This window comes from Xenopus laevis, chromosome 6L (genome assembly GCF_017654675.1).
Source record: "Xenopus laevis strain J_2021 chromosome 6L, Xenopus_laevis_v10.1, whole genome shotgun sequence".
In the NCBI taxonomy this organism is placed as follows: Eukaryota; Metazoa; Chordata; class Amphibia; order Anura; family Pipidae; genus Xenopus; species Xenopus laevis.
In genome coordinates this window covers 142,172,461-142,244,549 of record NC_054381.1, presented here as the reverse complement: position 1 = coordinate 142,244,549, position 72,089 = coordinate 142,172,461, and the positions used below count along the sequence as shown (strand labels likewise).

Genomic DNA, 72,089 nt, shown 5'->3' with positions numbered 1-72,089 from the left:
CTGCCTGTTATGCAAAATATTGGGGACCTGGGGGGGTTCCGGTTAAGGGATCCTTCCGTAATTCGGAACTTCGTACCTTACGTCTACCAGAAAATCATGTAAACATTAAATAAACTCAATAGGCTGGTTTTGCTTCCAATAAGGATTATATTTTAGCTGAGATGAAGTACAAGCTACTGTTTTATTATTACAGAGAAAAAGGAAATCATTTAAAAAAAAATTAATTATTTGAATAAAATTGTATAACCTTCCTGTAATTTGGAGCTTTCTGGATAACAGGTTTCCATATAACTGATCCCATACCTGGCATTACCTTACATTAGCATTAGTAGCTTTCCCTTTACATATATATAATATATATATATTATACTGTCAAAAAGTTTTTAAAGATCTTATTTTCCGCACACTGTAGATTACTTCATGTAATATATTAATCAAAATTAATAAAACCTCAGAGAGCCCAAAAATTTATGATTTCATTTTTTGAGGTTTTTTAATTCCAAATACAAAAACAGTGAAAAATGCTATACAAATATCAATTTAATAAATACAATTAATTATACCACAATTCATGTATATAAAACACCATATATTGTTTGCACCATATTTTTAAAAGAATTAATTTAGCTGCTAATCATTGATCATGCAGATAATGAGGCTTGGAGGAGACAATTAAAAACGCATCATCTGGATCAGCATTCCTTGTTTGTCAAATTGAATTATGTCCATGGAATTAACCTGCTTAAGTAAAAGTCACAATGAAGCGCTTGTTAGTGGTTTTAAACATTCTATGCAGGACATATTTACTTTGTTGCTGATAATAAGAAACAATGTAGCAGAGTGTGGGAATGTATTCAAAACACTTGCAGCCGTAGATACGAAGAGTTGTGCCTTTTGAAATACTGCGCTGAAAATCCAGACAGATAAGTAGTATGACCGGCTCACATAAATTTCAGGTAGTAAGTATAGGGTTGACTGTCAGTGGGCTACACGCCAAGCATACATAACCACCTTATCGGTGTAGTCTCTGTGGTGGTTACGTTGCTCGCAGAGTTATCCTGGCTTGTACTTCCAGAGCCGATCTGAAGAGCCAAAGGTCCCAGTCACTCCTCGTTCCACGTATCTGATTTCCAGATTGTTAAATGCGCTCAAATGATAGCGTTTCTCTCCTCCACATGGCCAACGCGCGTTTCACCTTGAGCGGCTTCGTCAGTATTATACTGTACAGTATACATACAGTATAAAGCAGGGGTCCCCAACCTTTTTTATCCGTGAGCCACATTCAAATGTAAAATTAGTTGAGGAGCAACACACGCATAAAAAAGTCCCTTGGGGTGCCAAATAAGGGCTGTGATTGGCTATTTGGTAGCCCCTATGTCGACTGGCAGCCTACAGGAAGCTCTGTTTGGCACTATACTTAGTTATTATGCAATTAAAATTTGCCTCTAAGCCTGGAATTCAAAAATAAGCCCCTGCTTTGAGGCCACTGAGAGCAACATACAAGTGGTTGGAGAGCAACGTGTTGCTCAAGAGTTACTGGTTGGGGATCACTGGTATATAGCATATCTCACATATACACATATATAATGTGTATCATACAGTGTATCACTTGGCATAATCAACAGGATTCATGTAAACAGTACCAGTGAGGATAAAATTAAAAAGTCTATATTGTATAGGTAGGGTTTTTTATATCTTGGGATAAGTAGAAACAGGCCCGATCCGCACTCAAACTGCAGCGTCTGCATCCCACAGTCATGTCACGTCGGATCAATGCTGCGAGACCATGCAACAATGCATTCACTTACCTTATTTTTGTCGCATGCGACTTGTTGCAGGCGTTTTGTTGGATTGCACAGAAAACGTCCATGTAGTCCTTCCCTTAATAGCTAACCTGCATTTTAACCATTTCAGAACCTACACCAGAGCCTGACCCTGATATATAAGCATGGCCAGCATACCTCCCAACTGTCCCTTTTTCTGAGGGACAAATCAAATCAATAAGGTGCCACACTTACACTAGACCGCCTTTTGCAGCGTCGGGTGCACAGCTGTGTTCCTCTCTGCCCAAGGAAAAACTCCACTGTAAAGCAATAATTCCAGCAGCACTCCGATATGTGAATCAAAGATTATTTATTCATACCATTAGCAGAGCGATGTTTCGGGCTATTCCAGCCCTTTATCAAGCTCGGAGGGACAGTCCCTCTTTTGACAGCTGAACCCGCAGTCCCTCATTTGTACTGGAAAGTCCCTCTTTTCTCTGCACTGAACAGCCAGAAAAAGAAACAAAGTCCAGAACAGCTAACAGGTGCAAATAAGATACTTTGTAACAATTTTGAGACACAAAAACACAGTTTAGATAAGGAGAAATATTTTCAAACTTTCATAACCTGCCAAATTTTGTAAAACAAACATGGTAATTAGGGGGTGTGGCCACAGAAAGGGGTGTGGTCAAAAAAATTGCTGCGCTACGTGCGGAAAAAAAAAATTTTGTCCCTCTTTTTACTTCCAAAATGTTGGGAGGTATGTGGCCAGTACTAATGGGCTTGGGCTCTGTCATGTCTTTAACTGGTCGGCTAATGACACCAAGAAAAGCCATTGAGTTAATGTTAATAAAGGTTAATATTAAATCTTACTCTCCATTCTGCCAATTACAGAAATGACAGATATGAAGGGTTCTCCATTGATCTTCCAGTACAGGCTGCAATCACACTGCATTATGTTAATATGTCCATGTGACTCTGTCAAGGGCTTTATGGCAATACTCTTGCAAATGGATCCCATCATTAACTGGGAGGTGGTTATAAGCAGAGAGGGCGATTTAGAGTGAGTTGGGGAAGGATCTTGAGACCTTTCAGTCAGTCATTTTGTGTTAAAACTTAATTTTTACCCCTTTAAAGGGGTTGTTCACCTTTCATTAACTTTTAGTATGATGTTGAGAGCGATTTTTGCAATTAGTTTTCATTTTTTTATTTTTTGTGGTTATTTAGCTTTTTATTCAGCAACTCCCAGTTTGTAATTTCAGCAATCTGGTGGCTAGAGTCCAAATGACCCTAAAAACCGTACATTGATTTGAATAGGAGACTGGAATATGAATAGGAGAGGCCTGAATAGAAAGATGAATATCGAAGTATTTCAATTCGAAATTCAACCCTTGATAAATATGTCCCTTGATGTGTAGCTTTGGAGCATTTGTTTTTTAGATGGGGGCAGTGACCCCCATTTAAAAGCTGGAAAGAGTCAGAAGAAGAAGGCAAATAATTCAAAAGCTATAAAAAAGAAAAAAGGAAGACCAATTGAAAAGTTGCTTAGAATTAGCTATTCTGCAACATAGTAAAAAGTAACTTAAAGGTGAACCACCCACTTCTTGGAAATAAGAGAGGAGAAGGGGAGGCTGATGAGCAACAGAGAGGCAAAATGCAGCATAGTGCAACTCAATGACTACAGTTGGGTGTCATTGTCAGAACCCCCAGTTCATATCAATGCTGGCCTGTGGCTGGAGGAAACTCACATGAAGCCTGGCTCAATTGTGCATGGTTCCCGAGTTAAAAGGCATGTGCCCCAAAAACTGGTTTTTTTTTTTGCATAGTGAAAAGACATGTCATTCTAAGCAACTTTCCAATACACATTTTTTATTAGCATTAACAATTCCATTTACAAATAACTTGAAACCACTGGCGTTTTGTTATAAATGAATGTAAAGTGCATATTGGAAAGTTCCTGGAATTTGTTGGTGCTGCTGATACTGCTCTCACTGCACCGGACGTAATTTAGCCCAAAGTGGAATACCAAGTGCCATCTCCGTGGTTCTCTCCCATAATGCAGTGTTGCTCCCAGAATTCCATTGTTGATACGGTCACAAGGGGATGTTGCTTCTGATAGATCTGAATTGGGACACCAGGCCTAGACCACTTCCCTAGTGTGCACTAAACTATGCGCCCAGTGATCTCCCCCACCCCAATCGTTAGTAGAAAAGCAGGTAATTGCCATGGGGGGAGAGCAGTTTGCAGGAGACTTGTGGATTTGTCTCTCCCCAGTCTGATACTGTGGATTTGTCTCTCCCCAGTCCGTAAAATAACCGGGTTCCCCCCTACATTTTCTAACATATGGAACATAAACTATACAGTTGGCTCATGTGTAGGGCAATATAACAACTCTATTGTCTTTATTAAGGTTTCCTGGACTTGTGTGATGTATTTGCTGCAACATATACGTCCATTCAACTTTATCATTTCCCTCTGTATGTGAATTAGCCTGAGCGCAAGACCTCTAGCGAATTTGCGCTAGACAAAAATGAACGATATTGCATCTTCGCTTTCAGTTGCTCACATTGCTGAAGTAATGCTAGTGAAATTACGCCAGCATTCATCACCCACGACAAAACTCCGCATTCCAGTGAATTAGCGTTGTCTAAGCAAATTTTTCGCCTGGCGAAGTGTAGCGATGGGTGTGAAGCGGTCGCTGGCGAATTTTCGCCCCCTCGAGTAAATCTGCCCCTTGGTCTTTTAGCACATTCATTGGGGAACAGCAGAAATCACATTCTTTGCATCTGATTGTCGCTTGTGTGAACTGCTGCATAGAAAATAATGACACAGAGTTGCATACCACTGATATTCTCTGTATGTATATTCAAAGAAGTTCCACAGAGGATATAATTTCTTTTCAGATCGTTTTTTCTTTCCTATCTCGCTTATTCCCTGATACTGAGCCGCCAATCAATGTCCAGCACCATCTTAATCAAATTGTTGGGACTTGGGAGTAAAGACAAACATCTTTGCAAAGCTTCTCTCTGGGGAGAAAGAAGGGTTGCTATGCCAGCCTGCTAACTAGGAATGGCTCCAGACAAGCACATCCACAGGGCCGGATTTACATAGTGGGCGCCCCTAGGCCCACTACCGTTCGTCGCCCCTGTCCCCTCCAGGGGAACAGGAGAAATGGAGATTGGTGCATGGGAAATTTAAAAAATTATTGTATCTCCAGTGCATCCCCAGTGTTTTTGAACCAATGTGGGTGTGGTTGGGCAGCATGCCGCCCCCCTAAAATCCTGCCACCCTAGGCCCGGGCCTAGGTGGCCTTTCCACAAATCCGGGCCTGCACATCCATTCATGATATACGCTTCCACAGGGCACAATGCTGTAACTGGATTTCACACGTAGTTCTGATCGCTGGAGAAAGAGACAAACGTCTGATTAGAAATATCTCCCTGTGCACAGAAAGCCCTTCATGTCCTGCTCCCAACACTCTCTGCACACTAAGGGGTCTATTTATCATGTTGCATAAAGTGGAGAGACACATTACTGGTGATGGTGCTCATAGCAACCAATCAGATCTTTGCTTTTGTTTTATAACTGTTAAAATCTAATTTCTGATTGGTTGCTCTGGACAACATCACCAATAATGCTTCACTCCAATTTTTCCACAGCATGATAAATAGGCCCCTCAGTGTTCTGTTTCCCAAGACCCGAAAGTGCACTGAGCCAAGTGGAATCTCTGTGGGAGAATGCGCCGTTTATTTTAATTTATTCTTTTAATTCCATATCCCAGAGTATGAGAAAAGTCTATTTTGGGGCACAGTTATATACTGTATAAGGCTGATGTTTTTGAATACTGAGAAGAAAAGCAAGCTACAGTAAGTTGCCAAAAATACGTAGACACCCCAGCTGTCATTTTGGCTGATACAGATGCCACTACATCATAGTGGGTTATTTAATAATACTCAGATATATCTCATCCTTTTATTAAACCAAGCTCGATCAAACTCCCATCCATGATTTTATCTTATTTATCAATAAAATAACTCCATAAAAGTCGGTTTGGGAAAACACTCAATAAAGCTGAGTGACAACTGGGATCATAGGAATTTTTTGGATTTGACTCAGAATAGTTAAATTTTTTTCTCCGGGTTATCGCCAGAAAACCCCAAACTTTTCGGGTTATCGGACAAAACTGCAGTGCAGATCACGATATCTTCAAATTGAAAAGTCAATCTGACTTCTATATGACCACAGATTTTCGGATTCTGACTTTTAGCAGCTTCAGGGTATAATAAATCTTGAAAAATGTGAGGTTTTTTTTGCTCTAAAAATTTACTCAAAAAACCGCAACCACTAAAAAATCGAGGTTTACTAATTAAAGGAGAAGGAAAGGCTAAAATGAAGAAAGCTTTATCCGAAAGGTCTATATTAATATACCCGTAAACCCTCAAAGTAATGCTGCTCTGAGTTCTCTGTCAAAACAAATACAGCATTTCTTTCCTTCTATTGTGTACACATGGGCTTCTGTATCAGACTTCCTGTTTTCAGCTTAAACCTCCAGGGCTAGGGCTTGGGCATGCTCAGTTTGCTCCTCTCTCCCCTCCCTCCTCCTGTCCCTGCTGTAATCTGAGCCCAGAGCTATGAGTGAGCAGGGAGAGACTCAGGCAGGAAGTGATGTCACACCAAGCTAATATGGCAGCTGCTATCCTAAACAAACAGAGAGAGCTTCTAGAGCTGTTTACTCAGGTATGGTAAAGAATTCTGCAGAATAAATATAGTGTTATAGTTTGCACTATTGTGGGTAATATATTGGCAATAAACTGCTTTGGTAGCTTTCCTTCTCTTTTAACCCGCCATAGAGTGACATTCTTGAGATTTCTGTGGCAATAGCTTGGGGAAGAGATAAGCAGAAGGGTAATAATTTGCACCAAGTGAGGTGCAAACAGAATGGAAGAAACTTGAATGGCTTGCACGGAGCCCTCACCTCAACCCAACTGAATACATGTGGGATGGAAGGGAATGCAGACTGCAAGCCTGGCCTCATCCCCAATATCAGTGCCCAAAATCACTAAAGCTCTTGTAGAAGCAAATGTTTCAACATCTAGTGGAAACCTTTCCAAGAAGTTTAGTCTGTTATTGAAGCAACTTCATATTAATACCCTTGGACAGGCAGTTGCCCATGTACTTTTGGCTGTGTCTGTATGTATGTATGTATGTATATATATATATATATATATATATATATATATATATATATATATATATATATATATATGTATGTATGTATATATGTATGTATCTTTGCAGAAGTAAAACTGTGCCCTTTAATTGTAGGATTTATTCTACACTTGTTTTGTTTTTTCGTTAGTGGACCATAAATATGATAATACAGGCAGCTTGCTTTGGGACAAGATTAATCTTTATATGTCTCTTTATGTGCTTAGAATCAATGGCTTACTGTATGGAGTTAGATACCTACCAGGGCACCAAATGCATGGGAATGTTGATGTCTTAGATCTTACCCAGTAAAGGTGCCCACAACTGATGTAGACTGTAGACTGCATTCTTTACTGCACGGAGCTCTTATTCAATTCATACATTCAGCCTATTTTGCCTCTTTCCTTATATCCACGAAACTCTCTTCGGTGGTTGTCATGTCATTAACCAATACTTCCTAAATGGGGCTTCTGGCCCCCTAGGGCAATACTGTGCAGTGGATTGGAAGCCAGGTCTAAGGGCCAACCATGGTAAAATTTGGGGGTAGGGTAAATACAGATATGGGATTCTTTATCCAGAAACCCTTTATCTAGAGAGCTCAGAATTATGGAAAGGCCATCTCCCATAGACATTTTAATATATTTAAACTTTTAAAAATTATTTCCTTTTTCTCTGTTAGTATAAAACAGTACCTTGTACTTGAGCCCTACTAAGATATTATTTATCCTTATTGGATGCAAAACAATCTCTTTTGGTTTAAATAACGTTTCAATAACTCTTTCGTAGGCTTAAGGTATGGAAATCCAAATTATGGAAAGATTCCTTATCTGGAAAACCTCAGGTCCCAAGCTGTTTTGCAGGACCTCCCCGCTATGTGTGGGACCTTGGGTAGTTGCCCCACTAAAAGAGAATTTTGACCAGATCATGACCCTGGTATATGTATATCAACTTGATTTGTGCTTGTGATCTTATCATGAGTTAAAAAGTGACATTCTACCCGCAGAAATAATTAATTTCTATCATCTGTGACTCTTAGTGGGTTGGTTATTTAATATGGAATATTATCAGGTGCTGTTTGGATAGATGAAAATGCCCTGTGATGTTTTCTCACACTGCCTGGAACCGATGTAGGATGCAGAGATCTGAGCAATCAGCACAAACCTGCTATTTTGTTTTGCCATTACAAAGGGTTTTGGTCTGTATATTTACTTTGCTTAATTTAATCTGGAATATAATAATATAATGTTTCCAATAGAGTCCTTCATTGGGTTGGCACCCACGGAATACCTGTGACTGGGACTCGGACAGATTCTTCTTCTTTTCCCCAATGTGTGGGTGGCCCAGAGGTACCCGATCCTCTGAAGTGGGAGGGTATAGGTGGCCAATACAGGGGAAAAAGTGGAAAATTTAAGTGTTCTAATGGTAAAAACTGACTGGTCTGATGTCACACTGTGGGGAGCGGGTCAGGTGAAAATCGATGGAGTTGCAAACGCAGGAACGCGGGTGCAGGTTTTAAAGGGGACCCGTCACCCAAAAAAATTAATTTAAATCATATTTTTTAATCTTATTCAAGCAAAATAAACTTTAATTACCCTGTATAAATTATTTGAATCTTGTTTCCTTCAGTCTGGGAACTCATAATTATAGCAAGGAGGCAGCAACCATTTTGTAGACACTGTTATTACGACAAGTCAGAATCTTGTTTGTGCACCAGAATGTGGGACCTGATGTCCATCCCCATGCCCTGGCTACACAATTAAATGGTGAAGAGAACGGGGGAATCTGGGGAGAGCAGTGACATCTAGGAAGTGCTGAATGGAAAATGAAAGTAATTGCAAGCCCCATCTCTATGCCTAAGGCATAGAGGAGGGGCAGGCAATATTTGATTGACAGCTGAGCTTTTTAAATGAGTTTAAAACATCTATGAATGCTTTAATAAAAAAAAAAAAAGAATCTGGATTTCATGTTTAATTTGAAAAGGACTTTTAAAATACAGCTTTTTATGTCTGAGTGACAGGTTCACTTTAAAAAACAGACTCATGCTGGTCTCTAGTTTCCAGTACCTATTAGGGCAAAATGAACAGGAAATTAATCTCTGCTTCTCCGGGCGACTAATCTCCTGTAAAAACCTTTCCCATAGGCAATAATGTGAATCGCTTGTGGTAAAACCCATGTGCCACTTAAGTCTTTCAAAACCGCTTGAAGTTTCCTCTTGAGGCAGATTAGTCGCCCGCAGAAGCAGACATTTATAGCTGGGGATTCATCTCCTGGTGTGCCTTAGGCAATGACTTCCCTAAGTACCAAACTTCTCCACTGCCGTCCAGCCAAGCCTATAGGATGAGCTGGTACATTATGTGACTCTTTGCAGTTCACCGAGAGTTGATTCATAAACCAGAAATATACTTTTCTGCACCATTGTAACCCCGGTATTGAAAATGAAAGGAGCAACTGCAAAAATACAGCTCAAGACGATTAAACTTACGTAGAACTGTATATCTAATAAGTCATGTAATATACATAATGTATAATGTAAAGTAAACAGTTCCCGAGAAAGCACTCCGGGTAATTACACATACAGAACTGGGACTTCCAGCAGAGGGAAAATGGCTTTCAAATAATCCCATGATCAGCGAAAATCATGTTGTTGTTGCCAATCAGCCATACACTAGCCACTAGCATGATCTGAGCGAGAAATAGTTCTGGATATATATATATATATATATATATATATATATATATATATATATATATATATATATATATATATAAAATTTCATGTAAACACTATCCGGAACAATTTTTTTGTTGGCTTGGGCTGCCTGACATTGAAATAAATGGCAGCAGTTCCTGCCAGCAGGTGGCTTTCAGCCTAATAACAGGTTTGCAGACAGCCCATGCCTTGGAAATAAGGCAGCATTGCAAATGTTTTGGGTGCCAGGGATGTTTTTGATCTGATGCTCTGTTTCAAGACAATGCCATGCTGTTGCAATACAAGAAACATACCTTCCTCCGGGTGGAAGTCTTCTTCAGAAGTGCCATTATGGAACTATAACTAGGGTCTGAGAGAAGATGGCTTGGCTTCTAATTGACTGGGAATTACTGTGCCAAGAGAGAAGAGTTGCCCTAGGCCAGGCCCTGAGTCACTAGGCTTTCAAGGATGGAATAAAGACACTATCAGAGACAGAGAAAGACAGCATCAGGAATGTTATGGTGCTCCATTTTTATATGAAAGGTGATATAACCTTATAGAAGATGGATAGATAATTGGTCTGTATGCATGACGCATTATACATTTTTTATCTGAAAGAAAATGAGGGTTTGAAGCATTCCCAGTCAAACTTTGATGGACTGATCCAACGAATCAGCTAGTTTGATTGATTTCCTAAAATTTACCAAATCTGTTTTCTGATGATGAGTAAAATGTGACAAATTCATAACAATCGATCCATTTATTAAACCTCAATTTTTTTTTTCTGGTCGAGGTTTTTAGGGGGAAAACTCAAATCTTTCATGGGAAAAAAAAACCTCAAATTTTTAGAGATGTTTTCATACCCCAAAGCTGCTCAAAATCTGAATCTGAACATACAGTACGCCATCTCAAACCTGCGGATGTTATGTAAAGCTCCCCATAGATGCGACGATTCTTCTTGCCGAACGACCAATTTTAGCGAAGTCCGACCAATCCTTCGAAATTATCGTGCAGTTAGTGGGATTCGAACGATCGTACATCTTACGATTTTTCGGCCGACATCTGTCAGGAAATTGATCGGCCAGGTCAAAAAATCTTTGTCGGTCCCAGTGCAATCTATATATGTTTGCAGGGCCAAGCAGGCAGCTCCCCTTTGTTTTCCTGGCAAATTGGTCTTTTTAGTTGATGGTAAATTCGTTCTGAGAAGATCGTGGTCTCACGATCAGGATCTGATCTTTTAAAAATCTCAACATCTATGGCCAGCTTAAAAGTCAATGGCAAATGTCCCTGAAGTTATTTCTTGACATTGTGATCTGAGCTGGATAATCAAGGAAAATGTGTGGTTTTTGTTCAGTTATCAGAAAAAGTTATTGCAGCGAAAACATAGAAACTCGCATTTTCGAAGCATCAATTGTACGATACGAATTAACACTTGATTTTGTTGTGTTGTTTTGTTGCTTCGATTTTTTTTTGAGAAAAATGATTAATAAATTAGTTCAATTCGTGGAAGGGAGTTAGGTCCGATTTTTTTTTTTCGATTCGAGTTTTAGTAAATCAGCCTTGTAATGTTTGCTTGGGCTTATGCCCTGCACTATAAGGTTTATGCCAACTAGCTCTGGGATACTGTAACAACATCAAATGGTCTCACAATATTGAAACCAATATTAAAACTAGCGATGCACCGAATCAAGGATTCGGCCAGGATTTGGCCTTTTTCAGCAGGATTCAGCTGAATCCTTCTGCCCAGCCAAACCAAATCCTAATTTGCATATGCAAATTAGGGGTGGGATGGAAATCACGTGACTTTTTGTCACAAAGCAAGGAAGTAAAAAATGTTTTCCCCTTCTCACCCCATATGCATATGCAAATTAGGATTCGGATTCGTTTGGGTATTCGGACAAATCTTTTGCGAAGGTTTTGGGGGTTCGGCTGAATCAAAAATAGTGGATTTGGTGCATCCCTAATTAAAACAGTTCATTCAGAGATGAAGTTCTTTAACTGGGCATTTTTGTTTTAGCTGAAGCTGCAAGATGGGCATTAACGTTGTTTATTGCCAAGACAAAATGTAAAACACATTTGAACCATTGCTTAATCTTGATTCCATTTTTAATCTAAATTGCATGCACATGTATTACGTTGCGGTAGTACAAACAAGAATAATGTGCCCTTTGAATCTGCTTGAGACAATAAAAATAGCATGTTCCCTTCATCCTGACTCACGCAGCCTTCTAAACACTGAGTTTATTTGTTGCAAAATGTTCAAAAAAGCATAATCAAGTTCTTCTCTAATTAAACTTCTTCATTTTGCATAAGAATATCAGAAGAGACTGTTTAATTATTACATCTCAGGAAGGAAAGTCTTACAATCCCTTCGTGTTGATAAACTATGGCTAATAGATAATACGGATAAATTGTTAGGAAACAAGGTCACAAACAACCTGTAAATGAGATATATATATATATATATATATATATATATATATATATATATATATATATATATATATATACTAAATGATATCCCATAGTTTCCTTTCATTCAGAGAAAATATATAAACAACGTACCCCACCAGTTTCATGACCATATAGAGGTCCTCCCCAATATATAATGGTCTTTACTGGTGGCCAATGTTGTTCAATTAATAATATTAAAATATTAAATAATATTTTAAAGCAGGGGTGCATTTATTTTATAATACACAAGCAACCAGATTACTAAACAAGGATATATGTTATAGCATTCATTACTCTTGCTTAATATAAATATAAGGGAATATTATAGGATACTTGCAGATATTTTCTGCCCCCTCATAGACGATTGGACCGAAGTGATAATTATCAACTGAATTATAGCCAGGGTCAGACTGTCTCACATTCCTGGTGGGCCCTGGTCCACTGAACACCTAAATAAGCATACAGACGTGATTTGAGTTTTATTTATAATTACAAAAAAACTTGAAAATTTTATATATATATTATTTTTTTTGAATGGGTGATGGAGCCTCCCATAAATCTCTGGTTTCTCTATAATAGAAGGAAAGGTGATATCATTGGGACTGACTAACATTTGACATCCCCCCCACCCAAGTGATTTTCTTAACCTTGGAGACATTTTATAATTCATGTAAAGCTGCTTGACCTTTCCTTGTCCCTGCAGGCAGAATATACTGTATGACCTGATTTTTCTGCATTTACATATAGAGACATTTGTCCAGTTTCCTCTTGTACTTATTGTGGTTCTGGGAAAAAAAAAAGATATATTGATCTCTGCATTCAGGTGGAGATAGAAAGGAGTTAAAGGGATACTGTCATGGAAAAAAAAATTTTTTTTCAAAATGAAACAGTTAATAGTGCTGCTCCAGCAGAATTTTGCGCTGAAATCCATTTCTCAAAAGAGCAAACAGATTTTTTTTATTCAATTTTGAAATCTAACATGGGGCTAGACATATTGTCAATTTCCCAGTTGCCCCAAGTCATGTGACTTGTGCTCTGATAAACTTCAATCACTCTTTACTGCTGTACTGCAAATTGGAGTGATATCACCCCCTCCCTCCCCCCCAGCAGCCAAACAAAAGAACAATGGGAAGGTAACCAGATAACAGCTCCCTAACACAAGATAACAGCTGCCTGGTAGATCTAAGAACAACACTCAATAGTAAAAACCCATGTCCCACTGAGACACATTCAGTTACATTGAGAAGGAAAAACAGCAGCCTGCCAGAAAGCATTTCTCTCCTAAAGTGCAGGCACAAGTCACATGACCAGGGGCAGCTGGGAAATTGACAAAATGTCTAGCCCCATGTCAGATTTCAAAATTGAATATAAAAAAATCTGTTTGCTCTTTTGAGAAATGGAGAATTCTGCTGGAGTAGCACTATTAACTGATGTGTTCTGAAAAAAACATGTTTTCTGATGGCAGTATCCCTTTAAAGCCTTGGGTAAGATGCTTGGATTGGATACTGCCGGATAACCGTGCAAGGGTATTTTGATTTTAACGTGCAATTAGGACAGCATTGTGATCAAATAGTTGAAATTATTAAAAAAAATTTCCTTTTACTCTGTAATAATAAAGCAGTACCTTGTACTTGAACCCAAGATATAATTAATCCTTACTGGAAGCAACCCCAGCCTATTGGGTTTATTTAGAGGGTTATTTATTAATGATCGAGTTTGTGTTTTCCACAAAAATTAGTTTTAGAGTTTATTTTTCCAGTCAAAATTCACATTTTCAGGTTTAAAAAAAACTATGATTTTTCAAAAATGTTTATACCCGACCCTGGAAATAGCTTGAATCCAAAAATACACCATCTAAAACCTGTTGAATGTATGTAGGAGTCAAAGCAGAGGTCCCTTGAACCATTTGAACATGTTAATAGCCTGCATGATGTTTGAGTTTTTTTCAGAGGGTTTTGCCGGAAAACTCAATCAATTCGAGTTTTTTTCTCAGACGAAAACTCAATCAATTCAAGTTTTCGGTTTGGTAACCCGAACTCACTGATTTGAGTCTTTTCCATTCAAATTTTTTCTTAAATTAGAAACCATTCAAGAGTGTGTTTGAGGTATAAAAAACTCTAAGGGGGTTATTTATTAACCTCCGAATACCCGAAATCAAAAAATTCAGATTTTTCAGACCTTAAAAAAAATCTGAATTTTTTGGGATTATTATTAGTCCGATGGTATGAAAACTCAGAATCCGAAAACCCAGCATCTCAAAGCTCTCAGGGTCCTGTATTGGTCAATGGGGAAGGTCCCAGTGTCTGCGCTGCTGTCAGTACTGATATCCGATGATTTCGGGAATTTTGGGCCAAAAAATCCGAAAACTGCAAAAAATTAGTGGTTTTTGTAGAAAAGTCTGAAAACTTCGGACTTTTCAGGCAAAAGTCCGAAGTTTTGCCCGAACCTATTTTTTTGTATAATAAATAAGGTCCATTCGGGAATTCAGAGTTGCTCGGATTGTTATCTTAGAAATACTGAGATCAATTCGGAGCTTGATAAATGACCCACTAAAATTCGACCTTTGATTAATAACCGCCTTAATGTTTACATGGTTTTCTAGTGGACTTAAAGTATGAAGATCCAAATTATGGAAAGATCCCTTATCTGGAAAACCACAGGTCCCGAGCATTCTGGATAGCAGTTCCCATTCTGCTCCTCCATCTTTCTATTGGATTTGCAAAACAAATCATCTGCTGGCAGAACCATTATCTTAGATCAAATGGCTACTACAAAATCCAAATGTTCATAAATGTTTTTCCTAATCTTTTGGAAACTCTTTTGAAATGCATTTTGGAACCATGCTCCAATTTATTAAATAAATGAAAAGCAGAAATAAAAAGTCTTACCTCTGTAGAATACATGAGCACAATATTTGGTACAAATAAGTACCAGTTGTCACCCATTAAATCCATATACAAATAGAAATAATCATTCTATTCTATCCGGCATTGCAAAACTGGTTGATTCATCAAAATCCTATTTTAAGTCATTGTGAACATTCAAAACAGTTCCTGCGTAAGCATTTCTCTTCCTCTGACTCGGCCCTAGAATAGGATTGTATTGTGTATTATACGGCAAAATTGCTTTATACAATATCTCATTTTCAGTAATAACACATGCCTTATTATTTCATGTTGTTTTGCCTTGAGGTGGGAGAGGGAAAATGATTATTTTGAGATGCTAAAACATACATTACTTTCCTCTGACCTTTAGCAGAACGAGAGCAATCAGAAGTATGAGCCAACTGGAATTATCATGAACGAGAAAAAACATTTATTCACTGTTTTTATTCCAAGGTTAATGTGATTCCAAAAATCATACTGTTACTTTACAGGAAGGCCGTCTCCCATAGACTCCGTTTTACCGAAGTAATTCTATTTTTTTTAAATGATTTCCGTTTGCTATGTAATGATAAAACAGTACCTTATACTTGATCCCAAATAACAATTAATCCTTATTGGAAGCAAAACCAGCCTATTGGGTTTAAAATTAAAATTTTAAAATTTAGATGATTTTCTTTTAGCAGACTTAGGGGCAAATTCATCAAGGGTCGAATTTCGAGGGGTTAAATCCCTCGAAATTCGACTGGGGAATAGAATCGAATAGACAATTCGGGCGAATTTACGCGCTGGTGAATAGTCGAATTGGCGAATATTCGCCAGGCGAATAGGCGCTCGATCGAATATTCGCTCGAAGGATTTTCATTCGATCGAATGCCTTTTTATTCGATCAAAAACTTGGAAAACAAGCCTATGGGACTTTCCCATAGGCTTTTAAAGCAATTCGGTAGGTTTTAGGTGGCGAAGTAGGCAGTCGAAGTATTTTTAAAAGAGACAGTACTTCGACTATCGAATGGGCGAATAGTCGCAGCGTTTTTGCGCTCGATCCAGTACTTCGACTATCGAATGGCGAATAGTCGCAGCATTTTTGCGCTCGATCTATTTGAATCATTCTACTCAGGCGAATTTACGCCAATTCGATAGTCGAGGAGCACAAAAAACTACTCGAAATTCGAAGATTTTTTACTTGGAATCCTTCACTCGAGCTTGGTGAATTGGCCCCTATAATATATGAAGATCCAATTTATGGAAATATACATTTTCAGGGTATAACAACACACATATTCTGTTGTGTTTGGCCAACTTTAGCCTTTGTCTCTCTAGCTTTCTTATCACCCGCCTTATGTCTCCTAATGTGTTATAATTACAAGATTAGATGGGGAACATTACCTATGAGTCCATGAGAAATGACATGACGGCATTGATGGCAATACCAGTAGAAAGAGACTCTCTTCCCTGTAGGGACAACTTCCTACGTTTTCTTATATCCCGAATAAAGAGATATCATGACTCTATATCATTATGCTCCTGTACTAAACTCAAATCTGAGGGATTACTGTCCTATACATTTAGCATTGCAGTTTGTGTGGCGCAACTCAAGTACAGGTATGGGACCTTTTATCCAGAATGCTCAGGATCTGGAGTTTTTCAGATAACGGATCTTTCTGTAATATGGATCTTCATACCTTAAGTCTACTATAAAACTTAAAATATACCCAATAGGCTGGCTTTGCTTCCAATAAGGATTAATTCTATCTTAGTTTGGATAAAGTACAAGCTACTGTTTTATTATTACAGAGAAAAAATAATTCATTTTTAAAAATCTGGATTATTTGGATAAAAGGGAGCCAGCCTTTCTGTAATTTGTAACTTTCTGGATATTGGATCCCATACCTGTAACTCAATGTCCTGTTAAAAAAACATTAATATATATTGTAGGGCAAGTTTTTGCTCAATGAATTTATCACTGTTGATATAAATAGGAGACAGTCTAGATAACGAGGCCCCTTGGCCAATAATAAGAATGATGAAATTGCACCAAATAAACAATGCTGCGAAACACACAAACAGAAAGAAGGAGATTAAAGCCTCGGGGGTAGATTAAGTAGAGAATAAAAATGTGTTTCATAACCCTCGGTAATGCAATGGAAAACATATATATATATTTATATACATAAATGTCATTATTTAGCCCTTCATAAAAGAAGATTAACCCCCAGAGTGCCAGCGGGGGATGGCAAAGCCTTGTCTTAGTAGGAAGCTTGGCTCCCAATGAATAGATATAGAGAACAAATAACATTCTGGGAATTGTTGCCTTCTCCAGGAACCATCAGCACAGTATATTTTCTTGGTTTAATCTTTAGAATTACTCCAGCTATTCGGCATACAAATATAGCTGTAGGAGATCTTTAGTTGCCAAAGTGGGTGTCCAGTGGTTGTACGATAGCAGAACCCTAAAATAATGTGATCCTTTAATACAGTGATCCCCAACAAGTGACTCGTAAGCAACATGTTTTTCATCAACCCCTTGGCTGTTGTTCCTGGTGGCCTCAAAGCAGGTGCTTATTTTTGAATTCCTGGCCAGGTGTACTGCCAAACAGAGCCTCCTGTAGGCTTCCAGTCCACATAAAGGCTACCAATAGCCAATCGCATTCCCTTATGTGGTACCCCCAGGAACATTTTGCATGCTTGTGTTGCTCCCCAACTTCTTTTTACATTTGAATATGGCTCATGGGTAAAAACCTGGAGGCCCTGCTTTAAAGGAAGAGTTAAACAATAAAGGTGGTGGTTAATAATAGGTCCAATATGCAGAACTTTACTGCAAAACTCAAGTGCTTTAATGTGTCACGACATGTTTCGAGCTGAGCTCTTTCTCAAGTAATAAGGAAGAGTTCAGTGTAAATATAAAAACTGGGTAAATAGATAGGCTGAGCAAAATAAATAATGTTTCTAATATAGTTAGTTAGCCGAAAATTTAATGTATGAAGACTGGAGTGACTGGATATCTAACAACTCTGAGTTAGTCAGCGACTTTAAAGGGGGCCACATGGGACATAATTGTTCAGTGAGTTTGCAATTGATCCTCAGTTTTCAGCTCTGATTATAAGGCAAACAGTTATAACCCATGTGCCCCCCCCCTCAAGTCACTGATTGGTTACTGCCTGGTAACCAATGAGTGGAAACCAAGAGAGCTGCAAAGCAGGAAGTAGTGTTCTGGCTATTATGTTAGACATCCAGTCACTCCAGCCTTTATACATTACATTTTTGGCTAACTAACTATATTAGAAACATTTTTTATTTTGCACAGCCTATCCATTTACCCAGTTTTTATTTTTATACAATTCATTTAATGATAGTCTAAATCAATGGTTTCTACCACCATATCGCTACCTGGTCCCCATTGTGATAAAATATAAAGTGGATTATTTATCATACTAAGGAAGGACTTATTTGTCGACAAGCACCCTTACCAGGGACAGCCAACCGGTGCCACACTTCACTGTTAAATAACAACAACAACGGCTTCACAGATAAGAAGCTTTAGTTCCCAACAGATTGAGTGGCATAAGCTGCCTCTCACCTTTATAAACTGATAACAAGGGAAATGACACCACTGATCTCATTTAACCTACTAGCCCTAATGATTACTAAGGCAACTTGTTGAGATATGTTCAGCCTCGGCAGTTCAAATAAACTGAATCCAGGAAGCTATTGAAGTGCTACATGCAATGAAAGGCCCTGATGCGCCTACACACAGGCACACTTTGCACACAGGCCAAGCAGTAAATAGAGAAGATCAGTTGCTGACGTTTGCTACCTGCTTGCCGATTGTTTGGGCTTAGCGTTTAGCTGGAAAGAGATGTCAATTATGCATGCAGCGTCTAAGCCACGGAGACAGATACAGCCACTAGATGAGGGAGTTCTATCACTATACAAGGAACTCCTTGAAACTGCCAAATACCTTAAAACATTTCACTGTTGTTTAAATAGACTTGTACTCTGTTTAATTCATCTTCAACCTATTCTCAGCTTAGAACTGAATCCTACAAGAAGGTGTTTCAATGTTTATTTTTCAGCACATTGTTAGTCCAATGTGTCCATTCTTTTATATATGTTCTCTGCCACAACTACTTGGTAATAAGTCATTGCCAAGACATTCAAGTACAAGTTAGGGTTTTGCTTGACCTTCATAACCCCCTGTTCCACAGTCACTTGACTTATTCTAGTTCATCTCATTTCACAAACTCAAGAGACCAACTTCCATGTGTAACTGGGTGCTTCCATTAAAGTGCTCCTCTTGTTTGTAGGTCGCTGCTTGTGACATTCAGCGCTAATTAACACAGTTTTCTGTGATGCGTCCATCGCTGTCCATGGGTCTTATGCTTTTGGATACATTGATGGTGACTTCTTTTTTGGACGTTCTTTTGCTTTCCCTTTTGGACTGTGGGAAAAAAATGCAAAATAGAAATGCAAATCAGTTATTATTGGGTAGTCATTTGCTCATTCTTCTATACGCCTCCTGTATTGTCATGTTGCTTCTCATTCTAAACACATACATTATGCCTATGAGCCCCATATCTACTACTGTTAAGGCTCTGCAACTAGAGGTCTTGGGGCTGATGGAGGCTCTCCGAGAGATTCTTATGGACTTTACTGTAGTATAAAATACTGTCTCTGCAAACAACTGAGTCTACTAACTAAACTAAACAATCTTTTGTAGCATTAGTCATTTTCAGTTCCTTGTGTTGCTGTGCAATGGGCATGGAACCCTGAGGAGCTCAATCCTTCTGCGTACCACTTTAGACTTTATTTCAGATGACTAACTTTCTTTCTGATGAATTATTAACCCTTTATGTTGGGCAGGATCATTCATTGTGAGAATGAAGTATAATGCAATTAAAGAAGCACCCATTGCATCTTGAAGACTATTCAGATATATGTCCAAATCTTACCTCCAGAGACCGACTCTTTTGTTTCTGGCCCTTGGTTCCTGCAGCATAAACTGTTGGTTTTCCGCACTGAGTGCCTGAATTGGTTTTCTTTAGTCCATCTTTGCCAGAAGATGTCATGGTTACACAAGTTTGCGTTGATTTTCCATCTTCCAAAATACCTGCAGAGACACAGCCATTTCAGCCGAATACAAATACATTCAGCCCATTACTAATTCCTTTCCCTTCTATTAATTCAGTACAGTACAGTAAGAGATGACCCCCACCAAGAGTGAGATAGGACCTTACCAAAGCACTCAGATTGGAGGAAAGTAATTTCAATAGTACTAGGATGCCCCATTCTGTTCACAGCAAATCATCCAAGTGCAGAGAGGCACCCAATGATCACGTTGTCCAGTGCTCATAAAGAACTCTATACACACCTGCAGCTGATGTTGACCATTTGGGTGGCCCAACATGAGAACAACAGTTCTCCTTTCCAACAATGCAGCCTACAAGTTTTTCACAATTTTAAATATTCTTTTTTTTTAAAAAGCCTTCATTTTGATGGGACTTCTGCCTACATTTTTAGGCCTATCTTACTTCTAAACACTGGAAATTGGGTAGTTGTCAACTTTCACCCTATTGGTTGTAGGGTAGGCACTCAAAGAGCAATCCTCCAGGCAGTAGTAGTAAAAACAGGTCTTTATTGATGTACAAGTGTGGATTACAGCCTTGCGCATTTCGTGTTCTCACAACACTTAGGGGCCGATTCACCAAGGGTCGAATATCGAGGGTTAATTATCCCTCGATAATCGACTGGGAATTAAAATCCTTTGACTTTGAATATCGAAGTCGAAGGATTTTAGCCTAAATAGTTCGATCAACTAATCCTTCGATCGAACGATTAAATCCTTCGAAACGAACTATTCGAAGGATTTTAATCCAACGATCGAAGGATTATCCTTTGACCAAAAAAATTTAGGAAAGCCTATGGGGACCTTCCCCATAGGCTAACTTTGAGTTCAGTAGGTTTTAGATGGCGAACTAGGGGGTCGAAGTTTTTCTTAAAGAGACAGTACTTCGACTATCGAATGGTCAAACGATTTTTAGTTCGAATCGTTTGATTCGAAGTTGTAGTCGAAGTTCAAAGTAGCCCATTCGATGGTCGAAGTAGCCCAAAAAACACTTCGAAATTCAAAGTTTTTTTACTTCGAATCCTTCACTCGAACTTGGTGAATTAGCCCCCTAATCCTAGCCTATGCTTTGGGCAGAGCACTTGAGCCTCCTTTTTTATGTGGTGAGTCTCTTTAAAAAGAAATGTACGAGCTGTCCACTTCCCCTAAGAAAGTGGGTGGCAGCTGGACTTCTTAAATTCTTTACTTAGTCAGGCTAGGACATTCCGAAGCAGAATATAAGGTAACGATGCAGGTGATTATTAAATATGTTTAGTATTTATTTGATATTCCAGACCAAATGTTGAAACTACAAAAAAGCACAATGGAATGTTCCTTCTGAGAAATATAAATATTAATTAAGGAGCTATTGTATGTTAGGGTCAAGCAAGGTCTTCAACCTCTAGAAGAAACAGCATATAAGGAGCCATTAATGATCGTTAAAACTGCCTTATGGAGTTACTGTGAAGATAAAATCCATGAACTGGAATATATTTTGACCGATAATTACTGAGGTTCCATTTGCAGCCCCATAGTGACGTCACTAATCAGTGAGAGCAGCCAGCCACAACAGACAAGAATCTGGGGTTTGTGTAATGGAAGAAAGAGAATACATAGTAGTGGCTAAGGGGGAAAATGGTGGGGAGCAGATACAGAGCTACTTCCAATTAACCCCAAAAGCATCTGCTTTTTTGAGGGAGCAAAGACAGAAAGGAAGCAAGTTGCAGTGAATGAATGATGTGTTGGGAGCAAATAGATGCCAAACACAAACATACTGGGCCTTTAAGAAATAATGCTGCAGCTGTCTGTATTATTTATTTATGAGGATGAGAATGCACTCTTTATGCTTAAAGGAACAGTAACACCATTTTTGATGTCACTGTTCCTTTAATAGCTGCTACTGGTGCAGACCAGCCTGAAGGTCAGTTAGCTACGGATTTGCTTTTTTAGATATGTTAAGATTAAATAGAGACAATGGGGGGAATTCACAAAAGTGTCGGGAACGAAAAAATGTCTTTAAAATGTCGTAGAAAGTGTCGTAGCAACAGCCGACAAATTCACACAGCATTTCTCCGCCAATTTTCCGACATGTGCGACACTTTTGAATTAGTGTCGTTAAAAGTGGGCGTGGTTTTTTCGGCGCCACTTTTCCCGCCATTTTTATGAATTACTCGTAAACTCATTTTTTTTACCGACAATTTTTCAGACACTTTAGGCTCTCCAAAATGAAAATGTCAGACAAATTGTCGTTTAAAAAGTCTTGGTAAATGTCGTTTGTACGATGAAAAGATATACGACATTTTAGAAAATTGTCAGACTTACGAGACATTCAGAGATGGTAACATCTGCCTTTGTGAATTTGCCGTTAATACGACATTTTACAAATTTGTCGACCGCCACTTCTGGGTTACTTTTTTTACCGACACTTTTGTGAATTCCCCCCTAAGAGTCTCAATTTTGTCCTAATTATCCTTGAATCTATTGCTGAATGGCTGATACCATAATTTTTTACTGCATCTGTAATCTTATTATTAATGGGGAGGCCATGACCAAATGTTGCACCTCAAAGTTACATCTCTCCCTACTATACCTGCTATCCCACAGCCACACTCCCTTCCTAGAGACTATTATCCCACTGTTATTATAGGCACCATCTCTCCCTACTATACCTGCTATCCCACAGCCACACTCCCTTCCTAGAGACTATTATCCCACTGTTATTATAGGCACCATCTCTCCCTACTATACCTGCTATCCCACAGTCACACTCCCTTCCCAGAGACTATTATCCACTGTTACTATAGGCACCATCTCTCCCTACTATACCTGCTATCCCACAGTCCCTTCCCAGAGACTATTATCCGACTATTACTATAGGCACCATCTTTCCCTACTATACCTGCTATCCCACAGCCACAGTCTCTTCCCAGAGACTATTATCCCACTGCTACTATAGGTACCGTCTCTCCCTACTATACCTGCTATCCCACAGTCCCTTCCCAGAGACTATTATCCAACTGTTCCTAGAGGCACCATCTCTCCCTACTATACCTGCTATCCCACAGCCACACTCCCTTCCCAGAGACTAGTAGGGAGAGATGGTGCCTATAGTAACAGTGGGATAATAGTCTCTGGGAAGGGAGTGTGACTGTGGGATAGCAGGTATCCCACAGTCACACTCCCTTCCCAGAGTTACTATAGGCATCATCTCCCCCTACTATACCTGCTATCCCACAGTCACACTCCCTTCCCAGAGACTATTATCCCACTGTTACTATAGGCACCATCTCTCCCTACTATACCTGCTATCCCACAGCCACACTCCCTTCCCAGAGACTATTATCCCACTGTTACTATAGACACCATCTCTCCCTACTATACCTGCTATCCCACAGTCACACTCCCTTCCCAGAGACTATTATCCCACTGTTACTATAGGCACCATCTCTCCCTACTATACCTGCTATCCCACAGTCACACTCCCTTCCCAGAGACTATTATCCCCACTGTTACTATAGGCACCATCTCTCCCTACTATACCTGCTATCCCACAGTCACACTCCCTTCCCAGAGTTACTATAGGCATCATCTCCCCCTACTATACCTGCTATCCCACAGTCACACTCTCTTCCCAGAGACTATTATCCCACTGTTACTATAGGCACCATCTCTCCCTACTATACCTGCTATCGCACAGTCAACTCCCTTCCCAGAGACTATTATCCCACTGTTACTATAGGCACCATCTCTCCCCACTATACCTGCTATCCCACAGTCACACTCCCTTCCCAGAAACTATTATCCACTGTTACTATAGGCACCATCTCTCCCTACTATACCTGCTATCCCACAGTCACACTCCCTTCCCAGAGACTATTATCCACTGTTACTATAGGCACCATCTCTCCCTACTATACCTGCTATCCCACAGTCATACTCCCTTCCCAGAGACTATTATCCCACTGTTACTATAGGCACCATCTCTCCCTACTATACCTGCTATCCCACAGTCACACTCCCTTCCCAGAGACTATTATCCACTGTTACTATAGGCACCATCTCTCCCTACTATACCTGCTATACCATAGTCACACTCCCTTCCCAGAGACTATTATCCCCACTGTTACTATAGGCACCATCTCTCCCTACTATACCTGCTATCCACAACATTCTTTACAACATTCTTCCTACATAGAACTGCTGCTCTGCAGGGGAACAGTTTGTGAGAGGTTTGAATAAAAAGATCATGGAAACCATGCAATCATTATAATATGTAAGGAGACATATGTTTCATGGCAGGATTTCCCAATCTAGCAAAGCTTCTACCCATGACAGCAGTTAGTTACCTAGTGACAGACTGAGTGTAATATAATTATACAGGGATTAGTAGCACTGAGAAGACCAGAGTTTTGATTTGAGATCAAGTCCTTCTACCAGTTGGCTATGACCTTAACTGATGTTCCCTTTAAATAATTAAAAATAATTGGAGTAGGGAGACTAGATAGATAAACAGGATTGTGCCCACATTTAGAGTAACTGATACAGAGAATTAATTTGCAGCAATCCTGTATGATCATGGGTGCATGGGTGCATGGGTGCATGGGTGCATCTCGAAAGGGGGTATTCAATTTGTGCTCATATGCATTTCATATAAAATGTCTTCTATCCTCAGCATTTTCACACTCTATGATTATTAGATTTTTTTTTACAGGTCTTTAATAGCCCTGCTCATGTCTGAAGCCTTTCTTGTAAATTCGATCCCCACACTCATAAAATGACTGGCCCTTCTCATTTCAATTTCCAAGAACATAAAAATGATCATAGTCCTCCTCGGCCATCAAAGATGCCTGACATGTTGGTGCGACTGTCAATGAGTCTCCTGAAAGCCAACTCAGTGCCCTGCTGCCTGGGAGAAGCACCGTGCCAGAAATCCATTCGGATCAATCAGTCGCTACATGGTCAATGTCTTCCGCTCTGTTCATTTTATTGTATTTGCTTGTCCCGGGGAAGCTTGAAATAAATGCCTTATTAGACAAGTGAGGATTGGTATCAGTCCGGCGCCTTCTGCGGATTCTACTTAGTTGCTGGGAGATTAAACATGTTTAAAATAATTCCTTTAAAGGGCCACTTTAATTTTGTTTTTCTTTGTGTAGCATGGGCCATAAAGGAACTCTCCTTAGCAGGTCACAATTTTCATCATATTAAAGGAGAACTAAACCCACTTTAGGGCCCCTGCACAGCTCCCCCCCAGAAAAAACCCACAGCCCAGCTGCACTGCCCTTCCTTAGAAAGACAGGTACATGGAGTCAGGGCTAGTTTAGGAAGCAAGATTGGGGCCCAATGGTGATAAAATGGGTTTAATTCACCTTTAATCCATTAAAGAGGTAGTTCACATTTAATTTAAATTTTAGTGTTTAGTATAGCATGTCCTGTTCATAGCAACTTTTCAATTGGTCTTCATTTGAACATTTTTATAGTTTTGAATTATTTGCCTTCTTCATTGTCTTCCTTTCCAGCTTTCAAATTGGGGGTCACTGACCATAGTAGCCAAAAAACTATAGCCCTGGGAGGCTAACATTTTATTGTTACTGTTACTTTTTACTACTTGTCTTCCAGCCTGCAGAGCTGCTGACCAATATTTCAAAAGCTACAGGAAAGAAAACAAGAAGACCAACTGCAAATTGTCTCAGAATATCGCTGTCTTACTAAAAGTTAAAGTTGAACTACAGTAATTTTACTGTTTAGAAAACTATTCACCTTTTATATAGCCGTTGTTATGGAGCAAAGCTATATGCTCCTCTGTCTTACAGATATGGTTACAATAGCTCATTTAAAGGGCAAGTCAACCCCAAAATAAAAATGTGCCTAATATAATAATAATAATAATAATAATAATAATAATTAATAATATATAATTGTAAGCAACTTTCCAATTATACATTTATTAACAATTTCCAGTGTCATTTGTAAAACAATTTCTATTGAAAGTGGCATTTCCTGAACTCCTGGTTTTCACCAAGGAATTCTGTCATGATTTTTATGGTGTAGTTTTTATTTCTAAATTACACTGTTAATAATTTACTCTACCATGTAACATTTCATTACTGAACCAGCAAGTGTATTATTTTAAATGTATAATATTGGTGTGTAGGTGCATCTCAGATCATTTTGTCTGGTCATGTGCTTTCAGAAAGAGCCAGCACTTTAGGATGGAACTGCTTTCTGGCAGGCTGTTGTTTCTCCTACTCAATGTAACTGAATGTGTCACAGTGGGACCTGGATTTTACTATTGAGTGTTGTTCTTATATCTACCAGGCAGCTGTTATCGTGTGTTAGGGAGCTGCTATCTGGTTACCTTCCCATTGTTCTGTTTTTAGGCTGCGGGGGGGGGGGATGATATCACTGCAACTTGCAGTACAGCAGTAAAGAGTGACTGAAGTTTATCAGAGCACAAGTCACATCACTGGGGGCAGCTGGCAAACTGACAATATGTCTAGATTTCAAAATTAAATATGAAAAAAAATCTGTTTGCTCTTTTGAGAAATGGATTTCAGTGCAGAATTCTGCTGGAGCAGCACTATTAACTGATGCTTTGAAAAAAACATGTTTTCCCATGACAGTATCCCTTTAACAATGTTGCAAAAGTCTTAGTTCCCAGCAAGGGACAAACACTGCTTTCAATAGCAATACATATACAAATAACCCTAGAAAATCTGTAATGAATGTATATTGCAATGTTGTTTAGAATTGTGTTTTCTTTTATAAGATAAAAATTTTTGGGGGTTGACATTCCCTTGAAAAAATCATGAAATGAATAGAACTTGCACTGAATATTTATAATATTGTTTTAATTACACGCAAAAAAAATCTATTTTTTTGTTATTTCTTGAGCTTAAAGGGGCAAGCAGAGAAATCAAATCGGCTCCATGTTTGGTCCTTGTCAGGTAGATAATTAGTTTCCCAGTGCACAGATAATCCCCCGCATGATGGACGCCTACTTATCTGTAAGGGTGAAAGGAGGGGGTTGTTTATGTAGAGTTAAGCTCTAAACTCTGACTCTAATTAATGGTAAGATAGTGTAAAAGGGAAATCAATGCTTTACAATAAAAAAAACTGAGATAATGTATTTTTTTAAATTCAAAAGGAAACAATGTATTTTCAGAATCCATTCTATTCATTTTGCGCATGTTGAAACATGGTGTATATATGTATAGGTGGGCCCCTATAATGACTGGAGGGTGCTTATGTATTACAGGTTGTGGTAACCTCGTAAGAACAAGCATGGCTGCTCCCAGCAATGTGAAGAAGATCATGCTCCCTGGGCTAAATAATGCCTACAAACATATTTTTGTGAACTTTAACAGGAAAATAACTAAAATCTGCTTGCTTGGTTCACTGAATCGGTAGCCAGTTAATGTGCCATGCTAAGCATTGGTGATCAGATAAATAGAGAAGTATGTGGCTTAAAATTGTGACCCCAGTTCTGCTTTATTAAAGAATCCTCTCTCTCAATCCCTGCACTGGCTTCCGTTACCCTTCAGAATCAAATTCAAATTAATGACATTGACTTTCAAAGCACTTCATAACTCTGCTCCACCCTACATCTCTGAACTCATCTCTATATACTCACCCAACTGCTTACTACGCTCCTCTACTGACCTGCTACTCAACTCTTCTCTCATTACCTCCTCACATGCTCACATTCAAGACTTTGCAAGGGCTGCACCCCTCCTCTGGAACTCTCTCCCACGGTCTGTCTGACTTTCTCCCAACCTTTTTGCTTTCAAGAAATCTCTTAAAACGCACTTCTTTCGAGAAGCCTACCCTCACTCTGCTTAACTACCAAACGCAACATCACATTCAGTACCACATTTCTCACCCACTTAATTCGATCTTGCCCACTCCCACATCTTGTGTATTACTCCCTTCCCTTTAGACTGTATGCCTATGCATAGGGCCTTCCTCACCTTTTTGTACCTGTATTGATTGTGATGTATGTAACTCCATATGTTCTATGTATATAATTCATGTAATTTAGTTGTATAATCACATTTACTTTACAGTGCTACGCAATATGTTGGCGCTATATATAAATACATGTTAATAATAATGAATAAAATAATAATAATGGTACCCACCGCTGTTTATATGGAGAGTTTTATGGAATGAGAGAAGGTGGGTAATCTCCTATTGTCTCTTGCAGGTCCAGACTGGGATTCAAAATAGGTTCTGGCATTTAAGGTACACAGAGGCCCAAATTGCCCCCCCCACACTAGCCCAATAAACAGTGATTGTCTATGGTATCTTACATATGGTTGCCACCTGTCATTTTGTAGGGCTTCACAATATCAGGGGGCGGGGTTTTGGTGGGGCTAATCGGCACACCATTCATTTTAAAGCCCTCTCCACCAGATTAACTAAAAGTTTAAGGAGAACCAAACCCTTTTTATTAAAATCCCCTACCCCCCTTCCCTACATAGACAGGGGGTCCCTTCTCCTTCTCCCCCCTTCTCCCCCCCCCTTCTCCCCCCCAGCCTAGGTGTTACCCTGGGTAAATGCCCCTAACTCTTTATTTACCCCTCGTTGCAGATTCAAGGCATCGGAGATGATGGGCGCCATCTTCTTCTCTTCGGTGATCTTCGGGAAGAGATTGGCAGTTGCCGCAATCTTCCAGTCCCGAACAACTGCACATGCGCCGATACACAGTCCTCTTTCCGAAGATCACCGAAGAGAAGATGATGGCGCCCGTCAACACCGAAGAGAAGATGATGGTGCACGTCAGTATGTCTATTTACACCTTCAGTATGCGAAAACAACGCGTCTCTACGTGCCAGTACGTGTCTAGTACGAACACCTTCAGCACACAGGCAGTAGTATAGACCAAATTGCAGATCCTACAAAACCTACAGATTGCTAATCCAAGCCTGGCCTCTTGTTAACCCAAATGAGAAATGCTTGATATTACTTTTCTGGCCCAAAACACTCACTGTTACAGATATATGTGACTATTTGCTAAAGGTCTAAGTAGTGCAATTAATGAAACATACATCTCCTTTACCTGGAAAAAAGTTACATTTCAAGGTATTCATGCAATTATATGCAATTATACTAATAATATAAAACAATATCTAATAAATATCATTATCACTTTTGAATTTTAGGGGAATTTGTTCTCTGTCACTACAGGTATGGAATCCATTATCCTTAAATTAATTATATTATTATTTATACAAAAAGCTCTGAATTACAGGAAGGCCATCTCCGGTAGACTTTGTATAGACAGAATAATTATACATTTTTAAAAATGATTTTCATTTTTCTCTGTAATAATAAAACAGTACCTTGTACTTAATCCCAACTAAGATATAATTCATCCTTATTTGAGGAAAAACAATCCTATTGGGCTTAATTAATATTTAAATGATTTTCTTGTAGACTTTAGGCATGAAGATACAAAATACGGAAAGACCCTTTATCCAGAAAACCCCAGGATCATTCTGGATAACAGGTCCCATACCTGTTTTCCTTCTGCAATTTTGAACACAAACGATTCTTAAAAAACAGTAATTTGACAAGGTATATGATCCGTTATCTGTAAATCTGTTAACCAGAATGCTCCAAATAATCCAGATTTTTAAAAATGATTTAATTTTTCACTGTAATAATAAAACAGTAGCTTGTACTTGATCCCAACAAAGACATAATTAATCCTTTTTGGAAGCAAAGCCAGGCTATTGGGTTTATTTAATGTTTACATAATTTTCTAGTAGACTGGGAGGCACATTTATCAATGGTCGAATTTTGAATTCATGTGCGTTTTTAAAAACTCCCCCTAAACTCCCATAAATTCGACCAATTGAAATTTTTTTTAAAAATTTAATTTTTTAAACTCGGATGAATGAAATCTACTCAGATACTCGAATCAAATTTGATTTGTTTTTTTTTTCCTAAAAAAACTTGAATGTCAGGAAGGCTGCAAACAATGCCAAAGTGATCCCCAGTGGCGGAACTACCGGGGGAGCGGGTGGTGCGAGCGGGCCAGGGCCCACACCCCCTCAGGGCCCCCCGGCAGCCCGTGCACCAGTGAAAATGCGGCCATACGGAGGGGGGCGGGCCCCGGCTGCGCGTCACGCACCAGGGCCCGCCCCCCTCTAGTTACGCTACTGGTGATCCCTGAACCTCTCCCATTGACTTAAACAGCAGTTTGGCAGGTTTTAGGTGGCGAATAGTCGAATTCGAGTTCTTAAAGTGCCAGAGTATGATAAATCTTGAAAATCTTGTATGAAGATCCAAATTATGGAAAGACCCTTTATCCAGAAAACCCCAGGTCCTGAGCAGTCTGGAAAACAGGTCCCTGTTTTACTTTCATAATTTTGAACACAAACAATTCTTAAAACCACAGTAATTCGACAAAAAATTACTTTTTCTGAAAGACGGATGAAACCTGGTGAAACCAAAAGAACAAGGGGAAAGTGATTGCGAGTATGTAGAGTGCACAGAATATAAGATATTTCTTTTCATTCCAAACCAAATATCTATTTAACACAAAGTCACCAGGGAAAAGCTAATTGCAAATTGTAGCTAATGTTTCATATTCATTGAGCTGAGAGATGCTGAACTCTGCCTCCCAGATAAGCGATGCTATCAGTAGCTACGCACTGCATGGCCAATTAAGCCGGATCAGATAAAATTACAGACAGAAATTAGACATTATCAATATTTCTTCCCTGGGAAAGAGCCGCAGCTTGGGAGATAAAACTCAGCACATGTCACAATACCCAGCCTTATTTTGTGAACAGAAAAAACTCATGGGACTTAATAAATGGTGGAAAAAATAAAACCCAAGGTTCAGTTAGTTGATTTTTTGGTCTCTCTGGGGCAACCTCTTCAAGACAAACAAGGCAGGTTTTCCTTCAGGACTGAAATGTCAACTAAATACATTTTTTTTTTCACCATTAATTAAATCCCACGAGTGCGCCATTTCTTTTTGTTTGTTCAAGATTCCTTTCATGGCAGCACCAGGGCCATTGTATTTGATTGACATGAAGTGCAGCGTAACTCTCATAGAAGTGTCTGGGCATAATCTATAATAAATATATATATTTCCTTTAGTGGGGCCCAGGATCAGACTTCTTAAAGAGGTTGTTCAACCCAGTGATATTCTGAGACAATTGCAATTGGTTTTCTTTATTTATCATTCGTGGTTTTTATTCAGCAGCTCTCCAGTTTACAGTTTCTGCAATCTAATTGCTAGGGTCCAAATTACCCTAGCAACCATGCATTGGTTTGAATAAGAGAGTGGAATATGAATAGGAGAGGGCCTGAATAGAAAGATGAGATCAGATATAAGATAATAAAAAGTAGCAATAACAATAAATGTGTAGCCTTACAGAGAAATTGTTTTTAGATGGGGTCAGTGACCCCCATTTGAAAGCTGGAAAGAATCAGAAGGCAAATAATTCAAAAACTATAAAAATAAACAATGAAGAGCAGTTGAAAAGTTGCTTATAAATGGCCATTCTATAACATACTAAAAGTCAACTTAAGGGCAGGAGCACACGAAGCTACTGGGGGAGATTAGTGGCCCAGCGACAACGGGAGCTGCCTTAACGTTGGCGCCAAATAATGATCTTTAGACAACTGATATATTAGGACAGTCCTATTGTATACACTAGTGGGGACTTAATGGGGTGGTTCATCTTTAGGGTAAGGGCACATGCTAAGATTCTGGGAGATTTAGTCGACCGGAGACAAACTGCTTCTTCTTCGGACGACTAATCTCCCCAAAAAGCCTTGCCTCCGGCTAGAATCGAAATGGCCGGCGGGATGGCACTCAGATCACTTCGTTTTCTGAAGTCGCCCAAAGTTTCCTCGTGAGGCAACTTTGGATGACTTCAGAAAACAAAGCGCTCCACTGGCGGGAAGTCTTTTTGGGGAGGTTAGTCGCCCGAAGAAGAGGCGATTTGTTTCCGGGGGGACTAAATCTCCCAGAATATTAGCGTGTGCCCTTACCCTAAAGGTGAACCACCCCATTAAGTCCCCACTAGTGTATATAATAGCTCATTGTCCAAAGCTCATTATTCAACGCCAACGTTAAGGCAGCTCCCGTGTTTACTACAGTGCGATGCACTGAATATTTCTTGCAGTTATTGCCATTTACAGAACAGTAACTGCTATTTTTAGCATTAAATCAGGTGAGTTTTTGGAGTTTATTTAGGTCATGCTATAAATCCTAAACATCTCTAGGGGTTGACAGCTACGTGTCATCAGAGCTCAATTACAAAATAGCAGCAGTGCAGTTGCCAGTAGCAACCCATCATCAGTTTTGATCAATTTACTACAAGTAAATGGGAGCAAAGATCACGCCGATTGCACTGGCATTATAGAGACATTCTCTATCTATCATTATTTTTTTTGATTATTTAACATTATTTAACATTCCAGCATTTTAAAAGGCTGGCGTTGTAATGAGCTCTACTGCAGTTATGTCAAGTTAAAAGGAGCAGAATCCCCCCCCCCCATTTAACATGAGTTTAATGAATTGCATATACTGTACATCCTTAAACAACCTCCAGCTTTCAGAAGGTAAAGGTTCTTGGGGAGCATGGATAGAAATCAATAGTTTACCAACTGCAGTTCGGGTCAGTTGTGTAATTTCGGGGGTTTGCTTCCACTGCAGTTATGCCACTGGTCTGGGTTTACTTGCCATTCCATTGAACTTTACCCTGGAGCTACTGAGCAGCTTGAAAGTGGCATCAATTGTTGCAGTACTGTAAAATTCAGAACAGGAGGTGGGATGGACACAACAGTGCCAAGGGCAACTATACTGAAGTGCAAACACTGCCATTAGATGCAACTGCCTTTAAAGGGGTGGGTCTTATTTAAGTTAACTTTTAGTATGTTATAGAATGGCCAAATCTAAGCAACTTTTTCATTGGTCTTCATTATTTATTTGTTAATGTTTTTGCATTATTTGCCTTCTACTGACTCTTTCCAGTTTCAAATGGGGGTCACTGGCCCCCAGGGTCGGGCCAGGCTCGCTGGGGGACCTAGGCAACCCGGCCGGTAAGCCCCACCCTGATCAGCAAGCCCCACTCCTGTCATGTGCGAGCAACGGAGAAAGAAGAGAAAGGACGGGGAGGGAACGGTGAGTGACGGAGGGAGGGGACAGCAACGGAGGGGAGGGAGAGACAAGAGAGGGGAGGGTGTCAAGAGTGAAATAGAAAGACTAGGACTAGGGGTAGGCAGAAGACAGTTTTAGAGGTAGCTGCCCATCGCCCCCCTATAAGTGCGCCCAAGGCAGCTGCCTCTTCTGCCTACCCCTAGTTCCGGCCCTGCTGACCCCATCTAAAAAACAACTGCACTGTAAGGCTACAAATTAATTGTTATTCCTACTTTTTATTACTCAACTTTCTATCCAGGCCTCTCCTATTCATATTCCAGTGCATGGTTGCTATCTTGGATCCTGGCAACCAGATTGCTGAAACGGCAAACTGCAGAGCTGCTGAATGAAAAGCTAAACAACTCAAAAAACACTAAAAAATTTAAAATGAAATCCAATTACACTTTGTCTCAGAATATCACTCTCTACATCATACTAACAGTTAATTTAAAGGTGAACAACCCCTTTAAAGCTGGCCATAGACACAAAGATCCGATCGTACAAATCCTCGAACGATCAGACTTCTCCATCTCCCGACCTGCCACTAACCATTAAGATCAAATAAAGTAGTAAAAGAACAGATCAGCCGATGTTCTGCCCCTGACAGCAATCATACGGAAGTTATGTCCGAGAAAATCTAATGACAGTCTCCCTCTGAAAATCCTACGATCGGCAATACACGCAGAGATATTATCGGAAGCCGACAGAAATCTTCTAACCTGTCCAATCGACCAAATGATCGATCTCCGCCGGATGAAAAATGTCGGGACTCTCCACACATGGTCCGAAAATAGAGGATTAGTACCATCGGATCTTTGCGTCTATGGCCAGCTTAACTCCCTTCATGATTGCGTAAATGAGCCCTATTGTATAGCCCTTCAGAACTAGTTGAACTACACTTCCATTGTCCCACTGACAACTGGTACTTTAACCACATCTGATGGGCCAGGCATATCCATCTTCGGCTTACAAAATAAAGGCTGAATAAGATAATCCAGAGTTTCTTTAGTATGTGAAGACAAGTTCACTATCACAAATTTCAATCCATTTTCAGGGAGCCCTTGTTATGGGTGCAGCAGGGAAAATCAGATGGGGCCAAGATATCTGCCTGGGGGCAGAAGGGTAGAAGCGTAGCTGATACATGGATGCTAATAAGTGTATTTTTTGGCACATCAAACATAGATATTGAAATACATTTTCAGAAGAGAATTAGCTTATTTAACTAAATCCCATTCGTTCAACACTTGTTATTTATCCTGAATGGACATCTGGTTATGTCTCATTTTATGAAGTGTTTTGCAACAAAGCTGCCATTTATATCAACCGAAATCGAAAGACTGTGCCATCTGCTCTGCAAAATCTGCACTAACGAGGAGAAGCAATTGCATAGCATATGTATAAGCACCAATCTCTCTCTCCAAATCAGGGTTCAGTTGTCGTGATTGCTTTGTTTTACTGTCATTATTCCTTTACAATTAAACACAGGTTTCTTTACATATTCACATTATTTAGGCAATAACATATGTTCCGGTAAGACTACTGACAGGTGCTGGGTCTTCTTGAAAATATCCAAATCCCAGAATGGGGTAGGAATTCTCTCTCACTGAAGTGGTTGGACTGTAACTCAGCCATAGGCACCCACAAAGAGGGGGACAAGGTGGGCCGACATTTAGACCTTTTTGGATGGCATTGGCTACCAGTCTAAGCACTGACTGCCAGCTCTGTCCATTCCTGTTTCCCAGTCCATTTTCTAGAGTTGAGATCAAGGGGGTTATTTATTAAAGATTGATTTGATTTTCACCCGAAAAATTCAAGTTTTCAATGGTATTTTTCTGTTAAAACTCAAATTTTCGGGTATAAAGAAATCAATTCTTTTGCATTTTTTTAAGGAGTAGTTCACCTTTAAGTAAACTTATAGTATGTAATAGAATGACCAATTCTAAACAACTTTCCCATAGGTTTTCAATATGTATCTTTTATAGTTTTTATAGTAGACCTCATCTAAATAACAAATGCTCTGTAAGTCTACAAATGTATTGTTATTAGGGATGCACCGACTCCACTATTTTGGGTTCGGCCGAACCCCTGAATCCTTCACCAAAGAATCGGCCGAATACCAAACCGAATGCGAACCCTAATTTGCATATGCAAATTAGGAGTGGGAAGGGGAAAACATTTTTTACTTTTACTTCTTTGTTTTGTGATGAAAAGTCACAGATATGCAAATTAGGATTCAGATTCGGTTTGGCCGGGCAGAAGGATTCTGCCAAATCCGAATCCTGCTGAAAAAGGACAAATCCTGGCCGAATCCCGAACTGAATTCTGGATTTGGTGCATTTTCCAGTAAGGTCCTCTCCTATTCATATTCCAGTCTCTTACTCAAATCAATGCATGGTTGCTAGGGAAATGTGGACCCTACCTACCAGATTGTTCATAATGCAAACCGGAGAGCTGCTGAATAAAAAGCTAAATAACTCAAAATCCACAAATTATAAAAAGGGAAAACTAATTGCAAATTGTCTCAGAATATCACTCTTAACATCATACAAAAAGTTAACTTACAGGTAAACAACCCCTTTAAAATAAAAAAACTCACATTTTTGGAGATTTAGTATACCCTTAAAGCTGGAAATAGATTGAATCCTAAAATACTCCAGCTAAAACCTGTCAAGGTCACGTAGAAGTCAATGGCAGAGGCCCCTTGAACCATTTGAAGATGTTTGTAGCCTTCATGATGTTAGGGTCAGGCCACACTGGGCGTTTTGGGGAGATTTGGTTGCCTGGCAACTAATCGCCTCGTCTTTGTTGTGACCAATCTCCTCAAATGCCTTCCCTCACTCTGCGCCGGCTAAAATGAAAAAACGCCGGCGATAATGACAAGCGGCGATTCGTTCTCCGAAGTCACCCGAAGTTTCCTCGAGGCAACTTCGGGTGAAAATGCCCAGTGTGGCCTTACCCTTAGAGTTTTTTTTCAGTGAGTTTCACTCGAAAACTCAATTAATTCGATCAATTTGAGATTTTTTTTCCAGCAAAAACTTGATAAATTCGAGTATTTGAGTGTTTCACCCCGAATGCACTGAATCAAGTTTTTCCCATTTGAGTTTTTCATAAATCAGAAAACATTCACGTTGTGAGTTTATTCGAGGTATAAAAAAAGACTTCACAAACCTCTAAAACTTGACCTTTGATAAATAACCCCCAAAAGTTCAAATGTATTCTTTGAGTGCTGGTGCCATACCTATAAGGAAAGTAGGTGAGTCCCCACAGGACTTGAACTTGAGCCCCTGGGCATGTAGATGGGGCATTTCTTCCCAAAATAAATCACTTATTATTGAGTTATGTTGAATGTGGTGCTTTCTTATTATTTAAACAAGAGTTTCTGAACATTCTTCCCTGAGTTACAGTATAATGGGAATGGGAATATGCTTGCTGGGCATTGCAGGAAAACAGTATTATGCTTATTATTATTCTGGGTATTGACTTGATTTTGTCCCCTCCCCACTGGAAAATCTCCTAAATAGTGAATCAGTCTGGAACCCCCTTGGGTCCTTTATATTCCTGCATCCCCCCAGCAATCACTGAGTCTGCAATCTCTGCTCAGATTTAATAACTCCTATGTGCTTTTCAGTGATTGTAATCTTAATGCAATCTCTCTCTAACAATCAGTAGCCAATCAGAACTATTCTTCAGATGCTCACCGGCACTGCTGAAAATACACAATCAGTTTTGTCTAGCACCCCTTTGTGCCGCCTGTGTGGGACAGGAGCCTACAATTACTATTATATAGAGAGAGAGTGAGAGAGAGAGAGAGAGAGAGAGAGAGAGAGAGAGAGAGAGAGAGAGAGAGAGAGAGAGAGAGAGATTGAAGAAAGTTCTAAATATAAAGTATATTTTCCCAGGAAATATGGCAACCGAATCTGCAATGTCATCTCTACTGGTCTAAAGCTTAACCTAGAATCAGGATAGAAGGCCAGTCTGGGCCTGTCTTATAAGACTATAAAGACTAAATAGACTGCACTGACTAATAGATTGCACTGACCCCTTGTGATTGGCCAGATATTTGTTATTATATGAAGCTGCAGCCATGGTCCCAGTAACCAGGGCCCAAAGGAATCTGCTGATATCTTGGACTTGTCAGAAGCAACTGCCTGTTTTGTTCCCAAATGACATTCTGTTGAGCTCTAAGCATAGAAATGTAGAAATGTAGGCAAAGAAGATCAGTACAAATCAAGCCATGAAGAACATGAAAGAACATGTTCCTTGATATTAGAGGAGGAGAGTTCAGAGCTTCCTGTGGATGAAATCAAGCAGATAAAGGAGCTTGACTTGAAAGGATGTCTGGGAAATGTGATAACTACATGGCAGCTCTGTGATCCAGTAATCAGGCACCCGGCACCAAGTACAGAGCGTCCATCCGTCAGAAATTAACTGTATCAGGAGTTGCCATCCAAATACTGTTAGCAATTAATTCCCAGCGACCTCAGCTGACCCCTATAGGAATATCAAATCCCAATCATAGAGAATCACCAAGTGCCTTTATTAAATCCCCAGATTACTGAATTCTTCCTCAGAATGTACTAGACAAGTGTAGGAGACCACTCTCTACATCCCTGCTGGGCCCCCTGGGGTGGGACGGCCCTAACGCTATAGTACACCATAGGCTGGCAATCCACCTACACATGGTTCGGCATGTTTATAATAATTTGGTTAGTACAGTCACTTTTTAATTGGCTTATGTCGTATTTGATTGGCCAGAATTTGTATTCTCCAGGATAGATAGGTAGTAAAATATAACAACTCTCAAATTTAAAGTTGATAAGATCCATAAAAAAAATAGTATAGACAACTTCAGAATCCCAGCAGCAACAGCTTTGGGGGAGATGGTTATATATCTTTACTTTAGGCATGTGTGGTTAACTGTGGGGCCAACCTTGTGCAAAGGGGGGTTATTAGGGTGAATGTGTATTTATTGTTGGCTATCTCTGGAATTATATGGCTATAATACACAAAAGCCATGAATATCTTGTAAATTATATCCTTATAAACGGTGAGTAGTGATGTCATCAGTTATAAACGGTGAGTAGTGATGTAATTTCTGTCACATGACTCACTAAAATTTGTGTATTATAATTAATAAAGTACCCCCAGTTGTAAAATATGAGGATATTATAAGTTACCTCGGAGTTCCATGACCTGTATAAAAACACTCGGCCTTCGGCCTCGTGTTTTTATATGGTCATGAAACTCCTTGGTAACTTATAATATCCTTATATTTTACAAGAGGGGGTACTTTATTCACTATATAATACACAAAAGCCATGAATATTCTGTAAATTATAGCCTTATAAACGGTGCTTAGTGATGTAATCCGGTATAATCTGATTTTAGTGATGTCATTTCTGTCACATGACTCACTGAAACTTGTGTATTATAATAAAAAAAATGACCCCCTGTTGCAAAATATGAGGATATTAGAGGTCACCTTGGAGTTCCATGCCTCCGGCCTCCTGCTTTTATATGGTCATGGAACTCCTCGGTAACATATAATATCCTTATATTTTACAATATTATGACCATTATAAATGTGATCCTTGTATATAATATCAAAAATAAATCTAGATCGAAAATATATAATGGCAGCTAGCAAATCGGTTTTGCTGGTGTAATTATACATCATATACACAGTAGGTAGCATCGCTGAGTCCTGGCTCAATTCCAGGCAGGGCAATGAATTTGTATGTTCTCTCTGTGTTTGTGTGGGTTTCATACAGGTACACTGATTTCCTCCCACACTTCAAAATCATATAGGTAGTTTAATTGGCTCCTGATAAAACTGACACTAGTGTGATGGTACATTAGACTTTGTATAGGAGAAAAGAAGAAAAGTTTCTTCTTTTTTTCTTCTTTTCTCCTATACAAAATTAAATACTGACGGAAGTCAGATCCCCTCCTTTTAGTCAATTTTATATATCTGAAGTTAGATCATTCCTTTTTTTTGGTACATTAGACTGTAAGCTCCACTGGGACAGAAGAGAAGATAATAATAATACAGATATTACAGAAGTTGAGAGCAGCACATGTTCCTTTGCAGTACTCATATCTCATCTTGTATTACCGAGAACATCTTTCCATTCCCCTCCTTCCATCTCTGATGGCTGCTTCTGTTCATCTCAGAATCCCAAATCATCCCTTTTCCCAATTCACATCAGCAAGAGCAACCGCAACAGCCGCACCTCACCCCTTTAACCCAACTTGATGATTCCCATAAAGCTTTGAAAAGCTCTGGTTCTCGGCAGACCCAGAACTCACTCTCGCTCTCTCTCTCTCTCTCTCTCTCTCTCTCTCTCTCTCTCTCTCTCTCTCTCTCTCTCTCAATCTATCTCTCTCTCTCTCTCTCTCTCTCTCTCTCTCAATCTATCTCTCTCTCAGAACCTTTATGACCCACCTCACATTCAGGTTCCAGTAACAGAGGCAGAAAAACAGAACCCACGTCGCAATTAATGCAATGTTTTCCTGCACAACTCAACGTTTATGGAAGCTGCAGTTGTACATGCCTGGGTAAGATTCTGAGCTTCTGTACTAAATTTGCTGTTAATTGGTTCTGAGTAATGCTCTAATCTTTTATAACTGGAATCTGCACACACAATGCAAAGATGTAGGTTAAGCACTTCTATAATCCCTCTTGCTTTATTATTTATTATAAAAGAATCTCCACCCCAACAAAATATCATTCTGAACAACTTCCCAACATAGGAAAAAACAGAGTCTGCCTGTCCTTTTATATTCTCTGTGCTGCTGGCTCTGACTCCTGAAACAATGTAGCCGAAGTCAGCTCACAGACCTGGTGGGGAACTGACCTGCTACATTAATTCAAGAGTCAATTACATTCACAAACACACTCAAAGGAAGGCTGAACTCAGCTATACCCACTCCGTGGCCTTTATTATCACCCTGACCTGTGCAAACGATGTCATATATTTACCTAGGAATTATATCAGAACAAATGATAGATTCCCAACTTCTGTCACGGCATATTTGTTGATTTATTTCAGGTCCAGCTGTTTGCTGGAAGGTCCCTGACCATGGCAGTTATCTCAGGGATAAGTGTTCCAAATGGCACTTTGATAAAGGTTGCCGGGAGTGATGGTGCACCGTATTGATTCAGCTCACTTAATGGCTTTAGCTTGATCCTGGCAAAAACTCCAATGAGAAATAATACTGAAAATCAACATCTATCTTCTATTAAAGGGGAACTGAAATGCCAATTTGATACGTTTGCCTCAAAACACTACCTTTTTCAGTTCTTCAAAACCACACGCTGTGAATAACAAACTGCTGAATTCCATCTTCTGCGGCTCTACAGAACTATGGTATAACTCCCAGCGTGCCTGATTAAAAAAGGGTAGAAAGATGTTTCCAAGGCAATAATGAGAAGTGAGAATATGGAGACAGAACTGTACATTCGAAATGAATATATTTTTTGTATTATTCCAGTATGTTTTTGCTCCTAGTTAATGAAGGCAGTGTAGTCTTCTGTTAGAAAAAGATATTTTAATGAGTATCCCAAGCTTTCACCTAAGCAAGAAGGTTCAATTTCAGGTGGCTCAATTTTTGGCCAGATATTGGTTGAGTGGGCCCGTCAGAGGTCCCCATACACAGGCAGGTAAACTGCTGAATATGTCTAAAGGGCCCAAATCTACAAATTAAATCTGTCCGTCTAAACTCAAATGCAATCAGTGCAACTCAGTGTGTCCCTGTGGGTTTGACATGCCTGTCTCATGCACTTTATTAAAATTCATATTTATAAAATAGCAAGTGCAGAAGAATAATAATAATCATTTCCCTACAAATTTACAGTTCCCAGTAATACTGGGGCTGCACTCATGTAAACAAGTTCTCATCTGGCAACATCTCCATCTCAATTTATATTACATTTCTTTGCAAATTAGTGTCATGCCCTTTCCTGGCAGGATTCATATATCACATTTGCATGGTTTGCTGTATGTTAGACACAGATGTCCCTTAATAAGTCAGGACTGCTAACAAGTATTTGGGGAGTTTAGCAGAACTGTAACCATTAAAACCAAGAGACTGTGATCTTGTGGTAAAGTCTGAATATTGGCCCAGTTCTTATCTGCTAGTATAGTGCTGGACAATGATTCCCATGCACTCATATACAGTTACTTTGCTGGATGGATTGTATCTAAAAGACAAATATAAATAAGTATATCGCTTTCCCTTTCATGATGTTTTCTAGATTCAAGATTCTTTATTTGTCACCTGCATAGTTATCACCCTTGTTAGTGGTCCAACAGTTGCTCAAGGCTCATACCAAGATTTATGTATCAGCTGTAGTTTCCAGAATATTTATGACGGTAAATACATTTTTGGACCAAATCCCACCCTAACTGACCTCAAACTTGGCTTTCAGATATTTGCAGGGTTTTTCATCCTCAGATCTCATCGTAACTGTTTTTCAGGCTGAGCTCGTTTGGGAATCACTGTCCTACCCTATTTTGTGCCTTGGAATGAGCTAAAATGAAGAGCAAGTTAATTTAGTTTTCTTCTGTGGTTTTGCAAAATGGGTAAAAAATCCATCCCTCCTCCCCCACTAAAGGACCTTTATACACCCCCTATTAATCTCACCCCAGCAGTCTTCATAAAGTCAACTTGCCCTGGACTATACATTTCCTTAGGGAATTTAGCTTCCCTCTGTTTTTCAGGATAAAAGTAAATTTTCTGAATGCATAAACCAGAATCTTTAGCAAGGTTAATAAAAAGAGTTATCGCAGGAAGGCGAGCGTTAATATTAAAGCTGTGGCAGCGGCACAAGCCGACGTGTGTGTAATATTAATTTAGTCGGCCGGTTGGATAAACAGAAAAACATAAATATTCAAGTCACAGTTATCTCTCTGGCACTTGAGTCATGAGGAAAGAGAACGTAATCCATTCTAAAGAGATAATGCCAGCAAATAAAATCACATGCTCAAGTTATTACGTTATTACAAACTACCATTCCCCCCTCAGCAATATCCCTAATACTGGGTTCTTATGGGGCGAGGCCTGTGGCTCCAGTAATGCCTCCTTGTGAATGCCAGAGAATGTGTCTGAAATCAAACACAAAAGAAAAGCTCTGCAAAGCCTGCGCTGCTTGAATTACAGTAAGGGAGAAATTCCCGAGGTCTCCTGCCGCTCCACCTGACTGGAATAAAAAGCAGCCACAGAGCAGCCATTAGAAAATAACAGCCAGGAATTCTTCTCCTTGGTTTTCCCAGCAATTCGCCAACACCAGGAGGAAAAAAACAATACGGAATCTCAGCAGCCATATGGGAAACAACAGCCCACATATAGAATGAGGTTTCTCTAAACATCTAGGAGTAGAAATATATTTTATGTGTTCCATTTTCTTTATTATAATAATTATGTGATAAAGGCCAAAGCTAAAATATTATATCACTATTTTCTGTATTTGTTTGTTAGGATTAGGAGTTTGTGCATCAATGATTATGATATTATTATTATTTCAATTATGACTTCTCACTTAATATTACATTTGAATCACTGAGAATAATATGGATTTGTGCAGCTTAGAATCAAGTACAAGGTACAGGTATGGGACCTGCTAACCAGAATGCTCGGGACCTGGGGTTTTCCAGATAAGAGGTCTTTCTGTAATTTGGAGCTTCATACCTTAAAGCAAGCCTTATCAGAAAGGTCCACCTAAATATACCAGTAAACCCTGAAAATAATCCTGCTCTGAGTCCTATGTCAAAAGAAACACAGCATTTCTTTCCTTCTATTGTGTACACATGGGCTTCTGTATCAGACTTCCTGTTTTCAGCTTAAACCTCCAGGGATAGGGCTTGAGCATGCTCAGTTTGCTCCTCTTCCCCCCCCCCCCTTTCACTGTTGTAATCTGAGCCCAGAGCTATAAGTGAGCAGGGAGAGACTCAGGCAGGAAGTGATGTCACACCAAGCTAATACTGCAGCTGCTATCCTAAACAAACAGAGTGAGCTTCTAGAGCTTTTTACTCAGGTATGGTAAAACATTCTACAGAATAAATATAGCATTCTAGTTTGCACTATTGCAGCTAATATAATGGCAATAAAATGCCTCTGTAGCTTTCCTTCTCCTTTAAAAAATCATTTAAACATTAAATAAACCCAAAATGATTGTTTCCCCACCAATAAGCATTCATCAAGGTACTGTTTTGTTATAACAGAGAAAAAGGAAATATGTTCTAAAATGTTGAATTATTTTATTAAAATGGAGTCTATTGGTGATGGTCTTCCTGTAATTCAGAGCTTTCTGGATAATGGGTTTCCTGATAATGGATCCTATGCCTGTATTTATTACAGAGAAAAAGGAAATCATTTTGAAAAATGTGAATTATTTCATGAACATGTAGTCTATAGGTGATGGCCTTTCCATAACTCAGATCTTTTTGGATATCATAGATATAATTAATCCTTATTGGAAGCAAAACCAGCCTATTGGGTTTATTCAATGTTTATATGATTTTCTAGTAGACTTAAATGATGAAGATCCAAATTACGGAAAGATCCGTTATCTGTAAAACCCCAGGTCCCGAGCATTCTGGATAACAGATCCCATACCTGTAGTAGATTTTAGGTGTAGTGGCGAACCTTATCTGAGAAAAGATCCTGATTTATCTAATTTATCCCATACTAGTACACCGTTAAAGAAGGCACATGAAACAAAACAAGACCAACATAGAAAGAACCAATCATATGGGGGATCAAGAATAAAGGCATCTTTTCCCACTGTATCGACCTTTGGAACTTGCCAAATCAAGACGACACAATCGTTTGGCTCCTGGGTCAAGGAGGACCTTTGAAGATCCAAAATAAGACAGCATTCACAACCCTAGCCTGATGAATTTTGGAGATTTCCCAATTGGCCAATGAGAGCCCCAATGTCATATTGATCAATTAGACCATTATTTTGGTCCCATTCACAGGCAAATAGGCGTCAAACTCGGTTAAGATTTATAGGTGGCTCAGTTTCGTTTTCATGAAACTCTATCATATATGTTAAGGCAGTGATCCCCATATTACTCACCAACTCCTTGGATGTTGCTCCCAGTGGCCTCAGAGCAGGAGCTTACTGTATTTAGAATTTTAGGCTTGGAGGCAAGATTTGGTTACATAAAAAAGAGATGTACAGCCAAACAGAGTCTCCTGTAGGCTGTGAGTCCTCATAGGGATTTTTCTTTATTTAGAAATAAAACGGAACATGAAAATAACAAACAGAATGACAGATAACTAACAAAACAAAACAAACAGAAAACTAATTATTCAGACTTATCTCCTAGATTCATACGGTCGTGATGAAACCTTCACCAAACCCAGCTACATCCTCCCATTAGAGGAGAGCCATTTCTCAAAGTCCATTCCTTTGTCCATAATGGCTTCCAATCCACCCCTCCCATAGCAAACCACGCAAGTCCAAGTCCATAAATGTTCTCTTGGTTTATCACCAAACCACACCCTCTCCCTAAACCCACCCCCCCACCCAAAAAAGTGCCTGGGACTCTTCAAAGTAACAAATAAAGAATTAATAGTAAAGCAATAGATGACTTCTGACCAAGTATCCAACTGATGATGCTCTGAAATAAAGGTGCATATGGAAACAGCTTGGGAAGGAAACACACAGAGCAGTATCCAACACTCACATGGACACAAGATACATTTCCAGACAAACCAACAGAAACACAACTCAGATAAGAACTTGAAACACAAGGTTAGAAGATGAAACCTCTCCATAATGATGGATTAAAGGAATAGTGCTGCTTCTCCAAATAGCGCACATAGTGCAGCTCAGACAGGATGGAAAGAACAATGTCTCCAGCACCCACATCTGCCCCAGTTGTACCAGTCCTCATAGGGGCTACCAAATAGCCAATCACAGCCCTTATTTGGCACCCCTTCAACTATTTTCATGCTTGTGTTGCTCCCCAACTCTTTTTACATTTGAATGTGGGACTTGTCCTCCCCAAATATAAAATCAACGGTACCACTGCCTCTAAAGCTGGCCATACACTGGCCGATAAAAGATGCTGACAGGCTGAGTCAGGAGCTTATTGGCCCATGTGTGGGGCCCTCCAACGGGCTTCCACAATTGATATCTGGCCTAAAAATCCAGTCAGATCGTGGCTGCATCTTTCCGTTGCAGTCCCACGATCTGACTGCCTGTATTGGCTGCATTATTATAAAATCATTGGGCCCTAGGGCTCACGATCGGATCCGCCCATTATCGCCCACCTCAATGTGGGCACATCGGGGAGAGATCCGCTCTTTTGGCAAAATCGCCAAACGAGTGGATCTCTACATGTACGGCCACCTTTACACTGAATTATTGTTTAACAAACTGATCCCAAATGTTTAGAACAGCATGGAGAGATGTATTACAATTCTCTAAATGCATGAAAGCCAACCATACGTTCCTATTGACCTACAGGGAAAAATACAATTTAAACAGGCTGATCAGAAGTCAGGGATTGGGTGTATTTTCACTAACCCTAAAACCGTCTTTATTGTGAAATCGTGCAAAAAATAAGCCATCGGCCAATTTATGTAATGTGCACTCGTGACCTATCGTGTGCCTTTGAGCTACTGTATTTCTGTCGGCATTAAGCTCGATATAAATGGTATTTTCTTCCATTCTACTGCTGACCTCACTCGTCATTGTGACGTCAGTTTGAGGGGGTATTGGCTAGCAATGGATCTCTAGAGGTTGGTGTAAGGCATAGAGCACAAAGGCAATATAAATCCTTATACTGATAATCAGGTAAGTGGCCTGTAAAGTGAATTTATTAAAAATAATTTGTTTAGGCAGTAACTAAATTGGCAGTAATTTTAAGAACAGGCTCATGTTGGAAGGCAAATAATGAAGAGAATAGTATTTTACAGGTTTGGAACCTGTTATCCAGCATGCTCAGGACCTGAGGTTTTCCGGATAACAGATCTTTCCTTAATTTGGATCTTTAAATCTTAAAAGATCTTTAAGATCTTTAAGTCTACTAGAAAATTATGTAAACATTAAAAAAAAAACCAATAGGCTGGTTTTACCTCCAATAAGGATTAATTATATCTTAGTTTGGATCCAGTACAAGGTACTGTTTTATTACAGAGAAAAAAAAAACATTTTTAAAAATTTATATTATTTGGATAAAATGGAGTCTCTGGGCCATTCTGTAATTAGTAACTTTCTAGATAATGGGTTTCCAGATAATGGATCCCATACCTGTACTAAGATGAGATTCTTAAAGGAGAAACGTGAAATAGGTATACAGGTGTACAGGTGTAGGATCAGTTATCTGGAAACCCATTATCCAGAAAGCTCTAAGAAAAATGATTTTTCATTGTAATACTAAAATGGAACCTTGTACTTGATCCCAGCTAAGATATAATAACAGTAGTATTAGGTTTAATTCATGTTTAAATGATTTGTTAGTAAACTTAAGGTATGGAGATCTAAATTACAGAAATATCCCTTATCTGGAAAACCCCAGGACCCAAGCATTCTGGATAACAGATATGTATAAACAAGTTCATTCCACTCAAGCAATAAATATACAGATTTGAAATGAAAGTAAGTATTTCAATTAAAAAAAAAGTTAAAGGGCTCATTGATCAGGTAGGAGGATATGTGATGCATCTGTAGAAATAAGTCAAATCAACTGGACTTGCTGTGTAATTTTTCCTTGAAGACGTTTCACCAGCCATCCAACTGGCTTTCTCAATTCAGAATGACTATGTACAAGTTCTTCTGAATTGAGAAAGCCAGTTGGATGACTGGTGAAACGTCTTCAAGGAAAAAAACACAGCAAGTCCAGTTGATTTGACTTAATTCTACAGATATACCATGACCTGGATGAATCTTCACAGAGATATATGATGCAATTTCAGCAACCTGGTTGCTAGCGTCTAAATTACCAAAGCAACCTTGCATTGATTTGAATAAGAAAATGGAACACCTATAGTGGATCTGAATAGATGTGTTAAAAAAAAAAGTAGTAAAACAATAATTTGTAACCTTATGAGGATTTGTTTTTTGAAATTTGAAAGCTGGAAAGAGGCAAAAAAGAGCAGCAAATATCTCAAAAACTATAAAATATAAATAATGAAGATCAATAGCAAAGTTGCTAGGAACATACTTAAAGTTGATGAACCACCTCTTTAAGTAGCTATGGTCCTCCCAGGGCATGTCTCAGGGGTTCAGGGATATATATATAGAAGACACCCCAAAGAGTTGGACAAAATTTGAACAAACATGGCTATGAACAGGGGTGAAACTACAGAGAAAGCAGACCCTGCGGCTACAGGGGGCCCAGAAGGTACAGGGGACCCCATGAGGACCAAGTAAAGAGCAATTTCAACATATATTAGTAAAACAGCACAACCTCTGGATATGTTGGGGGCCCTAAAACTAATTTTATGTGGGGCCGAGTAACATCTAGTTACGCCACTGGCTATGAACATGCATCAGATCAGCTCCTTTTTTTTCAGCCCCATAAATCATTAATGCCGTGACTAATCAGACTGACGGAGGCATGAAAAGTGACATGCAGATATATTCCACCAATTATACAGAAGATGAAAGTAAATCACGCTAACAATACACCACAAGCTCAGGAAAATATTCACGTAATGAGGAAAGGGATTCTCGAGCTGTGCATTTCCTACAGGTACCTACAGGAACACGCGCTCTCGTGGGATGTCTGAATATTGATCACAGTGCACAATGGTAATTTGGGATTCTAATGTCTATATCCAACACTCAGTGGGTTCGGTTTATTCACCATTTGCTTCAATAGACTTCCAAAGAGTGAGAAGAGTCAATTAATCTTTACTTATCACATGTCACTTTACAGCCTTCAGGTCGAAGAGTTTAAAGATCAATAAATCCAGAAAATGTTTTACTGTACATGTAAAATGGTGTGGATGCTCTAAGGGAAGAATAGGCACAGTATAATATAAATAATGAATATAAAGTATTGCTCATCAGCTTTTATTAACACGGTCTTCTAAACTAGTCCCCTCTCAATCTATTAACATTTTTAGTAATCAGGCCCTCTGAATTCTAGTTGTAGTTTCTCTTTTAATATATATTAACAGAACCATTTCAGTTCCAGTTGCTCCAACAACCCTTTCATTAGCAGAACCTGTTTGAGTTCTGTTGACAGCTCCTCTCATTAAATATTGATCATCAAGGTCTTCTTTTTTCTGCTTTCTCGTAACTGACCCTCTTATTATATATTCATGAGCATGGCCCTTTGGATTTCTGTTTTTTTTGGGGGGCCGGCCTTCTCATTAAATATTCATCAGGAGGTCTCTCTGATTTCTGCTTTCTAGTAACAGACGCTTTCATTAAATATCCATCAGCATGGCCCTCACATTCCTGCATTCTACTCTCATTAAAGGGGAACTATCGCGAAAATGAAAATGTAATATTAGCTTCAACATACTGAAAAAAGAAATTTTCTAAATACAATCAATTAAATATTTCTGTACCGTTTCTGAAATAATCAAGTTCATATTCATTATTCCTCTCTCAGCATCTGTTTCTCCTCACTCTGTCTTCATGCAGGAGTTGGGTGTCAGATGAATGATCCAATACATCTTATAGGGGGGCTCCTTTTGCCTAGAAGATGTATTAGAGCTCACTCTATTAAAATCACCAGACATCATGTCTCTCTACATGCAGGATTTGTGCAAAAGGCAGTTATTTTGTTAGATTTTGTTTGTACTGGAATCAGTCATTTTCCTTTTTGCAATAGTTCTCCTTTAAATATCCAAGCATGGCCCTCACATTTCTGCTTTCTAATAACTGACCTTCTCATTAAATATTCATCAGCATGGCCCTCATATTTCTGCTTTCTAATAACAAGGCTTTGGATTTCTGCTTTCTAGTAACCAGACCCTCTCATTAAAGTCATCAGCATGGCCCTCACATTTACGTTTTCTATGGGCTGGCCCGCACATTAAACATTCATCAGCAGTTCCCTGATTTCTGTTTTCTATGGGCCGGCCTTCTCATTAAATCATCATGTCCTTTGGATGGTCCATCCGATGTATACTTTCTAGATGCTGGCCTTCTCTATAAATATTGATCAATATGAAACTTGAGTTTTCGTTTTCTAGGGGCCAGTCGCCTTATTAAATATTTATTAGCATGGCCTTGAATTTTTGTTTTCTAGAGGGCCACTCATTATATCCTCAGGGCTTTATGTTTTATAGGATCCTTGACCAAATCAAGCCTTTCTTTTGTCTTGAAGCACAAATAACTACAGACAGAAAATATTTTATTTTGGACATTTTATGAGAAGGCCCGATTTATTGGAAAACTCAATTATGGTCAGAAAAGAGAAAGCAGATGACCAGCAACAATATGTGTCGATTCATAAACAACAATCATGGAGAAACCATGGAGAAACCAGGAGGCCCAAGAAACAGGACTTTCTAGAGAAACACTGTCTACAGGGTCTTTCTTCTCACAAAGCAGCAGTTCTGTTATGCTTTATGGCTAGGACTGTAGCTATCTTTATACAAACTGATCAGAGACCCTAATTGAAACCCACCGATTTTCGTCAATCCAGGGCTTCCTCTCGTGTTCTTCATACTCTAATTTCAAGACAAGGAGTAAATGTATTTGAGGGAATTCGGGCACTGGCATCCTTTCCAGAAGCAGGTTACCCCTCTAATCCATTTGTCACAGTAAGATACAAAAGACCACAACTCTTTGGTATTTATGGTGATACTGATCATTGATCCTGGTCATGCTGTGCTTTGAAACCCAGTGGGTTAGCCTATAGGGTATTCCACACAGATAGCAATTTTAGGAACACACTTCCACTTCAATATTACAATTACTTTTATTTTTTAATCATAACACCAAATTAGAAGAAGCGTGAGATAGTCCAGCTGTCTATTGAATGCAAGTAAACTATAAAGAATAGAAGAGATTAAGGATGCACTGAATCCAGGATTTGGTTTGGGATTTGGAATCTGGCCAAACCAAATCCTTAAAATCATGAGACTTTTCATCACAAGGAACCAGGAAATTACATCTTTTAACCTTTCCTTAACCTAGAATTTAGTTTGGGATTTATCTCTCAGGGTTTGTCCCAGGACATCTCTTGATTCTGTACAGCTATATAAAACTGAATTTCACTACAAAAAGGTCTCTGGATACAAAATGCAGTTCTACTGGACTGGTAGCAATGGGCAGCATAAAATACTCAGCTAGTTAGTATTCAGCTACTCATGTGGCCACGTTTAAAAGTTACACTTCTTTGATTTATATTGAATATTCCATCACAGTTTGGTTCACCAGAACAAACACTTCTGACTGGTTTGGCTCAGAAATATGTCATCAATATAACAGAGCAATGTATTTATTACCACTAGTTGGTGCTGTTCCTTTGGAGTCTATACACAGTTCTCCAGCTGAGGCAAATAGCGTTGTAAATCCCACTCATATGTAGAAATATAAATACACTCAGAAGTCCCTATGCCTGGCTGTCTATATAAAGAAAAATATACTCAACACATTCCAAATGTGTACTGGCATCTGACTGCATTACACACATGCAAGGTGCGTTGGACTGTGCAGTTGCATCCGATTGTACCCTTCCAACAGACCAACTGCAATCAAACTTTATTCTGCAGTGTGAACAAGCCCTATGCCAGTGTAGCTTAACCTTTATCATCAAAATCTGGTTTAGAACTGACTCTTTTTGTAATTACTATTTTATATTTTGCGTTTCAATATAACGTTCATTATTAATGCTTTAACTACCAAACTGGACGGATGCTTCTTTGCCTGCATGTGCAAATGTAGTATTGAGATCGGGGGCGCTCATTTACAAACCCAGCCTGAAAAATACAATTTCACATGTAATTTGCTATGTTTTTTTTAACCGTTGCCCCCTCGCACACAATTCCAGTGTAAATGCATCTGATGTGTTAAAACATCTGCAACTGCAGTTTTTTATGAATTGGACACAATTGGAATGGGAATTGCATGCGTTTTGACTCGCTACATTAAAATTACTTTTTCCCATTTTGTTTAGGTCCGAGTCAGATGTTCCAATTGATGCAGCCCACAATTAGCGTCCCATTTAGGGTGAGTGTAGCTGCAGGGTTCTTCTCCATCAACAGTTTTACTTAATTGCACAAATATGTGCATGCGCAAGAAGTGTGTTTAGGACATGTATCTTGTCTGAATTGAGTCACAAGGCTTGCATCCATTTTTGTACAGTCCCTGCAATTGTAAATGAGCCCTTTAGATTCTACATTTTGGACAGTCAGGGGTTAAAAGAAATTAAGGAGAGCCTTCTAAACTGCGTGAGTTCTGGCCCATAGGTTGTGAATGATAAACAAATATTAAACAGGGGTCCCCTACAGTGGCCCACTACCTTTAACCCAACCATAGCCTGGACACCCCTGAGAACAGCCCTGCTCCCCTGTACCAATGCTGGAAATACAGAGCTGTGCAGCAGGGATGGGGGGTGCTATGACTTGCTTTTTTGCTAATTTCAGAAAGCAGAGGAGCAGAAGTCATGTGACAAGTCCCACTGTGGAGCCAGGGGAGCAGGGCCATTCTGGAGGGTTTGTCGTCACTGTGGTTGGGGAAGAAGTAAGGGTGCCCAGCATTTCAGTACCATCTGGATTGCAGAAGTGCTGCATATTCATGAGTTCACACCTTTTAATGTCTGTATCTGTTTTATTCCATTTTACAAGTACTCACGTGCCAAAAAGTCCATATGCCTGCTGGAACCGGACCAATCGAAAATGATTTAACGCAACTTTTTGGCAAAATTGAAGAGTAACTTTTCTAACTGTAGCCATTTTTTACTCCTGTGTAGCATAAACAAGGTACACATTCGGCCAGAACATAATCAAGTATCTATTTACACCTAAAAATGATCACCAAGGCACATAATAGACATAGAGAAGGGATGGCCATCTGGAGGCTACAACTTCCAACATCTGTGACACCCTCTGTCTGTCAGTGGTGCCTTGTTGAAGTTCTTTAACAACAGGATGGCTTGCTACTTCCCCAAAAACATCAAGATTTCATAATATGAAGTTTAAGAATCCAGCAGTTGTTGAAGGACTAATTCTGGCATCCAATGGCAGCCTTCTGCAGTTGGTGGATGCTGGAAGTTGTCCTTCAACAACAGCTGGAGGACCCACAGGTTGAATATCAGTAATCATAATAACACATCCTAATCATGCACAGATGAACAAATATATGGTAAAGGTTGGTACACAGTATGGAGTTGACTTTTGGCTTATTGTCTATAGAAAGGCAGTTAGTTGAGTGGTGCAGTTGGCAGGTGTATCATGATGATGATGATGATGAAGAAGAAGAGATGGATGTGGAAATGATGTTGTCTAATAAAGTTGGTTGCCCACAGCACCCAGGACTTTTTTGGACCCAACAGAACATTTAAGAAGAAATGGATTTGTGGGATAAGTAAGGATGATTGGATGAGAAAAGGCTGCCATTGTGACTTGTCTCACCAGGATGGATAGAGCCTCTCTTGTCTCGTATTCCAGATTCTGTAGTGCCATGGTCCTCCTGACAGGGGTGTCCCAAGCCAGCCTGGGGGTTCTCAGTGTCCGTACTAGTCAGCCAAGTAGACTCTGTCTCTCTAGTCCAGCTTTCATAGTACCGGGGCTCAATGGCATCAGCCCTGCTCCCACCACAGCCCATAGTCTCCTCACTGATACAGCAGCTGTATGGATCAAGGCACTCCGAGAGTTGAATTAATATGAAATGAGGGAGGGATCAGTAGGAAGACCAGACCTCCTTACAAGAAGAGGGCTGGATGCACAGTAGGTAGCACAGATCTCAATAGAATCAGATCTCTGGCAAGCAGTCGGGCTGGAAGGTAACACCAGCCTTAGGCACAGAGGAAGGTCCCCCCTTCAATGATGCCTGGATAGAGAAGCAGAAGCTGCTCACCTGCCTGCAGCTTCCCTACCAATGATGATGATTCCAACCCCAGTAAAGCCCTAAATATCCCCAGCTCATCCCCATGCACAGACTTGTCCCAGGGAACCTGCCCCCTTACCCCCATCTGTATGTGCCAGAGAAGTGGGCTAGGGCTCAGCACACACTGCTGACGTCTGTAGTAGGCGATGTGGGATCCTGTGCTCCGTGCATGGAAATGATGCAGCTCTTTGTGCTGGAGTCACAGTCCTAACGTGAGGGAGGGGGCGGCTCTGGAGCTCCCTGTGCTGTGATGCTGCTGCTGCTGAGAGGGGCTTTTCTGTGCATTCATTAGTACCCATGCACGTGGGGAGGATGCGGCTGCTACTGCTGCAGGAACATTCTAATTGCAATGATCATATTCCTTAAAGGGGAACCCCGGCGAAAATAAAAATGTAATATAAGCTTCATCATACTGAAATAGGATTTCTAAATACAATCCATTAAATATTCTGCATTGTTTCTGAAATAATCAAGTTTATCTTCACTATTCCTCTCTCAGCATCTGTTTCTCTTCATTCTGTCTTCATACAGCAGTCGGGTGTCAGATGAATGATCCAATATATCTCATAGGGGGGCTTCCTTACCTAGCAGATGTATTAGAGCTCATTTAAATAACTGATTCCAGTGCAAACAAAATCTAACAAAATAACTGCCTTTTGCAGAAATCCTGAATTTAGAAAGACAGGATTTTGGGTGATTTTAATGGAGTGAGCTCTAATACATCTTCTAGGCAAAAGTAGCCCCCCTATAAGATATATTTGATCTAACTGTCAATGAACATCTGACACCCAACTGCTGCATGAAGAGAGAATGAAGGATGCTGAGAGAGGAATAGTGAAGATAAACGTGATTATTTCAGAAATAATACAGAATATTTAATTGATGATATTTAGAAAGTTTCTTATTTCAGTATGATAAAATGTATATTAAATTAAATTTTCGCGATAGTTCCCCTTTAAAATAATGAAAGCTTCATAATATTATATGCCATTATGGCACCTTTACCCTCTACACACTAAGGCTCATTTATACACTGTACTGTAAATCACTGGAGTATAAGCATGTTTATGTGACAGTTTACCTCTAAGGTAGAAGGGCAGTCTGGTGGACGTAACATTGAGAATACAGTGACATCATTCACGACATCACACCTGCCCTCTGACATCATTGCTCAACCTCCTGTACCCGGTTTTAACCCAGGACTAGTGATGGGTAAATAAATTTGGCAGGCGTGAATTTGCAGTGAATTTCCACGTTTCACCACCGGGAAATAAATTTGCAAAACTGCGCTAAAAATTTTGCCGGCCTCAAAAAAAAGTTTGGACATGTGTCGCACGCATAAAAACTGTCGCACGTCAAAATTATTTGAACTCCCGTTGACTTTAATGCATTCGGATAAAATAGGCGCACGTCAAATTGTCATAGGCATCAAAATTGTGTCAAAATTAGCTTTTCACAAATTTTTTGCCTTTTCGCAAATTTCCCGCGAAATTCGCGAAACGGCAAAATATTCACAAAATGCAACTTTTGATGCCCACGTAAATTTTTCAGCAAAGCAAAATGGGACAAATTCGCCGTCACTACCCCAGGACAATATTGGCAAACGTAGATGCAACAATAATGCTGGAATTCTGGGAAAGAATGTTGCATTGTGTGTTAAAACCTGCTGATTTGCATCTGAATCCAATTCTGCAATCTTCGGTGCTAGAGAGGTATAAAGGGGTGAATATTAGTCGCCATACTTTGAGGGGTGCAGCAGAGCAGTAGCTGTATGCAGAGGTAAATCAATGTCCTTATACCCTACAATGATATTTCTTATATATTTAGGGAGGGCACAACCATACAGAACCCATACTGGACTTTAGGCTACACCCCACCTTATTTACTGTACGGAGCCCCCAAGGTGATCCATTTCTCAAATTGACAAATATTTCTGTGGGCAACAGAGCAAAGTCAATCTACCATCGCAGCCCTTTTCAAACTGCACAAATATCATTATCCACATCTGCAACTGGATTATATCTGCCAAGGAGAATATTCCTTTTTGTCGAGAAGCCTGAACAGAAATGAGACTTTGCTCAGCCCTTTCTTTATTAGCATCATTTATCCAATCATCCAATAAACTGCAGGGAGCGTAGAACAGGAATTCAATAGGAAAAGTCAGTGGGCACAGTGCCCGTGGTGCAGAGCACAGCCCAGCAGGTCTACGGTACAATAAATCTGGGTTGGAAGATATTAGTAATAACTGTTCTTCACATGCTAATGCAATTTATTCACTCCTTTGCCTTTTCTCTGCTTAGCTTCTGTTAACCCTTTTGTACCCCTTCTTAGCCCCGAACTCCGTTTTTTAGCTTCTATGAAGCAGGGCATGACCCTCTCTCATAGCTGAGCCGTCACAATGTTGAACTACACCTCTCACACTGCATGTTCAGGATATCAAAATGCCAGAGGTTCATAGGAAGACAGGTTTATTGGACATACACAGTGATGGCAATAGAGGGTAATGTGGCAATAGAGGGTAGTGTGATCCCTTTACTTTCAGATAGAGTTTCAGCTGGGAGAGATACATCCAATCAATCCTACATTGAAGCTCAATACTGCTATTTGTAGCTCAACCTGTCAGTCTTACTCTACTAGTAACTGAAAGGGGTAGTTCACTTTCCATCATTCAGTAGAACCAACGTTTTATGTTTTTCAGGGGACCAGAAAAAATGGTGTAAAATCCAGAAAAATGTAAAATCAGGGAAATGTATTATGCATAATATATAGATGGGACCACAAAACAACAATGTAAAATGAGGACAAACTCAGGGGATGTAAAATTAAAGGGATACTGTCATGGGAAAAAAATTTTTTTCCAAAATGAATCAGTTAATAGTGCTGCTCCAGCAGAATTCTGCACTGAAATCCATTTCTCAAAGGAGCAAACAAATTTTTTTATATTCAATTTTGAAATCTGACATGGGGCTAGACATATTGTCAATTTCCCAGCTGCCCCAAGTCATGTGACTTGTGCTCTGATAAACTTCAATCACTCTTTACTGCTGTACTGCAAGTTGGAGTGATATCACCCCCCTCCCTTCCCCCCACCCAGCAGCCAAACAAAAGAACAATGGGAAGTAACCAGATAGCAGCTCCCTAACACAAGATAACAGCTGCCTGGTAGATCTAAGAACAACACTCAATAGTAAAAACCCATGTCTCACTGAGACACATTCAGTTACATTGAGAAGGAAAAACAGCAGCCTGCCAGAAAGCATTTCTCTCCTAAAGTGCAGGCACAAGTCACATGACATGGGTCAGCTGGGAAATTGACAAAATGTCTAGCCCCATGTCAGATTTCAAGATTGAATATAAAAAAATCTGTTTGCTCTTTTGAGAAATGGATTTCAGTGCAGAAGTCTGCTGGAGTAACACTATTAACTGATGCGTTTTGAAAAAAACATGTTTTCTGATGACAGGATCCCTTTAACCACATCATACCAACCTTAGGACATAACCACAAATAATGAAAAACATCAATATTTTGTTGTTTACATTTGGGAAACAATCATTTTAAAGGCAGTAGCTACTTTCAACTATTTAGAAGGCCTTCTCGGTTCTCCCTCTGGGGAAGCACCCAGGCACATTGGCTTAGCTAGTTTTTGATTGGTTGTTAATGGCAACTGTATCCCCCCTGCCTTATATTCTACATACGTTCACACTAAGTATGTTACTCAGTAATATATCTCTGTGACATTCCAAAATAAGATATCACAGATAATATATAAATTACAACATAGGAGATGGATTTGGGTGGAAACTGAGTCATTTGTTTCAAATCTTGTACCAATGTAACTGGAGAAAAAACAACGGTACCAATGAAAACTATAATTCAACCAATAAATGATCATTTTCTGTACGTAGGCAAATGTGTTCCTCTGAAAAGTGATTCAATCACAATATATTTAAACATTGACGCTGTTGCTTTGTTTTTCATGAACAACAAGTATTAAAATAAATTTTTTCATCACAAAACATAATTTTCTTATTATTGGTTTTATTAATTAATGGCGTCCTTATAATGGGAGAGTGACAATGAATTGTGTTAAGATACACAAATAATATATAACATGTAAATTGTAAGGATATAATACATGAATATCCTGCAAATTATATCCTTATAAATGGTGCTTGGTGATGTCATAGGTTATAACCAGGGCTCAGTGATGTCATTTCTGACGTCACTAATTGAAACATGTGTATTATAAAAAATGATGTACCCCTATAGTAAATTACAAGTATGGGACTTGTTATCCAGCTCAGGACCTGGGGGTTTCTGGATAACCGATACTGATAACTTTGCATAATTTGGATCTTCATCATTTAAGGCTACTAGAAAATCATGTTAACATTAAATAAACCTAATAGGCTGGTTTTATTTTTACAGAGAAAAAGAAATTTTTTTTTAAACATTTTAATTGTTTTTAATTATTATTATTATAATAATATCTATGGGAGATGGCCTTCCTGTAATTCGGAGCTTTCCGGATAACAGGTTTCCAGATAACGGATCCCATACCTGTATGTAGATATTTCAAGTCACTTCGGAGTCCCAAGACCTGTTTAAAGCACTGTCTTCAGCCTTGTGCTTTTATATGATCATGAAACTCCTTGGCGACTTATAATATCCTTATATGTTACAATAGGGGGTACTTTATTCACTGTATTAGATATGACCATGACTATAATCAGATTATGGTATCCCATTATGACATCTAATCATATTATCAAGTAATTGTACCATAGAATGCATAATAGCTCTTATAATACACATGCCATGCAACAAAAACAACAGCACAAAGCTCCAGTTATTACAGGTTGGGTCAGAGAGGGATGAGCCAAAAAGGGACAGCGAAATAATGGAGAGACTAGTTCAAGTAGTAAAATCTTACCTTTCTATAGTATTTCAGTGTCTTAAACAAAACAAAGAGGAACATTTAGATTAGTTTGTTCTCTCATTGTGCCAACAGAAAGGACATTTTAAGAATTTGACCAAATCTGGAGAATTTCACCAGTTCAACCATTTATCCATTCTGTAAACCCTTAAAGTCTTTCCTGTATTTCACAAATATTAGTAATAAGGCAACACTTTGAGGCAGAAGCTGCCTTTAAATCTCTAACTGAATCAGTCTTGTCGCCTTCTCAAGGAACAAACAAAACTGCCTTAAACTGAGAGCCAATTAAGTGCTCAGCTGGTGATACCCAACTAATTAGCCATTAGGATATGTATTTTAATAAGAGGATTAGACTGAGAGGGGCAAAGTGGATATGAAAGCTCCTTTGCCTCTTATGTATGGATAAATCTATAGCTTTCAGTTTTATTCTGCATTAAAGTATTCTAAAGGCAGAGACACACGCTCAGATAATCTCCACTAACTGCCTCCCTCCGGCTAGACTCTAAATCAGCGGCGAGGTGGCAATCGATGCGCTTTGTTTTCTGAACTCGCCCGAAGTTGCCTCACTAGGAACTTCGGACGACTCCGAAAACCAAGCGTGTGTGTGAAGTCGAAGCATCTGCGATGTGAACTTAATATATCCTTTTGCAAAGAAAATATATATATATATATCTGGGTACTTAAGATGAACGATTGTCTGGAAAATCAGACAGTTCTGTTGGGCACTGCCTTTTGATAGTTAGCTCTTGTGAGCAGTGCCAATAGTTATAATTTTGCTCATGTACTAAGAAGGGGGAATTACTCTTCATATACAGCAGTAAATAACGTGTTTAATGTTGTTTGCACATGGATAGGAAACTGGCTACAGGATCGGGTACAGAGGGTGGTTGTGAATGGGACATTCTCTACTTGGAGTAAGGTTCTTAGTGGGGTCCCCCAGGGCTCGGTATTGGGTCCACCTTTATTTAACTTGATGACTTAGGGTAGGGTATAGTGATGGCCGAATTTATTCGCCAGGCGCGAATTCCCGCGTTTCGCCGCCGGAGAATAAATTCGCGAAACCACCATGAAAATTGTCTGTTTTTTTGGATGCAATTTCACCAAAAACGGACGCCGGCATCAAAAACGAGCCACCTGCACAGTTTTGCAAATTTTTTGCAGTTTCGCGGGAAATTTACTAATTTTTCGATTAACCAAAACGCCTCAAATTCGCCCATCACTAGTTGGGTATTGTAAGTAATGTATCAGTGTTTGCAGATGACACAAAACTATCCAGCCCAATAAATTCCATCCAGGATGTGGCACTTGCAACATGATCTTGACAAACTGGCAATCTGGGCAAATAAATGGAAAATGAGATTCAATGTTGATAAATGTAAACTTAGATGCTCTGTAAAGCTACACATTTGTATTGTTATTGGCACTTTTTATTACTCCTCTTTCTATTCAGGCCTCTCCTATTTATATTCCAGTCTCTTATTGAAATTAGTGCATGTTTGCTAAGGTAATTTAGAAATTGCTGAAATTAAAAAATGGAGAGCTGCTGGATAAAAACACAATAACTCAAAAAAACACAAAACAACACAAATAAAAAATAAATAGATAATAAAAAAATAACTCAAAACATAAAAATTATAAGCAATTGTAAATTGTCTCAGAATATCACTCTCTACATCATACTAAAAGTTAATTTAAAGGTAAACAACACCTTTAATAGGACAAAGGTAGGCAAATCCATGATGGAGGAGGACCTGGGTACTTGTGGATAATAGACTTGACTGTACAGTAGCAAGCAATGCAAGGCAGCATGCAGTAACAGTTAAAAAGAACAAAGATTCACGGGAGGAGAGGGTCATTCTTCCACTTTAAGGCAGAGACACGCGCTCATATTCGGGGAGATTTGTCACCTGTAATAGTCCAAATCGAATTTGAACTATTACCTAGTCGAAGTACACAAAAATAGCTTGAAATTTGAATTTTTTCAATTCAAAAATTCACCTCGACCTTTGATAAATCTGCCCCTTAGTGTCATTTGTATGTTCTACCAGTGTAGAGATTTCAGTGTCTAGATTGCAGCGGGTAGAAAAGAATCCCTTGGAATTCACCCAGGAGGGGATTCATATTTGGCCCACCAAATTGGAAAGATATTCACTGATCTGAGACCTCTGTCCAAATGTATTTTAGTAACATGCTGTTTAAATAAACTAAATACATCAGGGAGCATCTCATCAGGGTTTCTGCAGAGCAACAGCTCCCTGTCCTTTTCATCATCCTCATCATCATCAGATTCAGACTGGGTCTCCAAGGGCCACCAGAGAACCTGATACTGTGGGCCCAGCCTCACAGCAATAAGATAAAGGTAGTGAGCTGAGCAGTGGATGAGATGATGAGATTTGTCCTGGGCCGGGTCCACCAGGAGATCCTCAACTATTCTGGAAGGCAACTCCAACCTTACTTGTTGAAATAAAAGCCGCAATAGAGTTCATGATGTAAATGTTCCGTTTCTATGTAGCGACATTAGTGTTCTAACATCTAAACAATATACTGTACCTTCCTGTAGCGATGGCCATAGGTTCAGTGAATTCCAAATGGCTTTTGCTTTGCCACATAATATTCAGGAACTGTTGCTGACACATTTAAATGTGAGTAATTAATCCTTAAATTAGCTCCAGTGATCCATGAATTAGACAACGGCTGCACACAAACGAAGATGAGCTTTTATCAAATTAATGAATGTGATTTCAGTTGCAGCCATATCGGCAACTCCAGCAACGAGCTTGTCTTGTTTAGAAAGTAATTTATGCCTAGACGATCAATTATTTTATTATGCAAATCTGATTTGTTAAGAAGTTAATTCTTTGACCACTATTCAGCAGATAGCATTTACTGATTGAAAACAACGGATTGGTTGCTATGGGTTACTAGACATGGTGCATATTTTGCTGCTATTTTTACGTTACCCCAGATGGTTGGACAGCAACAGCCATCCCTCAAACTATGGGGTGTATAAATATGGAGTATTAAAAACTGTACATCAGTCAGGAACCAACCAGCTTCCACCAGCTAGTTACTAGTAAGTGATACTGTATGGAGGGTGAAAAAACGAAATCACACCTAAGATCCCCTGTAAAGGTTTTTTGGCTGTAAGGGTTTTTTTTAGAGGTCTGACCTCAGTCAGTACTGAATGACAATATTGAAGAAGAAAGAAAAGTACCTGCTTAATCAATTAGACTACAGCAGTCACGATATAGGCTTTCTTGAATCACCAATTAATTTACAAATTAAGGGGACACATTTACTAACCCTCGATATTCGACCCTCGAAGTAAAATCCTTCGACTTCGAATATAGAAGTCAAAGGATTTACCGCAAATAGTTTGATCGGACGATTAAATCCTTAGAAATCGAACGAAGGAAAAGATTAGAAACCTTATGGGGAAGGTCCTAGGCTAACATTGAAGCTCGGTAGGTTTAAAGTGGCGAAGTAGGTAGTCAAAGTTTTTTTAAAGAGACAGTACTTTGACTTTCGAATGGTCGAATAGTTGCACGATTTTTAGTTCGAAACGTTTGAATTCAAGTCGAAGGTCGTAATAGCCTATTCGACGGTCGAAGTACCCAAAAAAAAATTTTTTTACTTTGAATCCTTCACTCGAGCTTAGTAAATGTGCCCCTAAGTGTATAAGCCCTGGTGGGATCCCACTGATTGTCCACTAATTGGAACAATCACTGGAAAATTTAATTATATATTATAAAGTGCAGTGCCATGGATCAAATTAAATTCATCCAACTGAATGGGGGTTATTTATCCAAGTAAATGCCAAAACCTTGAAAAATTCTGTTTTTTTTACTATAAAATCTGAATTTTTAGTGGAAAAAAAAAGAGAATGGAAAAAGTCAGAATCCGAAAATCCTGCAACTCAGACCTGTCAAGGTTGTATATACAGTAAGTCAATGGGAGAAGTCCCAAAGATACCCTGTTCTGTACTGGGTTTCGTGCAATAAGCCAAAGATGTTATGGTTTTCGGGCAAAAATCTGGAAAAATCTGAGATTTTGGTCGGAAAATCCGAAAAATTCAAAGGATACGAATTTTTAATACGATGTTTAAGATTTTTTCGAGTTCTTTCCCGCACTGGAATTTTTCAGGAAAATGGATTGATAAATAAGGGGAAATACCCAATGCGGATTTGGTCAGGAGTAGATTTCAAAAAAGAATGAGATATTTTCGGAATTTTGATAAATAACCCCCATAGACTGGGTATATTTTACACCCCTGTAATGGTGACTGGCATTGGCCATATCAACACAAGGACGACATTAGCCAAGGTCTTAGTTAGCAAATATGACAGTGGAGATAACGTATTATGATATTGATCGGAAGGTGTAAATAAAAGCTGACACTGGATAACAATGAAGTATGAGATGAAATACACAATATGCCTGAAATGATGTATTGATTTAGGGAGCTAACAAATTACAGTTTACCACCTTTCTCCATACTGGGACATACATGATTATTGTAGGACACAATGGGCACGAATTGGTAAATGTGCAAAAGTGACAGGAAGGAAATGTAATTACTTGTTAATAAAGGTTACACAGATTAATGGGGTCTCAATGCTGCGCTGGAAGGAGCTAGGGGAGGCCGATCAGGGAATAGAATAAATACATATTTAAAACTCCATTTCCATCAGAGCATGAATATACACAATTCCTTGTGGTCTCGCATCTCCTGATGAGTACGATTATTACAGCAATATTTACATTATCAATATTAAGTGCACCAATTGCGGGCTGATTTAGGGAGCTGACGTCACAACCACAGGACGCACAATGCTATTTATGGGATTCCAATGGGATGAAGAGGAACAAATATTACCATAGCGGAGACATGTTTCATCACTGTAAATAATGTTATATTTATAGGAATAGAAATATATAATGTCTGGTGCTGGGATGTAGAAAAAGCATTTGAAACTGACAGTTTATGAGGTTTAATTCAGTATTTATACTGACAAGTCAATGGGGCAAACAGTGGGCAAAACTCGAGTCATAGCATTACAGGTATGGGACCTTTTATCCAAAAAGCTCAGGATCTGGGGGTTTATGGATAAGGGATCTTTCCATAATTTGTGTCTCCATACAAACATCATTTAAACATTAAGTCATTGTTTTGCCACCAATGAGGATAAATGAAATCTTAGTGTGGTTCAAGTACAAGGTACTGTTTTATTATTACAGAGAAAAAGGAAATCCATTTAAAAAGTGTAAATTATTTGGTTAAAATGGAGTCTGTGGGAGACAGCCTTCCTGTAATTCAGAGCTTTCTGGATAAGCGATCCTATACCTGTAGAACGATAGTCATGTCTCAAACAGTGGCAAAGTATTTCTAGCAGGCGCAATGGCCAGGGTATTAAATAGGATCCATATGGAGGTCAAAGGGTTTTTAATAGGATCGATATGCAGATTGTGTACAAAATTTGGCCAAATAATTGTATAGGTCGTTTACAAACAGCAGGGCAGTAACAATTTGCACCCAAAGTGAATTCCAGAATGGAGCATAAGTACCCCTGCCTTCCCAGTAAATATAGCTGCTGACATTTAGCAGCTCTGTGTTGATGTGGGACAGACTGGGGTGTAACATTCTACCCCCATTCTACCTCCTACCTGTCCTATTATTATCATCATCATCATGTATTTATAAGGCACCAACATATTCTGCAGTGCTGTACAATAAATGGGTTAATACAATGAACATACAGAATTACATACATAGCGACCTATAACCCAATACAAGAAGTGAAGAGGGCCCTGCCCAAAAGAGCTTACAATCTAAAAGAGCATCTCTGTATTAATGAGGGACAGGCTAGGGGTGTAACATTCTACCTCCATTCTATCCCCTACCTGTCCTATAACTTCAAGTGAAGCATTCACAGTTTAAGGGAGCATTAGAGCAAGATGAAGAGTAGTGCACCTAGAGTATAAAAGGGTGCAATATTTTTAGGTTAAATTATATTCAGTTTGTCATTAAATGGGGAGATTGAAGTCTAAGTTTGCTACTTTAGGATAAAGACAGACGGAGCTACTGGAAGCAGATACAAAATAGATAATAGTGATAATTGACTTTGCTGAGACACCTAGGGGCAGATGTATCAAGGGTCGAATATCGAGGGTTAATTAACCCTCGATATTCGACTGCCGAATTAAAATCCTTCGACTTCGAATATCGAAATCGAAGGATTTTGCGCAATTCGTTCGTTCGAACGATCGAAGGATTATCCTTCGATCAGAAAATTGGTAGCAAGCCTATGGGGACCTTCCCCATAGGCTAACATTGGCCTTGGTAGGTTTTAGGTGGCGAACTCGGGGGTCGAAGAAATTTTTAAAGAGACAGTACTTCGATTATAGAATGGTCGAATATTCAAACGATTTTTAGTTTGAATCGTTCGATTCGAAGTCGAAGGTCGTAGTCAAAGGTCGAAGTAGCCAATTCGATGGTCGAAGTAGCCAAAAAAAACATTCGAAATTCGAACTATTTTTCCTCTAATCCTTCACTCGAACTTAGTGAATGGGCCTCCTAGTGTGTTTTAACAGAGGCGTTTCTTAGGGGCAAATTCATCAAGGGTCGAATATCGAGGGTTAATTAACCCTCGATATTCGACTGGGAATGAAAATATTTCGACTTCGAATATCGAAGTCGAAGGACTTTGCGCAAATACTTCGATCGAACGATTGAAGGAATATCCTTCGACCAAAAAAACTTAGCCAAGCCTATGGGAACTTCCCCATAGGCTAACATTGGGTTCGGCAGCTTTTAGGTGGCGAACTAGGGGGTCGAAGTTTTTTCTTAAAGAGACAGTACTTTGACTATCGAATGGTCAAATAGTCGAACGATTTTTAGTTCGAATCCTTCGATTCAAAGTCGAAGTCGTAGTTGAAGGTCTTAGTGGCCCATTCGATGGTCGAAGTAGTCAAAAAAACACTTGAAATTCGAAGTATTTTTTCTTCTATTCCTTCACTCGAAGTTAATGAATTGGCCCCTTAGTGTTGTCTATGACGGAATTTTTTTTGGCATTTTGTAGCCACAACAAGTAGCTGCTACTAGTAGCTCGGTGTGTCCTCCCCTTAGGGTTGTGGCACACAATGCCTGTTGTCCAGCAATGAAATGACACTGGTGGGGATGAGGGAGATACAGAAATTGCCAACTGGAGTGAAACGCACAACAACAAATATTACCATAGCGGAGACATGTTTCATCACTGTAAATAATGTTAAATTTATAGGAATAGAAATATATAATGTCTGGTGCTGGGATGTAGAAAAAGCATTTGAAACTGACAGTTTATGAGGTTTAATTCAGTATTTATACTGACAAGTCAATGGGGCAAACAGTGGGCAAAACTCGAGTCATAGCATTACAGGTATGGGACCTTTTATCCAAAAAGCTCAGGATCTGGGGTTTTTATGGATAAGGGATCTTTCCATAATTTGTGTCTCCATACAAACATCATTTAAACATTAAGTCATTGTTTTGCCACCAATGAGGATAAATGAAATCTTAGTGTGGTTCAAGTACAAGGTACTGTTTTATTATTACAGAGAAAAAGGAAATCCATTTAAAAAGTGTAAATTATTTGGTTAAAATGGAGTCTGTGGGAGACAGCCTTCCTGTAATTCAGAGCTTTCTGGATAAGCGATCCTATACCTGTAGAACGATAGTCATGTCTCAAACAGTGGCAAAGTATTTCTAGCAGGCGCAATGGCCAGGGTATTAAATAGGATCCATATGGAGGTCACAGGGTTTTTAATAGGATCCATATGCAGATTGTGTAAAAAATCTGGACAAATAATTGTATAGGTTGTTTACAAACAGCAGGGCAGTAACAATTTGTACCCGAAGTGAATTCCAGAATGGAGCATAAGTACCCCTGCCTTCCCAGTAAATATAGCATTACTGACATTTAGCAGTTCTGTGTTGATGTGGGACAGGCCGGGGTGTAAATTTCTACCCTAATTCTACTCCCTACCTGTCCTATTATTATCATCATTATGTATTTATAAGGCACCAACATATTCTGCAGCGCTGTACAAGAAATGGGTTTATACAATGAACATACAGAATTACATATATAGCGACCTATAACCCAATACAAGAAGTGAAGAGGGCCCTGCCCAAAAGAGCTTACAATCTAAAAGAGCATCTCTGTATTGATGAGGGACAGGCTAGGGGTATAATCAGACCGCCATCAGGGGGGCACAGGGGGTACAAGTGTTGCCCGGTAGTGCTGAAATTTTTGAAAGAGCCGTGCCCCCCTTGACAGTGCCGAAGCCGTGCCACCTCCTTCCGAAGTCCCGAAAAGATGAAATGCGGAAGTGCTGAAAAAGCAGAACAGCCGAAGTCCCAAAGTGGTAAAAAGACCCGTAGCCACGAAGACAGCCGAAATTGAAGTCCTGAAGCGGCAAAATGACCCGAAGGAGGCAAAGTTGTCCTGAAGCCACGAGTTCAATTCCTCTGAACACCAATTTGTGTTTTTTTTTTAATCCCCTGGCCACCAATGGATTATTTTAATACTCTATAGGCCCCTGCCACCAATGTTTTTTTGAGAAATATTCTTTGGGGCCCCATTTTTTTTAACTTGTAAGGGGGGCCCTGGCGCCAAAGTTTTTTTAAAAAATGTTCTTTGGTGCCCAAATTTTGTTAAATGTTGTTATGCAGGGCCCCGTGATTTCTAACGGCGGCCCTGGGTGTAACATTCTACCTCCATTCTATCCCCTACCTATTCTATAACTTCAAGCGAAGCATTCACAGTTTAAGGGAGCATTAGAGCAAGATGAAGAGTATTGCACCTAGAGTATAAAAGGGTGCAATATTTTTAAGTTAAATTATATTCAGTTTGTCATTAAATGGGGAGATTGAAGTCTCAGTTTGCTACTTTAGGATAAAGACAGACAGAGCTACTAGAAGCAGCTACTTGTCATGGCTACAAAATAGACAATAGTGATAATTGACTTTGCTGAGACACTACATGTGTTTTGGCAAAGGCAATTCTCAGTATATGGCAGAATATTTTTTGGCATTTTGTAGCCACAACAAGTAGCTGCTACTAGTAGCTCCGTGTGTCTTCCCCTTAGGGTTGTGGCACACAATGCCTGTTGTCCAGCAATGGAAAGATACTGGTGGAGATGAGGGAGATACAGAAATGAAACTCACAACAACAGTTGCATTCCACTCTGGTTAATGTGCACACATATGGGGCAGTTTTCCACCAGTGGAGAAAACACATTTTGTGGCATAGCCCGTAGGAGACAAGTTAGGTAAGGGGCAATATACACCTAAAAGCGCTTTGGCTAAAAATTAGCACATTAAATAGGATTTGTGTTTTAAAAAAAATAGATTCTGCCTATTGTAACCTATATTTTCTGCCTATTGAAAACTATATTTTCCTATTTTTTTGCCATTACAAAGCACTAATTTGAAAGTTGACTGAACTCACCTCCTCCTCCCTTTATAAATAGGGCGATTCGTTCAGAGCTCCCTATCGACCTTTCAACAAACAAACCTCTCCCTTATGTAATTCATATTATCATAATTATCAGGGGCTTCTCTGTGGACTGGTAATTAGTTTTATCAGCTCCTTTGAAGTACTTTGGGACTATAAGTGACAGGAAGTCCTAAAGTGAAACTGGCGTCATGTTCTTGTTTAGTGCCAGAAATAACAGAAACCACAGACATTTCTTAATTAAATCAGCAAATATGATGTTCAGCACAAGCCCTATCCATTGAACTCATGTTGAAAACGGGTTTATACTGTCCCTTTAAGTAAAAAGCAATAGTGTCCCTTTAATAACCAAGTGCCTTATTTTGCTATATAACACAGAACAATATCAGTAAAGCAGCTGCGGGTGGTGGCGGTTTTAGTGTCAGCTGCCATTTATCAGCAAGCATATTCCTTACAGTCCGTGTCAGTTATTGCATTAGAGGTTATTGCTGAAGGATCTGTAGCAGAAGCAGAAAGTTATAATTGCACTTTCATTCATTTACCATTCCCGTATTGCTCATCATTTCTTTGCCTGCAGAGAAACACTGTGTCACGGTTACAGGCAGACGCCCACTAATCCTCGGCGGAGCCGCACAGCGAGGCGCAATTATTCTGTGATTCACTTCTTCCACAAACTCTGCACTGACAATAGAAAAAGGAATCCATCAAGCAGGAACCTGGGCACAGATAATGAGTATCAGAAGGCTTCACTGATATAAAGTCATTGACTGTACCAAATAAGTGTTGTGGTTTATGCAACTCCCTGGCACAGATATTCTGACATTTTGCCACCTGAAGGCAAGGGCACCCAGAGGTGTAACTACCAGGGGAGCAGGGTGTGCGACTACATTGGAGATGCCCTCCCCAATCCTAGGAAACCTGCCTTGCTGCAACCAGAATCCACTGGGGCAGATTCACTAAAGGACAAAGTGGCAGTTGCTAGCGAAAATTCGCCAGAAATCCTATCCGCAGGGACATCAGCAATTTACTAACAGGCGTCGAGGACAATTCACTAGTGAAAGAGACCCTATCTCCAGGAGCATTTTCGCTCAGGCGAACATTCACTAAAGTGCGGATTTTACAGAATGTTACCTCTTTCACCAGAGTTTCCTTCGCCACCTTAGACCTGATAAGATGTGACATCATCTAGTGATGGGCGAATAAATTCGCCAGGAGCAAATTCACAGTAAATTTCACCAGTTTGCCGCCTGCGAATAAATTCGCTGGAAATTTGCAAATTTTCCGACAAAACGGGACAAATTCAATCATCACTAATCATATCCTGTATGCCAAAAAGTCATAAAAGTTCTAAAAATCCCATATTTTAAAACGGGATTGTCTTTAAAAGTTGTAACTATTAAAAATGTTTATTTTTACTTTTTTTTTTTACCATTTGAGGGGCACGCCATATTTGTTTTAAGGTGGGCTCATGTCTAGGGCATTAGAGGATCTCTTTCGTCTTTATTTTGTTTCCTTAGACATTTGTAATAATGAGTGGCCACTTCACGAACATCACTAATGAAGTCTATCCGACCTATAAGTACCCGCCCTATTCAAATTGACTTACGTGTAAGAGTATGAATGAGGTTTTGCTAAGCATTCGTTATCTGGAAAACCCCAGGTCCCGAGCATTCTGGATAACAGTTCCCATACCAGTATATTGTTACAGGACAGAACAGGACAGAAACGGACAGAACAGATTCTGGTTTCCATAGCAGTGACATAAATAAATTTAGTTATTTGTACAAAATAATAAATGTAACATAGTAACATAGTAAGTTGGGCTTAAAAAAGACACACGTCCATCAAGTTCAACCTTATAACTTTTTTAACCTGCCTAACTGCCAGTTGATCCAGAGGAAGGCAAAAAAAAAAACGCATCTGAAGCCTCTCCAATTTTCCTCAAAGGGGAAAAATTCCTTCCTGACTCCAAAATGGCAATGGGACCAGTCCCTGGATCAGCTTGTACTATGAGCTATCTCCCATAACCCTGTATTCCCTCACTTGCTAAACACCATCCAACCCCTTCTTAAAGCTATCTAATGTATCAGCCTGTACCACTGATTCAGGGAGACAATTCCACATCTTCACAGCTCTCACTGTAACAAACCCCTTTCGGAATATTTAGGCGGAACCTCTATCTTCTAATCGGAATGGGTGACCTTGTGTCAGCTGGAAATACCTACTGGTAAATAAAGCATTAGAGAGATTATTATATGATCCCCTTATATATTTATACATAGTTATCATATCAGCCCTTAAGCGCCTCTTCTCCAGGGTGAACATCTCCAATTTGGCCAGTCTTTCCTCATAGCTAAGATTTTCCATACCTTTTACCAGCTTAGTTGCCCTTCTCTGTACCCTCTCTAATTCAATAATGTCCTGTTTGAGTGATGGAGACCAAAACTGTACGGCATATTCTAGATGGGGCCTTACAAGTGCTCTATACAGTGGAAGAATGACCCCCTCCTCCCGTGACTCTATGCCCCTTTTAATACAGCTCAAGACCTTATTTGCCCTTGATGCTGCTGACTGGCATTGCTTGCTACAGCCAAGTTTATCATCTACAAGGACTCCAAGGTCCTTTTCCATAATGGATTTGCCTAGTGCAGTCCCATTAAGGGTATAAGTGGCTTGTGTATTTTTACATCCCAGGTGTAATGAAAGTTGCTGAGAATTACAGCAACAGTTTATTTTTGGGTTTGCATCCCCTTTAGACCTTACAGGTGCTTTAATAACGTTGAAATGGAATATTCAGTGCACCTATGGAAGCTACATGTCAATGAGTCTAGTGATGTTCATGTTATTCGGGGCTTAGCAGGGACTTGTCGCTGTTATTGAGTGTTACACTGACCAGTTAATGACACAAATGAGAGAGAATTAGTACTGAGACTACTGAGTCTGCTGCACAGAAATGAGTCTGGGTCAGAGCTGCGAGAACTTATATTGATCACAACATTTACGATTTCTCTTGTTTCCTTATGTCTCGCAATACACAACTTTATGAAATCATTTATTGCCTAAGGTTAAAGAAGTCACTTTACATGTAACGATACAAATGGTGGAATTGTATTTGCAGTTGGTCTTTTTTTTTTTAAACTGTGGGTTTTTAGATTTTTCAAAAGCTTTTGTTCCACATCTGGCATTTAAACTGCTACCTGGTTGCTATGGTATCTTACACTAGCAACCAGGAAGTCTTTTGATCAAAATAATAAAACAAAATACCCCTTCAAATGAACTATTAGTTTGGCATAGATATCAATATTCACAATTTGCAATTAGTCTTCTCTTGGAATTCTTTTGCACAGCTTCAAATGTAATTGCTTTGCGGTTGCTAGGACTCTCTTTACCATAGCAACAAGGAAGCATATTGGATGTCAGAATGGACTACAACCAGGTGAATGCTTAAACAGATACGTGACCATTACTGTTAGGGCTCTTACACACGGCGGTTTTTCCTGCGCTCCCCTGCGTTGCGCTTTCTTCCATTCAGCCGCAGGGTAGAGCAGGAGTAGACACACTCAATTATTGTGAAGGGGGCTGTACTCAAACGCATGTGAGCGTCAAACGCAGGTGGGATGCAGCATGTTGCATTTCACCTGCGTTCAGCATACATGCCTCTGTGTACACTACAGCCCCCTTCACCATAATTGAGTTTGTCTACTCCTGCGCTTCCCTGCGGCTGAATGGAAGAAAGCGCGACGCAGGGGAGCGCAGGAAAAACCGCCCATGTGTAAGAGCCCTTAGAGGGCTGCTGAACCATTGTAAGTGCAGGTAGTTAAACAGCATATAAAATGCAGCATTTCTAGCCATATTGATTTTTTGGCCTTACTTCTCCTTGATTTTCCTTGTTGCGTTTGGCAGGAGATTCCTGGTTCCCCCTGCGCCACACACACTCCAGCAGGTTGTTATTCTCAGCGATTATGGATTTGCCGATTGATTGGAGACGACTGAATAGACCTTTATGTTGCACTGTGATGTTGTATTGATGGCGGCTAAAGGAGATTAGTGTGCAATGTGCCGATAAGTCAATATTTTCATTGGCCGGTGTTGGAGTAAGTGTTTTAATGGACAGACTTTACACAAAGTGGAGTTGCATTCCTGATGTGTTAATATGAAGATTCCTTCAGACTGTTCTCTTTTCTCCTATCCTTCCCCTAGTTACCTGCAGCTTTCCAGCTTTGTGTTAAACTGCAACTCCCAGCACAGCCTTTAAGGGCTTGTTCACCTTCCAAACATTTTTTTAAATTCAGTTGTTTTCAGATTGTTCCCCAGAAATATAGACTTTTTTCAATTACTTTCTATTATTTATTTTTTACTGTTTT

At 39.4% G+C, this 72,089-nt stretch overlaps 1 protein-coding gene across 1 annotated transcript; it reads right to left on the bottom strand.

Annotated features, from left to right (window-relative positions):
• Positions 1 to 18,298: 18,298 nt before the first annotated feature.
• Positions 18,299 to 53,584, bottom strand: baalc.L (BAALC, MAP3K1 and KLF4 binding L homeolog). The gene is made up of 3 exons (XM_018268190.2): positions 52,817 to 53,584; positions 19,949 to 20,106; positions 18,299 to 19,437 (listed from the first exon to the last, which is right to left on the bottom strand). Exons 1-3 carry the CDS (start codon positions 53,007 to 53,009, stop codon positions 19,327 to 19,329), a joined length of 462 nt encoding a protein of 153 aa, XP_018123679.1. The 5' UTR covers positions 53,010 to 53,584; the 3' UTR covers positions 18,299 to 19,326.
• Positions 53,585 to 72,089: the final 18,505 nt, after the last annotated feature.

Coding starts and splice junctions, on each gene's coding strand:
- baalc.L (XM_018268190.2), bottom strand. CDS start 53,009: ATGGGCTGTGGTGGGAGCAGGGCTGATGCCATTGAGCCCCGGTACTAT. Junction 20,107..52,816: donor GAGAGGCTCTATCCATCCTG/GTGAGACAAGTC, acceptor GTGTCTCTGCAG/GTATTTTGGAAGATGGAAAA. Junction 19,438..19,948: donor AAAAGAGTCGGTCTCTGGAG/GTAAGATTTGGA, acceptor TTTTTCCCACAG/TCCAAAAGGGAAAGCAAAAG.